Source organism: Xenia sp. Carnegie-2017, unplaced genomic scaffold (genome assembly GCF_021976095.1).
Source record: "Xenia sp. Carnegie-2017 unplaced genomic scaffold, XeniaSp_v1 HiC_scaffold_13, whole genome shotgun sequence".
Lineage (NCBI taxonomy): Eukaryota > Metazoa > Cnidaria > Anthozoa > Malacalcyonacea > Xeniidae > Xenia > Xenia sp. Carnegie-2017.
Genome location: NW_025813436.1, coordinates 368,819 through 424,845, shown reverse-complemented (window position 1 = coordinate 424,845; position 56,027 = coordinate 368,819). Strand labels below are relative to the sequence as shown.

General features: G+C 33.7%; 6 protein-coding genes and 1 long non-coding RNA gene across 16 annotated transcripts; 4 read left to right on the top strand and 3 right to left on the bottom strand.

Annotated features, from left to right (window-relative positions):
• The first annotated feature begins 5,624 nt into the window (after nt 1-5,624).
• Nucleotides 5,625-31,142, top strand: LOC124452729. Of its 7 annotated transcripts, XM_047003337.1 has the most exons (11): nt 6,558-6,895; nt 7,212-7,275; nt 8,401-8,441; nt 23,759-23,803; nt 24,781-24,846; nt 25,908-26,105; nt 26,237-26,305; nt 27,441-27,503; nt 27,588-27,632; nt 28,564-28,590; nt 29,398-31,142. In XM_047003337.1, exons 4-11 carry the CDS (start codon nt 23,765-23,767, stop codon nt 30,097-30,099), a joined length of 1,209 nt encoding a protein of 402 aa, XP_046859293.1. In that variant the 5' UTR covers nt 6,558-6,895; nt 7,212-7,275; nt 8,401-8,441; nt 23,759-23,764; the 3' UTR covers nt 30,100-31,142. The 7 variants fall into 7 exon arrangements, with proteins under 7 accessions (XP_046859285.1, XP_046859329.1, XP_046859321.1 ...); XM_047003361.1 differs by lacking the exon at nt 8,401-8,441; XM_047003329.1 differs by lacking the exons at nt 6,558-6,895; nt 7,212-7,275; nt 8,401-8,441 and adding an exon at nt 5,625-5,735.
• LOC124454389 (52 kDa repressor of the inhibitor of the protein kinase-like) lies at nt 17,063-19,062 on the bottom strand. The gene is made up of 3 exons (XM_047005202.1): nt 18,744-19,062; nt 17,450-18,487; nt 17,063-17,403 (listed from the first exon to the last, which is right to left on the bottom strand). The coding sequence occupies exons 1-3, from the start codon at nt 19,060-19,062 to the stop codon at nt 17,063-17,065; spliced, it is 1,698 nt and encodes a 565-aa protein (XP_046861158.1).
• Nucleotides 31,143-32,462: 1,320 nt separating the features above from the next.
• LOC124454334 (uncharacterized serine-rich protein C215.13-like) lies at nt 32,463-34,992 on the top strand. The gene is made up of 3 exons (XM_047005149.1): nt 32,463-32,691; nt 33,787-34,419; nt 34,733-34,992. Exons 1-3 carry the CDS (start codon nt 32,463-32,465, stop codon nt 34,990-34,992), a joined length of 1,122 nt encoding a protein of 373 aa, XP_046861105.1.
• Nucleotides 34,993-38,352: 3,360 nt separating this feature from the next.
• LOC124454321 lies at nt 38,353-39,638 on the bottom strand. The gene is made up of 3 exons (XM_047005143.1): nt 39,491-39,638; nt 38,854-39,219; nt 38,353-38,535 (listed from the first exon to the last, which is right to left on the bottom strand). Exons 1-3 carry the CDS (start codon nt 39,636-39,638, stop codon nt 38,444-38,446), a joined length of 606 nt encoding a protein of 201 aa, XP_046861099.1. The 3' UTR covers nt 38,353-38,443.
• Nucleotides 39,639-41,592: 1,954 nt separating this feature from the next.
• Nucleotides 41,593-42,559, bottom strand: LOC124456745. The gene is made up of 3 exons (XR_006952442.1): nt 42,307-42,559; nt 42,096-42,197; nt 41,593-41,624 (listed from the first exon to the last, which is right to left on the bottom strand). It is a non-coding gene; the product is annotated as an uncharacterized LOC124456745 (long non-coding RNA).
• An 891-nt stretch (nt 42,560-43,450) lies between these two features.
• Nucleotides 43,451-52,081, top strand: LOC124456711. 3 transcript variants are annotated; one of them, XR_006952399.1, is made up of 9 exons: nt 43,451-43,770; nt 45,738-46,031; nt 46,217-46,294; nt 46,967-47,037; nt 47,117-47,206; nt 49,856-49,918; nt 50,114-50,224; nt 51,200-51,289; nt 52,011-52,081. XR_006952399.1 is itself a non-coding variant. In XM_047007096.1 (5 exons), exons 1-5 carry the CDS (start codon nt 43,675-43,677, stop codon nt 47,175-47,177), a joined length of 600 nt encoding a protein of 199 aa, XP_046863052.1. In that variant the 5' UTR covers nt 43,469-43,674; the 3' UTR covers nt 47,178-47,516. The 3 variants fall into 3 exon arrangements, 1 of the variants encoding a protein (XP_046863052.1); XR_006952406.1 differs by lacking the exon at nt 52,011-52,081 and having other exon boundaries at nt 51,200-51,477; XM_047007096.1 differs by lacking the exons at nt 49,856-49,918; nt 50,114-50,224; nt 51,200-51,289; nt 52,011-52,081 and having other exon boundaries at nt 43,469-43,770; nt 47,117-47,516.
• Nucleotides 52,034-53,116, top strand: LOC124456725. 2 transcript variants are annotated; one of them, XM_047007099.1, is made up of 3 exons: nt 52,034-52,202; nt 52,599-52,651; nt 52,730-53,116. In XM_047007099.1, the coding sequence occupies exons 1-3, from the start codon at nt 52,034-52,036 to the stop codon at nt 52,847-52,849; spliced, it is 342 nt and encodes a 113-aa protein (XP_046863055.1). In that variant the 3' UTR covers nt 52,850-53,116. The 2 variants fall into 2 exon arrangements, 1 of the variants encoding a protein (XP_046863055.1); XR_006952430.1 differs by lacking the exon at nt 52,034-52,202 and adding an exon at nt 52,452-52,467.
• The last annotated feature ends 2,911 nt before the right edge of the window (nt 53,117-56,027 follow it).

Here is a 56,027-nt window from a genome sequence, read left to right as displayed (position 1 = left end):
TTTAAGCAAAACAAAGTATAGATTTTCCAGTACATAACTTCAAGTGAAATAAACTTTAAGTAAAATAGAAAACGCCTATGCTGGTTGAAGCATATGATGTAGTAATTTCTTTTCAAGCAAGATGTATATTGTTGGAAGGAAGAAATGTCGATATGAGTTAATGTTTTATGTAATGGAATGGGATGGAGTGAAATAAAAAAGGCTTTCTCGTTCAGCTAAAAGCCAATTCAATCTTCCTCTTACCCTTTGCAAACAAATCAAACTAATATTGTATTGATTTGGTGTAGTCACCGTCAGACATGCCAGACAATGTTAAAAGTCTCGTCATCTGTGGGAAACAGCTTCTTGGTATGTAAATTTTGGGGTATTTCTACCTAAATTTTAACAAAAAGACCTGACATATGCAGTTTATTTGATGTTCTCCCTAGAAAAAAACAGATCCAACCAAGCCAATAGGCAAAGAAACTGAGAAAACAGCCTCTCAAAAACAAATATCAATTCAATGTTCTGAAGAAACAGCAAGGGTATACAATGATTTTGTAAATTATGGAATTTGTTGATTGCTGTTATGAATGATGACCTTTTGACCTTTTGACAAAACTGATATCGCATTGATGTTTTGTAGACATCAGAGATGGCTGACAATGTTAGACCCTCCTTATATAGTATTTCTATTTAAATTTTGAAAAAAGACCTGAAATATGCAGTTAAATTAATGTTTTTGCCAGAAACAACCAGATCCTAACAAGCCAATATTGAAGAGGCGGGGGAAACAGCCTCTCATCTAGAGGTATGGTAACCTAGCTCTAAACTTTGCTTAGTATCCATCACAAATTCAAGTTGACAAAAAGTATGTTGCTATTTGGGTGACAAAAACTATGAAGTCATTCTTTCCGCCATATTGAAACTTTCTGTGTACAAATGGATGAATTAAAGTCAATGGTTTGTAGATAAAACGCAATCTGCCGATCACTATTACCAAGGTTACAATCAAATGAACAAAAAGTAGGCGCTGTCTTCTATCGTTTATATCTATCAATTGTCTTTCACAAAATTATAAAAATTATTACTGACACAACTTGTCGCAAGTATTTTTTAACGTTTTAATCTTTTAACTTTTCAACTTAAATTTTTCGTAACTTTTATGTATCTATATTTATTAAATGAGATATGATCTTCGCACTTAGCTGGACAATTTAAGCAATCGTCTCAGGACCTGAAAAAATTTAAGCAATCGTCTCAGGTCCTGAGACGATTGCTTAAATCGTCCAGCTAAGTGCGAAGATCATATCTCATTTAATTTCAAACACCGCACTGCATTAAAAACATTCATATCTATATTTATTGTTAGTTAGGTACAGGTCTTCGACTGATGTCAGAATATTTCTTTTCTGACCTAAAAAACCTGTACATACATAAGTTGTTATTGTTATTATTATTATTCTATCATATTGAGCTGCATGATTTTCAGGCTTTCATTGAGCATGTGTTCATGTTCTTTATTAGATTGATCCTGGCTTATTTATAGAAAGGTATTGCTTCTGTGACATCACTTTTTTATACTTCCTTCATCATGCCAGGGTGGAATTATGTCCTTACCAGGCAATGTTTATGCTTGGCCAAAGGCCGTGCGTCGAAATATGGCGTAGCCTAGCTGAGGAAAATATCATAGAGGTCCTTTGGGAAGTTCGAGGTATAAAACCCGGTGATAAGAAGGAAGCCTTCGAATGGCTGATGCTCAAATTTCAACTATGGGATATTTCTTTTGTAGTTTTGCTGTATTCTGACAGCAATGATAGATTCGAAAGTGTCAAAATCTTCAAAAAGGAAAAAACATGTCGTCTGTTTTGATCACAAAGAAAATTTGAAGGTTGATTACCTCTGTGATGCTCGTAGGATCCAATTGCTTTTCTTAAAAGTTCTTAAATGTTGCAGCCCATGGATAATCAAAACTGAGCAATGGAAAAACTGTTTTTCTCGTAAATAATTCAGAGCTTGGAACAAAATCTTAAAGAAATAGTACGTTGACTGGGTGAGATTGCATGCATGTGCACATACAACATTTAATGTATTATTCCTTTCAACTAAGTACAATTCATATGATCTTCAGAAGATCTTTAGTGCACTATATATTAACGTTACATTGTTAACATAAAATGTATCTCTCATTTGAATTTAGCAATTTGAAATGATCAATGTAGTAACTAACTTTTTTTTACTATCAACCAGGAGCTTGGGAAGCCGTTGGTGTCTGGGTGTCCGTCCATCAACATCTTATAGTATGAAATACACCCATAAGTTTAGCGTCATGCTTCAATGTTTATGACATAATGCATGCTGTGTTTTTACAGGTGTATCAAATTTTTAGATTGATGAACGAGCAGCAAGAACCAAAAATTTTAAATTGTTTAAACATTGAATATATATTTAAGTCTTGTTTATGTAATGAAAAACATTAAAGAGGTTTTGGAGAATTTTTTTAATGTTTCGTGGAAAAAGAAGAAAAACCGGTCGAAAATAACTATTGTGAAACAATTTCGTTACTATTCTTGTATCTTGCGTTGTCACATCACGAACTTAGAACACCTACAGCTTTTCAAAGTTTCCGAATCTCCTGTTATTAGCGGTTTATTCTTTCTTAAATATAAATATTTGCATAATCATCATTAATATCTACGTGATAAACAGTAGATTTATAAGTAGATTTTAATGTATTTTATACATTAACAGTAATGTATTTTATACATTAACATCTACCAATAATATATTATCAGGGTATCCAGCGTTAATCGGAAATAAGATACAACAGCTCTTTCTTCGATTTATTTGCATATCAAAACCATAGGGAATTCATGAACCAATGGCATATCGCCTTATACGCTATCTGACAGTTGGAGGAAAGTATTTGTCAACTGATGAACGGCATTAGCCATTAAACAGGGAGTTCTACAACTTTTGCATCGTATTACCTTGGGAACGAGTATGGATTTGCAGTTGTTGCCAAAGTTCTGAGTTAACTCGAGAATAGGATAGGGGCTCATATTGCCTAACAACTTTTTGGCTCTGGAGAACAAACTTTGTTTCATTTTTAATTTTTCTTCGGTGAGTGTCGTGCAGAGAGGTTTATGCGCAACCTTGGCCAGGCTTGAAGTCACTTCCAGCCATGCACTAAGGTTGGCATGTTCGAGGCTTGGAGTTTTTTTTCAAACAAAGAGTTTCTTTGTTTTTCGCTTTTACTGTCGATTTCTGCTTATGTACGAAGGTTTATAACCTCATAAGTAAACAAAAGATCTCGTGCATTGCCTCCAAACGTGCTTTATTGATTTTATTTCACCACGAAAGGATATTCTAAAACACAACATTGCAGTCATAGCAATGTTTCTTTTGATTCACTTCAATTGTCACTGCTGTTCGGTAGTTTGCATGTTTTGAATTAACGTTACATCGTAAGGAGGCGCTTTAGCATAAACTGAGCATAACACCCAAAGAAACATAATAAACAGCTAAAACCTGCAATCAGAAAGATTCTAAAGCTGAAAAATTAGGATACCATAAAAATACAGGATGCATGCGCTTTAACAAATTAGGATACGCACTCAAAGAAATAAACAGAATAAACAAGTAATAAGTATCTATCACTTTCAATTTTTGATGATATGTCATTCAGATTTTTGAAATTGACGAACATCGTGAACATAATTATACTGCTGTCTGTGCTGGCCTGTGCTGGAGTCAGGTGAATGGTAAGCGCGCGCAAACGCTCTACACAAGAATATAAATTTATTTCAACAAGAATAATAATAAAAAACAGTTATGACTCTTTTGTAGGTTGGGAATGTGTCGATGGAAACTGTTACACTTCAGTGTTGATTTGATGACCTGCCTTGAAGCAAGAAAGTTTTGTCTGGATAAAAGTTCTGACCTTGCAGCTCCCTTCTTATAGGCAAACAATTCCCATCTTTATTCAGTAATGAGTAAAAAAGGCATCAACAAAGCTTTTATCGGATTGTTCAAGACGGCGCTAGGCCTCGGCTCAAAATTCTTCACTACCAATAGTCGCCTCCCAGTTTTCATCTACTGGGGGCTTGAAACTCAGTATTAGAGGTGGGAATGGAGACTATGTCGAGATGATTGCATCTTCTAAATATTATACAGGAGGAAGGCACAACGATATTCATGTTCCGTTGATCGCCATTTATTTGTCGGATAGCGGGCAGTTGCAAAGCCGATAAATGAGGGCAAAAATTTTATGAACATTTTAATCTTTCCGATTCACAAAATTTATGCAAAACTGCACAAAAAACTCATTTATTTTTAGTAAAGTAAGTTAGTGAAATGTGTTGAAATAAAAATTGATTTCCTCAATTGTGATTATAAGTGTGTAAACATTCTTAAAACTTGTTTTACTTGAAATACATGCACTTAATGTATCTTAGTTTAAACCTGGATGAAACCACAATTACTGTGAACGTTTGCCTATAATCCCTGTGCTTGTATAAAATTGTTAAACTTTTTTGTGGTGTTATACATGGGAGGCTTCTAATCGAAGCTAATGCACGAATAATATCATAGTGCAGTAATCTGTACACGTTACACAATTCAATAATTAAATTTATATTTGTGTGGGATGATATGCAGGTGGTCACTTCTGTAGAATGTGCTGAGTGTCAACTGTTATCATCGTGGTGAGCTTATTCAAGGAAGGGGTTATGCACTTAATGCAATATTTAATGACTTAGGTTTTCTTGTAGTCAAGACCATTTTTTCAAGATCTTAACATGTAGCGAAACTTGGATTTGCCGGATTTCCTGAAAAAATGTTATAGGTTTGAAAGACTACTATTGCCTAAGAGCTATTTGAAGAGATTGATTCGTGAGAACAAACACCTTATGGTCAATTGAATATTTTTAGTAATTAAGCAACATTAAATTTCTTAAAATGAATACTAGATGCAAGAGAAGACTGAAAGGGGAAATAAAAATTAACTTCCGTCAAAAAGTTACAAGAAAAAGAATTGATTTTATGAGATAATTTGGTGTTACATATTTGTAGATGTAGATCGTCCAAGTTTGTAGAATACTGAGGACTGTTGAGGCTGACTGACATTTCGACAACCTGAGCTGTACTTTATCTTCAAAACGTCAGTCAAAATCAGCATCTACAGTCTTTCTCAGGATTCTACTAACTTTGACAATCTACATTTACAAACATGTAATGATTGTTCTGGGCTTAAGCCATATACTTTATTAGTATCGAAAATTCCACCATCAACAATTACAACGCACGTTTGATTAACTCTTTCATCTCATTCACCATAAACATTGTGTGTAATGCTTGTTTTCAAAACTTCAACATATTTTCTAAAAAGTTTCAATATTAAATTCGTCAAAGTGTACATATTTATAGAAAGAAACAAATAAACGTCATCTGAATGGTTTTGTGTTTTTTGGTTTCTTTATTACGTGAAGCATTACCCAACATTGACATGTTTACATTCTTCAAAACTTTATAATATTTCATCAATTGTTATTAATGTTAAATCCTGTTTTGTTTGACCCAATTACCATATGTGCTCTTAAAGGAATTTTTGCATACGTATGTCAAATTTTTCAATTCGCCGAACCAAGTGGTTACAAGACCGCGCTTGGATAAGATACTTTGATGAAAAGACGTTTTTGCTTTCTGTACTGTCAACCAAATCTTGTAAACGTTGTCCTGCTACTCAAAGATAAGTAGTGAGTACTTCATAACCATTTCATATATAATGACTTACGTAACTCAAAACACAAATGTTGTAATGGACAATGTCTCGAAAAAAAAGGTATAGGAAATGAGTTAAGATTTTCTCGAGGCCATCAGAAAAGATGTGTTAAGAAAATTAGATTACCTGTTTCTTTTGCTACATACGCTAGGTGTTATGGTAATTTGTGAGATGGTCTTCAAACTCAAAACAGAGGCTTAAATTCCTTTTAAGCCATTTCTGTAAATGTTTACATCCTTAAAACTAGTACTTTACTCAGTTTGGTGAGAGTATTTCAAACATTGAGTATCTATTTTTATCATGAAATATCAATCATAATCAACCATTATAACTTGTTGACCAAGCGCGAGGTTTTTTTGTCCTTTGGAGAATTATCGGATTGAAGTGTTTTTGTACAGAACGAGATTGTGATGTGGTGTACAAACTATTTTCACATTTGGGTTTAGCTCTGTTTTAGCTTGGCAAGCCGATCAATTCAAAACGCCAACCTTTAATTGGCCTCAATGCTATCTAGCATTGCTTTTGTTCAATGCATATGAACTATCATAATGTAATTCACACACTATTAGCGTCTCAAGTTTTCTTACATTATTCTTCTGCCACACTTATAGGGAATTTTTTAACACGGAAGTTGATTAAAAAGTAAGCGTGCGGGGGCTAATTTCAGAAAGTAAAACGTCGGCAAAATTTATAAGGAGCGGGGGAGGGGAATAACCCTCCTCTGAATGAATGGAGTTTTACGCAGTCTAAAACATTAAATCTAGCAAAAATCGATACAAAGGTGTTAGATGGGAAGAAAAAAGTCAATTGAATTTTTTTCGTAGATTTAGCCTTCTTTAGTAAGTAAAGAAGTACCTTACGATGACATATTTACATTCCACGAAACTTTTCAATTTTTCAGCAATTATTATTATAATTCATTCTTTTAATTTACTGCGAAGTCTTTTGTAAAGTTGGAGGCCATGTTGTGCTCCAACCAAATTTCTCGCATACATATTATAAGCTTGTGGCAACAGGTGCTGTCATCGAGATGGTTTGTAGAATCACTTTAATGAAAGTAACTTTTTGTTTTTCTTTCATCACTGTCAAAAAATTCTCATAAATATCGTCCCTAAAGAAACTTAAAGGAAAGAAGTGAGTATTTGATAATCCATTACTTTTTGTATCGTCGTTTAATCCCAGGTGAGCCGTGAATTAGTGCTGCGAAATTTCCAATTTGTGTTTCCAGTTCGTTGTAATGTCGCATGAATTTCTATTTCTGTCGATCGCGTGTTAAAGATTTATTCAATAATCATTAAACGACTTCACAAAGCTAGATCACCTGGAGTATATTTTTGTCTTTTGTATAAGCGGAAATCATTCTCTAGCGATGTGGTTTTGACAAAGTACGGAATAACAACCGGAAAATCAGAGCAAATTGTTTATTTCGTGTGCAAAATACAAATTTTAGGTTAAAGACCACGTCCGAAAAAAAGGTTTAAGAAATAAGACATTCTTTAGGCCATCAGAACAAGGTAAGTCTACAAGATAATTCCTCAGCTGTTTCTTTTGTAACCCAAGGTGTTATGCTAATTCTCGGCGGCAAATTGAGTTGATCGTCAAATTATTAATAAAAGCCCGTAATGCAAGATAATGTTAAATTGGGAAGGAAAGAGGCACATTGATTCATTAAACTGTCATGATGCACGGATTTCAATTAAAACTAATAGCGATTTTGCTACTTTCAAATTTTTGGAGATTTCCTGCATGATTTAAAATGAACAAAACTGATATAATTAAATTAGCAGGTTATAATCTTTTGTATAATCATAGATTTATTTGTCAGTCTATTGATTAGCAGCTGTGTACAAGTTATGAAAAGAAATTATTCCCTTGAACAAGTTTTGAAGATTCCTATCTTTACCCGCTATTTAACACCTTTTATAATTAGTTAAACCTCATTACTTTTGTGTGATAAACAAAACCACTTCAAATGGACATCTTACCTTTTGGGTCTTAAACACATTACATATGAAGCGAATTATTCTAAAAGTTCTTATTTCTACATGGCATCTACAATCCACATTCGCCTTGTTTACAACTTCGAAATTGTTCATTGACTGAAATAAAAATTAATTGAAGTAATTTACTGAAATTTAAGCATGAAATATTTCAGGCAGAACTTTTAATGCCAATGAATTGCGTATAACAGGAATAGTATTTAGACAAACCCCATGTAATGGAAAATCTCTGATCCTCTAAATTTTTCAAGGAGTGATTTAATCATGCAACTTTGCCTTCAACTTTATGACAACAGTGCCACAGAATGCCTTTGTCCATATAATCATTTGGAAAAATCAAATGTGCATCAATAAAGCTTCAAAACAATGACTACATCAAGTTATGTTTATCTTTAATATGAGGCAATGTTTGAAGTTATTTGTCTGGGTTACAGCATTTTCTTATCTTTCTGAGGCTGTTGGGCTTTATATTTTAAACATTAGGCTCAACTTCACCGATGTGAAGCCTCATTTGATTAATAATGTTCAAATAACTGTTGTCTATGAGTTTATGTTTTACACAAAGTGTAAAATTTTGTCATAAATGTCGATGAAGGAGGATATAAACATACAGTTGCTCTCTTTGTTCACTGAGTTTAGGTAGTGACTTGGTGTTTTGGGATCTGCCATTGGATACATAGGTATAAACTTTATATTCATAACACCTGGAGGGAGAAAAAAATGAAATTAAGAAATAAAAATAGCCTGTTCTAAAAATTTTGAATTAAAAAATGGATTTCAAAGGAGAAAAAATAAAATTGAAATTAAGAATGTTTTAACCACAAATACATTTTTGTATTTGGTAATATTGTGGCCCTAGTGATTTTACATTTTACACATAAATTCTTTGACTGCAAGAGAAATCTGAAGTAAATACACTTTGCAACGCAATTTTATGCAATGTTTGAATCGTCGTCATTAGATAAGAATCAATTTTCTTTTGTTATTTTAACATCTACAACAGCATGAAAACTCCTTTAAAGGCTTTTCCAGCAATTTAGTTCAGCTTATGTTTCTATCATCCCAGTTCATTTTAATTGTTTACCACCATCCCAGAACCCCCCCATTTTTTGAAATTATTCACAGTGTACATTGAATTGTATCACCTATAACATGAATAAAAATATGACTAAATCGAGGAATAAATGGACTATGTTCCTATTTGTCCGTGTAAAAGCTGTGCAGCTCAACTTAAAATGAATATCAATAATGTTGTGTTGCACTAAGGGCGGATTCAGGATTTTTTTCTTGTTAGTCAAAATGCCCGGAGGCATTTGCTGCACAGGAGAAATCCAGGGGCATGCACTCCCCTGAAAAGGAATTTTCCAAAAAATAGCTTAAGACTATAGAATTTAAGCCGTTTTGTTAAATATCATAGCTCATCAGCATGCCTTGGATGCATTTGATGAATGCACTATATATTTACTGTAGCATTCGACATGGACGATCAGGTCTTTGTAAACCCAACCTTAAAAAAGTTTTTATAATGAGTTACGATATTTAGCAGTTGTGAGCATGCTGATTGTTACTGAAGACACACCATCAAAACACAAAACATGCTTTAAGTCCATGACAAACGTGGAATGTAGTACACACATCTACATCTTTAAGCAGAACAAAGTATAGATTTTCTAGTACAATACTTCATATGAAATAAACTTCGTGTAAAATAGAAAACGCTTATGCTGGTTGAAGCATCTGATAAAGTAATTTCTTTTCCTGTATATTGTTAGAAGGGAAAACTGTCCATATAATTTAATGTTTTATGTAATGGAATGAAATGGAGTTAAATAAAAAAGGTTTTCTCTTTCAGCTAAAAGCCAATTAAATCTCCCTCTTATCCTTTGCAAACAAATCAATAACTTTTTGAATATCCAACTCTATGTTATTGTGAATGTAAATCAACTCCAAACCATTTAAACAAGTCTCAACCATCGTACTTCAACTATAGTCTTTAAGTCTCCTTAAAAAAGATCTCTTACACTCACAAGAAGTTACGGGAATGATTCCTAAAACTCTTAACAAAACTTTGATATTCTCAAACCCCGGAAAGTTAATGACTTTAAAAGTTGAATAATATTATCAGGAAGACTATCTTGCTCATTAGATTTCCAATAAGTTTCCCACAGTTCAAGCTCACCATCCAAAGCAATAGGATTTGGAAGACCATCAGTAAACATGGTAACAAATATAGTAAACTTATCCTGCCAGCGTGTGGATCTAGACTTGGAATGAGAGAGAAAAGAAATTAGTTTCGATGGAATTAGATATAAACCATAGTAAACATTAGTAGAAGATTTGAAGAATCTTCTGGCTAACTCCAAATTTAAATGATCGACTACAGCAATCGTAATAGATCTCTTATAGTAATTTGAAGTGCAGTCAGCAGGGATGTTGCTGCGATTTATCTGACGATGACAAGTACGAGGTTTACCTTTTTCAACATATATCTTCGCTGCTAAGTCTAAAGCAATTTTATACCATCTAGTATGATAGATATCGATGTCATTACGTATTGCACGACCTAAGTTTTTTAAAGAAATGATCAAATGCAAACTATCTGCAATACGTTACTAGAACAATGGACTAATTGGGTAACAGGAAGAGAAAGGTCGAAAAAGCATCTTGTTATCACGAGGCAAAGAATGATCTCAAAAGTAGCTAGAAAGGGAAAAAGAGGGCCTGCTTTGCTGGATGTCTCTACATTGCTCTTGCGTTCATGAATATAGTAAAAGATCTCCTCAAGTGTGCAAACGTGCGGCAAAAACTAACTCCTCAAACGTGTCAAGACTTTGAATGCGCTCCACCCACCTAGTTTTGCAAGCACTTTACAACTTTTTTTAAGGGTGTGGGCAATATTTAGTGATATTGCGTTCTGGTAAAAGCAGTCTTGTATCAGAAGAATTGAAAAGATTTGCGACTTTTTCATTCTTTCCAAGAGATTTCTGAGCAAAGCAAGATGTAGAAATGCTTAAATTAAGTCTATGGCTATAGCAATGAGTGTAGATGGCTTTTTTGTTTAAGCTTTTAATATGTGAACAAGACCGTTTTTGTGGACAGAGACAGCACCAGCACCATCGTAACCATGTCCACGACAATCATTTATGTCCAAGAAGAGATCTTTGTTTAAGCATTTTAAAATGGCATTCTTCCCAGCTAAGTCTTCACTGCAATAAATAAAACGAAAAAGTTCCTCTCTGTTATTGAGCTCAGAATCATTAAAACGAAGCACAAGCAATAATCATCATAATACTTGCTTTTCTTAATCTTAGAGACAAGTTGTTCAGTTATGTATTGTCCACAGCATCTGATTAACTCATTTTGAGTGGTTTTGGAGACATTTGAAGTATTCTTTGGATGGTCTTTTAAGTAACTCTCTAGAGTACCATCGCCACATCGAACACGGTAGTTAAGCAACCTCACAAAAGTTCCTACACCTGGACACGAGTAATTACCAATTTCAGGGTGATATTTGGAATCATTCCGATGACTCTCCCCCTTGAGATAGAGTGAGGAAAACGTATATGTGTTTTTTTCGCATATTTAGCAAGCAGTTTTAGGATGAAAATCGCTGTATAAACATAAATTTTATAAAAGCGAGTCTACTGTGTTTGCCAGTTGTCGGCTTCTACGACGATTGCCTTTTTTAACTATTGATGAACGAGCTATTTGTTAGCCACATATGAATGCAGATTTGCGCGTCGTAACTGTCGTTCAATGATTTGCTTGATGTCAAAGTGTGTAGTCTGCACGAAACCAAATATATCATATTTTATCTCAACGGATCACTGGTGAAATGTTAGCTCATTTATTCTCATAAGTTTTTTGCTTTCTTTTATGTGATGGCCTTTTTTGCAACAATTGTAGGATTTGTTTTTTTACATGAATCTCACGTTTCGTAATTTAATGATGAAAAAAAAATACTGTATACAAATTATGAGAACCTTTAAGATTTTTGTTGTCGTCTGAACAAGAACTGCATCAAATACTTGTCAAAATGTGGCATATTTGATTTCGCTGTAATGATTGTGAAATGGCAAAAATGCAAATAATAAAAACACTAAAATTACATTAGTGTTTATAATACTTGAATACATGAATACAAAATTGTGAATTTAATATTTCTCTTCTTTTTCTCTTTCTTATGTGTTTCCTATTTGACATTTGAGTTCAGAATTTTATTAACTAATACGGCTTTCACCTCAGTAATAAATTTTATACCCATATTTAATACCAGTTGCTATGGAACTTATCCCTCTAAGTATGCAACATCTGGTGTTGTTTATACAAGAATGATGAAGTGCATATACACATGTAAAAATAAGGCGATAAAACCAGATGAATTAAACATATTTTGCGTTCTTCAATGGTAGCAGCTTAATAGCTTTTAAGAAATTATAGAGTTATAAAGCTGTACTACATGTATTTCATTCATATTATGAAATGAATTAAGAAGCAAAAAACTGAAGAAAAACTTTTCCCTTGTTTAACAAAGGGAAAAAAAGGAAATGGCAAATGTCCATTTTTTACCCTATTAGGCAAATGAGCTCAAAGTATTTTTACAGCAAAAACTGAAATTAAGAAGAAATACATAGCACTGAAGTTTTCATCACGGAATCTTTAATGCTTCAATATGGCATGCATTACATATAAGCAACATTCAAGCAACATTCTACTAAAATAATTTAATAAAGAGATGTGACATGATTTTACAATTTAGTGTCAAAAAATTCACTGGATTGTACAGTTGCAGCAAGTCATCATCAATGTCAGTGTTAATTTTGACACAAGCACAAACTTTATGACCTTATTACCTGACATTTCATCCAGCATAAAGATACACAAAACCTTGTCATCTTTATTTGGTACTTTACCTTTACTTTCAAAGCATTCGAGGCATCTTTACTAAATCCATTATCTCCACCCTTAGAATTAGTCCAAGTTGAAGTAGCTGTTGGACAAGGAAGTCCGTAAATCATTTACCTTCGTTTGTATTCAGCCTTATAATTTTGCATTTAGCATCTTCCCATTGTCTTTATATAGTGATCTTAGAAACAGTATTGGTACTGGTACTGCAGCATATTCCAGAAACACTTTTCCAACCGATCATCTCTTCATGTTGTCAGCAAATTGATCAGAACAAACTCTACATTATGGGTACTTTTTGGGGGATCATTTCTTCAAAGTATCTGCCCACTGAGTAAAAAGATCAGAATCCTTTTCGCTTTAGGGAAACTATTTCGCAAACAGATTTACGTTTTCACACATTAACAAATAAGTGGAAAATTATGTTGATATTTAAAAACATAAATAAGAAAACATGAGTCGGATCTTATTGTTCAGGCTTCAAGTTCAATTGCTTTCTCATTTTTGATGAACAAACAAAACAAATATCTCACCTGTGAAAACGACATGTTCCATTTTGTGGACATTACGATGTTCAACAATTGAATGATTAAAGTGTTTGCATTTTAAAAGAAATGCCAAAAAAAGATATCGTTTTTGTTTTTGAAAAACGCTGTATAACAGGCATGTGCAACCCACTGCCCGCGGGCCACAACATTTGCCCTTAGTGATGACAGGACAATTATCTTTTTTACCATGAACTTTACGAAACTGCGCAAAAAATACGGTTCTTTATTTAGTGGCATAGCCAAATAAAACACACCAGTTCAAGGACGTTTAGTTATCTTTCGAGTAGCGTGGGTCATTTAAGATTCTTTGTCTTGAATTATTTAAAAATCTTCTTTTTCAAGTTATATATACTATTGAGAATTACAGGTGAGTTCTCAGTAACTTTTACTTACTAAATTGTCATATTTTAAATTGTTTTAAATATAAAATTAACGAATGCCTTGTGCATTAAAAAGTATAACATTACACAAGGCGATAACACCAGCAGCGCTCGTCAAACAATGGCTACCGCCGGTAGCGGCTGTATTCGTTCAGCCTTGCAGTGGCCTCAGATTAGCTAACTAGCATTAACTAACTAATGCACTTTTAAGCTGCCTAATGATAAAATTTCTAAATTTCGTTTTTAAAATTTTAAGCAGGTAAACATGTCTGCTAGTAAAAAACGGAAAATTGATGATGAGAAAAGAATATTCAACAAGGATTGCAGCAACAAATATTTCAATGTTCAGCACAACCAGGGGGCTGTATGTGTAATCTGCCAAACTACAATAGCTGTTATGAAGGAATTTAACATTAAATGACATTATACAAAAACACATGCAAAAATATATGATGCAGTACAAGGTCAAGATAGTGTAAACAAGTTAGAAGAGATGATCAAGTCACTTACAAAGCAACAAGCAGTATTTACTGGTTATAAGAAACACTCTGAACTTGTAACAAAGCTTAGCTTTAAAATCTGTGAATCACTGGCAGAAAATGGAAAATCTTTCAGTGATAGAGAATTTGTAAAAAGTTGCTTAGATATATTTGCTGATTTTGTATGTCCTGAAAAGAAGTGTTTATTACAGCAAACTAGTCTCTCTCGATATACTGTGTCTCGCAAGATAGATGAGCTTGCAGAGAATATTGAAGATATTTTAAAAGAGAGGATAAATAAATGTGTTTTAATGTGCAGCATACAGTTTGGCTCTTGATGAGAGCACAGACATTAGTGGCACTGCACAATTAGTTGTGTTTGTAAGAGGAGTCACAGACACTTTTGAAGATATGGAAGAATTTTTGGATATGGCCAGCATGACTTCAACAACGACTGGGCAAGACATTTGTGAGCAAGTGATAATGTTGATGGAAAAGTATCAACTTGACCCTACAAAACTGAGTGGCCTGACCACTGATGGGCCTCCTACAACGACTGGCAGAACCAATGGATTTATAAAGAAATTTTTGGATAGCATCGGCACAGAGGGTGTGGTGGTGAATCACTGTATTATTCACAAAGATAACTTGTGCATCAAAGTACTTGGGTTTGCTGATGTAATGAAGGATGTGGTTACAAGTGTTAATTAAATCTTTTCTCGAGGACTAAATCATCGGCAATTTAAGGCGTTTTTAGAAGAACTTGACTCTGATTATCCTGATGTTGTTTACTTCTCAGCAGTGCGTTGGCTCAGTAGAACTGCTACTTTAAGAAGATTCTGAAGTCTGAGAAAGGAGATTCTGTCATTTATGACAAGTAAGCAACAAGATGTGGCCTTTTTAGGTGATGATGAGTGGCTAAATGACCTTGCCTTTTTAACAGACATCACACAACATATGTCAGACTTAAATGTTAAACTCCAAGGCAAAAGTCAGTTGATTAACAAGATGTTTGAGCACATTTTTTCCTTCGAAAAAAAACTAAAACTTTTTCAAAGTCAGCTGAGTAAAGCAGCACTCAGCCATTTTCAAGTCTGCTGATAGAAAACAAGACATACCAGATTTAGATTGTTCTAAATATTCTGAGAGTATTACCAAGTTGTGTGCTGAATTTGGAAGCAGATTCATTGGTTTCAGGAATGATGAAATGGAGTTCAAGCTCTTTTCTCAACCATTTGATGTGACACCTGATGATATTCCAGACTGCTATCAAATGGAGGTGATTGATTTGCAGTGTGACATGGATTTGAAAAGAGTATATGACAGCAATGATGTTATAACTTTCTATAAAAAGTATCTATGTGGAAAGCATCCAATTTTGGAGAAACATGCCAAAAAATAATCACACGGCTGTTCTTGTTCTGAGTAATTTCTTGGTTATGTCTTTTTAAAATAGTCTTGTTGTGTATGGTTATAATAGTTTTCATGTTTTCGCCGCTGTAGTTTACGCGTATTGTGTGTCGGTTGAATATCTTGGAGAGTATAGTATTTGGTGGGAAATGTTTGTCGATAAGTTGTACGAAGTCGTGGGTGATGTGGGTTTTTACGTTTCTGCCGTATGGTGGGTTAAACCAAGTGACTTATTTTTTCTGTTGCAAGTGGTATTCTTATTAATGTTTAATGGTTGAAATGTGAGTTGGGTGGGGAAGCCAGGGGCGGATCCAGGATTTTTAATTCCTTAGTCGGAAGGGCGTGGTCGAACAAAATTTTAATAAATGGGCGTGGTCGCATTAGCTAAAAATTCTGCTAACGCAACATTATTAATATGATGAATTATAAGGACTATTTCACCCTATATCAGAGCTCATCAGCATGCCTAGGAAATGGCACCCTCACCACGTGAAAATGCAATTCCGACATGGACAGCCTCAACGTAATGAGAAGCCTTAAACAAAAAGAGAGCAGTCTGGTTTTAAGGCGCCAGATACTCGCCTTTCACACCTTTGCAACAAATCAACAGGAGTTTGATTAGAAAAAGCGACAACGTGGGACATTTCAAAGATGTAAAATTGCTCAGTTTTCTACATCATCCCTGTCATTCTAATCCTTTAACCTCGCCCCAAGAATATGCACACACATAATCAGAATCTAATGGTTATTTTGCCGAGCTAAACAGAAAAGTAACACAAACCACCGCTAAAGAAAACGTCGAAACGCTGACCTAAACATTCAATTTCCATAAATTTTTACGATACTCCAAGCTCAAACTGATTTCTTTTATAAAAACGTATTGTTTAGGAAAAGATATGCTATTGACTGGTGACACAGTTAACTTATTAATTCCTTTGAGAGCATGAATCCAAATGTCAGTAACCCTGTTAATGATGAAGTTAAATATTTGGTCTTTCATAAGGTCAATTGTTCCTTCACAAGTATCACAATTAGACAAAGTTTTTGTTATTCCCAGATCAAAACGCATATGCATTAATTAAGACCTTACAAAAGGTGAATATTTCTTGTATGTTAGGTAACTTAAGGACTGTTGGTGTTGATGTTGATGTTGACTGACGTTTCGACAACCTTAGTGGTGGTCATTTTAAAAGTCTAGTGACAGAAGATGTTGTATATTTGTACCATTTTCACAGAGATACGAAAGCAATTGTGCTGTGTATGACACACATAAATTGACGTTTTCAATGTTCTTTTAAAAAGTGCTACGAGAAAGAGATGAAATACTACATCCAATATTCCTAATTCAAACTTGAATAGACATATTAAAATGATGCGACACATCATACAAATAATTTCAAAATGGTTTCACGCAGGCTCAGAGGATTACCCATAGTGAAATTATTTAATATACAAAATTAAGGCTAAGTGACACGTTTGTCACTAAGATTTATGAGATATCGTGACTATACAAAAAATTAGAAGCTCTTTCTTTCCTTCTCGTCAAAACTATAATGACCAAGCCTAAAGAGTCAAATTTTTACAATTTCAGTTCTAATCGCCGGTTTCCATACGCAAATTTATTGATCACCTCATCAACAGTAGGCTCTATTTCCTGATGTATTCGCATTAGTGCAAGTCCATTTAAGCGTTCTTCAACCATCGTACTTCTGTTGTAAGTTTTAAGCATGCGAAGTGCTGAAATAGAGCGTTCGCACTCACAAGAAGTAACTGGAAGAGTGGCTAGTAACCGTAGACATGCCTTAATATTCTCAAAACCTTCAAACCCTAAAGCTTTAAGTGTGGAAGCTGCACTGTCCGGTAATGATCCCTCATATGTTGTCCAAAACTTTTCCCATAATTCCAATTCAGCATCTAATCCTAAGGGATTAGGAAGATCATCTTTGTAAAAAATCTGAAAACAAACGAAAATTCTCTTTCCAATTCTTTTTGTTTGGTGGAAGACTGTTAATTAGCGAAATCATTTTTGATGGAACAACGCTAAAGCCGTTATAAACGTTGATTTGACTAAAATCAAATCTTGCCTGAAGATCAGAGTTTAAGTGGTCTAGAAAAGGAATAGTGAGAGCCTTTTTGTAATAATCTGAAGCGCTAGAAGATGGGTGATTCTCATTGTGAACTTGTCTGCCAGCTGTTCTGGGCATTTTTTCATCGACATCTACGTTTTTAGCTAAAGAAACTGCTTCACTATACCATTTACCATGATATAAATCAACATCATTCCTCAATAAAATTCCCAAGTTTTTTAATGACTCAATTAAATGCATTCCATCCATAACATCACAGGTTTTAGCTTGTAATAACTGAGTAACAGGAAGTGTTAAATCTAAAATATTTCTACTAATGACAAGGCTAACAATAAATCTGAAGGTGGAAATCAATGCTAGGAAAGAAGAAGCTTTAGAAGATGTTTCTGGATTACACACATGACCAGCATTATGGCTCATTTCAGTTAAAGTATGAAAAATTGGAAGGAATAATTCTTGAAATATATCTAGACCATCTATTCGCTCAATCCATCGAGTTCGACAAACATCCTTTAACTTTGATTTACCTGAATGTGGGCAATAGTCTTCAACTGCTTTTGAAAGTAACATTTGCCGTCCATCAGAGAGATTGAAAAAGTAAGAAAGTTCTTTAATTTGACTAAAAACATTTCTGACAAAGGGGACAGAACATGAATTACATATTGCAAGATTTAACCTATGGCTGTAACAGTGGGTGTAGATTGCTTTAGAATTCAAACGAAGAATGCGTGCAGAAAGACCATTGATATGCCCTGCAACAGCCCCAGCTCCATCATATCCCTGACCTCTGCAATCCTCAATGCTTAATTTTAGTTCTGTTAATGCACTGTGAATTAATTTCTCAAGACTTTCCCCTGATAAACCCCATTTGCAGTGCAAAAACCTCACAAAATCTTCTCTAACATTCCTATTGCTATCTACAAAACGAATCACAAGAGAAAGCTGCTCTTTGTTTGCAGAATCTGCTGCTTCATCAGCAATTATACTAAAAAATTTATTTATTTTTATTTCACTAGTTATTTTTTTCAGTGATAACCTGTCCACAAGCAGCAATTAGATCATTTTGAGTAGTCTTTGAAATATAAGAAGCATTCTTTGGACAGTTTTTCAAATGATCAGCTAAAACTGTGTCACCAGCCCGAACACGAAAATTTAACAATTCAACATAGTTACCAACACCACCTTTTGAGTAAGAACCAACCTCCGGATGATATGAAGAATCATCACGGTGCCCTCTTAATGCTAACCCAAGTCTACCACAAAGTTTAATAGTATCAATTATTGATACAAGTTTTTCCCTATTTTGCCTGATGACTTGCTGTTTGTGCTCATCAATCAACACCTCAATCTGCAGTCCTTCTCCTGATGCCTGACCAACTAATGACAAATATTTATTACGTGTGCTTTCGTGCAAACCTGCTCTGGTGAGAGCCTTAGAACTCAAACCAATATGGCGTTTGAAGCAAGCTTTAGCATCAGGCCAATATGTCATTGGTTCACTAAAAAGTTTTTTAATTTTTGTATTTTTATTCGGAAACTGATCACCAAACAAAACACAAGGCAGACAAAAAGCACCATCCAAAGAAGGGAGTAACACAACCAAGAATAATCTTCCAGCCACGAATAAAGAAAAGATCGACCATCAGCTGATTTAGGAAATGGGTAGGATCTATTCGGTTTAAAACATTGTGAATGAGCTGGAGCTTTTGAGAATCATTCATATTTCTAGCTTTTCTCTAAAATATCTCACATCATTTGGATATTGCTGTGAAAAATCTAATGAAAATGATTGCAAAAGTTCTTGTTTTGGGTTATGTATTAAACCAAGACTAGTGATGGCAGGCACCTTTTGTGTTGATTGTGTTTGTGTAGTACTAAATAATTTGGGCAAAATAAATTGTTTAGCCTTATTACTTGCTGGGGTTGAAACTGGTTGAAAAAAATTAGAAATGTTAACAGTAGAAGACTCTCCTTTCAACTTTGCCTGAACATGAGGAATTTTCTTGTTAGCTTTTTCTAACAAAGCAGAAGCCTTTCTTTTAGTTTTACTGATAGGTTTGAAAATAAGAGGTGCAAAGTGATTTGGCTTAAAGACTTTACTAGAAGTCAATAGAGTTGTAGAACAAAACAAGAGGTATAAATAGTTATATTGAGTAGGTGGTGTTGGTAAAGGAAGACGAGGTGAAATAATTTGGTTGAATAACAACTTAAAAGAAACTTCTCCACAATCAGGATACATCAAAGAAATGATTCTATTAGTAACTGAGGAGAGAGCAAGTATACACAAAAACTACCCCAAATTTTATCTCTACAGTTGCAAAGAGCTTCCATTTTAACAAGATCAAGCCCTGATAAACGTGAATCCACACTTTCAAAACAACAGGACATAGCCAAAACATTTTTTGCACTAACAGAGACCTTGTCACCATGCTTCTCTAAGGTGGAAGTGAATATTGGATGATAACAATAATAATTTGCATATATAAAAAGCTCTATAGATACCATAGCTCTCAAAGTGTGAATGAGAGCATAGCTTCCAACCAAGGCCAGAGAAGCAGAGCTGTATAGACAATTTCCAGATGGTTCAGATCTAATAAAACAGCAGTCGAAAGATTTCTTGATTATTATAAGACTGCAACAATTTATGCAATGTCAACAAAGCGAGTTAAAAGCGATCATTTCAACAACAATGAAATGACAACAAATCGGCAGTTTTGGTCTTAACGTGTCATAACAACTACGCAATTAGATTTATATTCATTTCTACTTATCTTAATTTAATTAATTTTACCTTAGAGCAACCGATGGCTTCGTATTATCGGCCTTCACATGATGAGGCAAATAGACTGTCTCAGCATTTACATCTATACCAAAAATAGATATATCCTGCAAAAAACTAACAATGTTGACCAATCACAAGCTTTAAATTGGTATAGATCCTGCAAGAAATCTCCACCAATTACAGCTATATAGCTGGTTCGTCTGGGCAAATCAGAATCACAGAATGAACATAGATCCTGCAGATCCTGCACGATACGCTAACCAATGAATGCTCGCAAATTGATCAATTTAAACCAATCAAAATTGGTATATGGACCCAAATCCTGCAGAAATTTTAAAGCACTCAAGTGTTATAATTCAAGGAATACCCACGGAATTTTTTGAAAGTGACACGTTAATACATTAGTCGCCCGACTTAGTTGACTAAGTTTAAATCCGCCTCTGGGAAGCTGCTTTGTTTAAGAGCTTGGTTGTAAATTGGTGCGGCATTTTCGAAGGTGTCTTTGCTAGATGAGAGTGTGTTAATTCGGTTGTTGATGGATGTGGGTAGTTGGCGTGATACCGATGGTGGTTGGTTGGACGATTTGTGAATGTAAAGAGGCTAATAATATATATATAATACATACAAAGTGTATAAACAATGTGCACTCCCGGCTATCACCACAGTGTTATGGTGACTCCTGCACTTGGAACACAGAATGTACTTTCTTCAAGGCAAAGACGGCAGGTTTTTTGGTTCTCGTTCGTAGGTGGACTACTTATCCTAAAAGAACTTAAAAAGAACATTTTAAATAAATGTTCCGATATGTTTAGAGTATGCTGTCATGTAACTTAACACCTTTAAATCGATGTATGTAGTCAGCAAATAATATATAATCTGTCAGTTGCCTGAAGATCACCCTACGGCGTGAAACTCGGAGTAGCGATAGCTAACACTTGTCCATCTTATTTCATTTTATCTTACGCTCTTCTAATATATAGGGTATTGAGCACTCTTTTATCCATGAAGATTCTCCATTAATATATTTATATATATTTCTTTAAATTTTTTCATTGTTGTATCACATCCAAACTACATCTATTGTCTTTTTTTATTATATACGCTGTAAGGTGTGGAAAATTTTGTATTCCTTAAGCATTGATGAGCATACGATAAACACATTTGCAGTCTTGCACACATATTTGCAAACCAAGCACTGAAACAGAGATTTATGACTTTTCGTAAAAATTATCAACTTTCTGAACTTTGCTTGCTGGTAGATACAAGAATTTTCAAAATCTCCGCCAAAAGAAACTTTTTTTTATCATAATCATGACTGATGCCCAGCTGTTAATCAACAGACGCTTTAATCGGTTTCAATTCAATTCAAGCGTGCACTTGATTCTTTAATGTCGACTATGTCGTTCAGACGGTGGCTATCCTCGACACACTTAAACACTGTCGTACGTAGATATTTTAAATATCATGACGACGTCAAATAATTGACTGGATGTTTGAAAAAAATCAAAAAAGGCTATTTCTGTAATGCACATTTTACATTAAGAGTGTGTTACTGTGCCTGCCATTATTGTTTAGTTTTATACCCCCACGAAGATAAACAAAATAATTATCATTCATCACACCGTAAATAAATGAGTGTTCATGAGTTGGGAATTGGCAGGGGGGTTTGCGGTACAGGAATTAACTCGTCGTAGTGACAGCCACTCAAAAACCTAAGTTCTGAGACAAACCTTCGGCTAGTAAGTTTTTTGACGAATTATTTACCAATATAGGAGAAGAAGTGTCGTTTTTCTCCAATGTTGGTAAAGCTACATCGAAAGAGCTAGAGGACGATAGTATTAGGTTGTCATTGATCAAGATTTGAGAGTCGTATTTTCAGTGGAACACGAGATGTGTAGTTTAGTTTAAGGTCCTTACCAAATGAATACAGCAACGTAACACTTGAAGCAAAAGATTGGCTTTTTTTCACAGGCGCAGTTTTATAGGCAGCATTTCTTATTTTTGGAAGGGAGAGGATTGTTCCAAATTTTATGTGCATAGGAATTTGTCAGTTAATTTTTATTTACATATTTTGGACTATGCAAGCTTTTTTTCGAACGTCATTCGATCTGAACATATTAACGGTCATTTGCATGGTTAACTCAGTAGAAGAAAATATTGGGGGCTTATGAAAACATACCATGTGAAGATCATAATTGCAGTTTTTTGAGATTGAGAGTTCAAGTCAAGCTTGTCCTGTCTGCTTTGTCTCTTGCTTCCGCTGTCCCTGAGGCAGGTCGCTAGATCTTTTTTATACCGACATGTGCATGCTGTGTAAGATGTAGCTAACACTGACTTGGTGCTTTAAAGTATCATTTTCTGCAATACATCATAATATCAAACGGTTAAATATTAAATTGCATCACTTACTATCTACTACTATTAATCACTAGGAAATTACTAAGCCAAGCTCCCCAAATCACCAAAATCAACAAAATATTACCAAAAAATAAGCATGTAAAGCGCTTTTCTCGCACCCTCGTTTGTAAGATACCTGATACCAAGTATCGATACTTGTCGATATTTACGAAATGTCGATTCTTACACCAAGTATCGAAAAATTTGGATACTGTAACTGTAAGCCAGCGCTCCTACGATTTACGAATTCGCAAATCACTGTTTGAGCGTTTGTCCTTCTTAAATCAGTTTCCGGTATTTGCAGGCCTTCCATAGTTTACATTCCCAATCCAAACTTTCACAGCATAAGTTTCGTTAGATTAAATTAACATGTATTTCAATTCACTTTTTTATAGTATAAATTGCGCTGGTTTGGATTAAAAATTTTCATAAAATAGACTGCACTAGATTAATTGTACAAATGGACATGCTCGAAAAATTTACATCTCAACAAATTTGACAGGGGATGATGAGAATGCTCGCCCAAAAAAGTTGTTCCTTGTACCAAAAATCTCGAAAATTATTCTTTTAAAGAAAAAAATCATAAAATGCCTTTTCAAAACAAATAAAAGCCCGCATAATAAACCACGCATAATGACGTAATGGTACGTTCGTTAACTATGATGTTCAATGTACACCATTGCATGGAGCATAGGCGTGGTTAACGTTCGTTAACCACGCCTATGCTCCATGCAATGGTGTACATTCTTTTCGTGGTCTACATCATAGATCTTTATAATTTATTCGGATATTTGAACTTGAACTACGGATATTTAGAAACTTTTGAGACAAAATTTTGATTTTTTTAATTTTTTACTCTTTTCAGCAGCAGGTCTTAAGTTATTTTGGTAAAATCTTAATTTGTTTACATGTTGTCAAACATTTCCCTTGAAAGGCTGCTTCTCAATGAAATGAGCCCCATGTTTGCAATGTCCTTAAAGAGTAATGTGAAATTCATTTTCTATGTCAGATCATCATGGCCGAGACGCAAGATACAGACTTGGACAGTTTTGAGGTATACATGAAAAGTTGAGAATAAACAAAGCTTGATGAATTGTTGGGGAAGATAAAATAAATCAGCAGTATCATAATACAACTATAGGTTTTTAGTACTCTTCTTGACAGTAATATAGAGAAAAAAACTTTATTTTACTCCGCCATGGCATATTATGTTAAAAAACAATGTATTTTTTTTAAACATAATATGCCATGTCGGAGTAAAGATCAACCTGTATGAGCTTGATCTTTTTCTTTTTTACGCATAAATGCGTACGTTTTATACTATTTCAAAGGCAATGCTTTTATTGTAATCAAGAAAGTGGCCCATATTCATTACTCATTAAATTTCAGTCAGTGTATTTTTAAAGAGATTCCTTTCTCTCCCCAATGAATATCATTAAAATACACATACATATTTTATCATTACTTAGTTATTTTTTTATTGTATCGAAAGACCACGTACGGACTTAATATACCTAGAAGAAGCAAAAAAGTATGCTCATACATTTTTTTGTTATAGAACCCATTTGTATTATGTGAATTATAGTTATAACACAAATAAGTTTCAATAGATGACCTGTCAGTCGTGGGTTATATTTCTCACAAAACAAGATACCTATCAGGCATTTACACGGGCTGCTCGAGAACAGTATTTGGTTATATTTGTGTATTATAATGATTTCAAATGTGGCAACATAATATTAACATGCATGTAAATCATTATTTATTATAATTCGTGCCATAAGTGACACTCGCGCGTGAAACGAACCAAGAAGGAATTAGATTAGTTCAACGACTTCGGATCAGTCATACCTGATTTATGTATTCTCGCGACAATATAGGATAATCAAAAATTCAAACTCGGACTTTCATTCGTTAGCCCGAAGAAAAATATGTCCGGTATAACGATAATAACCTGTAAATTCTCTGGTGTGTTCTTAAAATTGTAACATTGAGGACCAACTGAAGAAAAGCTATTGTTTTCATTTACAGGCACAAACAGAGGAAGAGAGTATAGGAGGCCAGATTCAAGAGACTGACGGAAGCGGAATTATTTCAGTATGTTGGCTATACGTATAAAATGTATTGTTAAGTTTACCCTTGCAGTTGATCACCAGTGGTGTTTCTTGCTTTCCAAAACAGAAAATTAGGAATATAATATCATAATTGAACGTGGTATACAAAATGAAATTTTGGTCAATTGTTGAACGTCAATGGGCTATTGATATATTTATTTGTGATTGTCAAAATTAGTTCAATATTAAGACTCGCAGTCACTAAGGGCTTGTTCATATGAGTCGGGCTGGCTCACTTTGCAGGGCCAGTTTATTATTTGATTTACATGAGGCGGGCTGGGCCGGCAAGTATAGAAATAATTAATTACAAACGCAGGATAAAAGTCCAAATCCCAATACTTTATGTTACTTATATAAGCTGAAATAAACTCAATAGTGTTATGCATTATTTTATGGTCCACCGAAGTTGTACTTTTGCTAGCCCTGTATTTTGCATGCTGAATTTTATGAGCATGCGCACTCGTGCGATGTTTAGTCCGGCATGCCGGGATAGCTCGCGTAGTGCATTCACGTGAGCCGTTTATTACGAGATCCTGCCTCTCTTAAGCGATATCCCGGCATTACGGGCCAGTCTGCTTCTCATATGAATCAAATTTGAAATTACATGTAAATGCTAAAAGAGGCGAGATCTTGCAACTGCTTGGGCTAGCCCGGTAAAATGGGCACCCCGGCTCATATAAACAGGCCCTAAGTAGGGCTTCAAAATCATCTCACTACTGTTCGAATAGAGCATTTTCCCTTGCTTGATTTGAATACTTTTAGAGAAAACCCTGCCATACATGGACAAACTATTTGTTTTTATAGTGCCCTAAATAACACTTAATAAAAATTTAATACTAACATTTAAATTTTTTTAAAATCATTGAAGTCGCATCCGGACAGTTGTTCTATGTAGAAACATTACTTAAAATGGCAACTCTCAAACTCTTCCGTAAGTGGACAAAAAACAATGACACACTAAAAATAGAATAGACTTGTGTCTCAGTACTATTTATTGAGCAAAATAATTGACCAGTGAAAACATTAATAGTTGTCCTTTTTTAGGAAAATGTAAACCATTGGGATACAAGTAAGATATCCAGTCACAATGAAACATTAATTCAACACAAAACTACAAAAGTTCTACGCAGAAGTAGTTCCTGCATATCTTTCAACAAAAAACGAGCTCGAGAAGACGAAATACAGAAGTGCAATTTGCAAGTCAGCAAAGAAAACAATAAAAGACGGAGATTAGAGTCGCAAGTCAGCAAAAAATTTCATCCTTGTGTAGTTATTTTTTAATTTCATGAGTTTTAATTTGAACGACCAAACTTCCTTTAACATGAAAGGTGGGTAGGAAACTGTTTCATTCAATATATGTTTATTGTATATAGCGGCCAGATGTGCAAGAAACATTACAACAGCAAGCAGTAACAGAAACTGATAAACTACAAGATCCAACGGTATGTCTTTTTTTGCCTATAATAGTGTTCTAATTTCACATCACATTTATCAAATTCCCCAGGAAAGTAGACATCAGTACACGATGGCTGAGAAAAATAAGTCTATTGTAAAGGAAAATGTCTAGCATGTAGTTGATGAGGTTGTTGAATGGTGAAAGCTATAAAAATTGCACGAACTACGCTCCCCAGGGTAATTTCATTAAAATCCTAAGTCTCAAAAGATCTCAAAACTCCTTAAAATCCCAGTCTCCTTGAAGCAAAAGGAAATCACTACACTCACTACACACATTGTGGCTTTTTTCATTAAAATTTCGGTCTTATGTACAAGCCACAGCTTTCTACAAGTTGAGATGTACAGCTAACTGGTTAGACAGCGTAGTTTATCTTTATATTGTGTGGCACAATCGTTTATAAGTCGAAAAAATTTTCACAAAATGCTCTTCCTTAAACCTTAATTTTCCTATTCCTAATAAAAAATTCCCAAAAAAGAATGCAAACAGTTTCACTTAAAAATCCCGAGATCAACACCGTTAATGGCAGCAGTTTACAACATCTAGCGAATTATTTTATGTTATAAATTTAAATTGGATTCAGAAAATTCAAAGAAATAAATATTTAATTGCAAAGGCATAGTGGGGATTTTTCTTATTTTCCTAATAATAAAACTAGAAACAAACTTTGATTATTGTGCTAAATTATACATACGTCAGCTATAGGAATACAATTAATTTGGCAGGGGAAGAGCTGCATAGGGAAAAGTTTACCGATCAATTGTTGTCGGAAATTTATAAACAGGACGTTTTTTATAAAATAACTGTAGAATTCTTATTCATTTCTTCACAAAAGTGTTGCCTCATAGTGATTTGATTGAGCAAGAAAGAAAACATCTCATTGCTTTGCCTAACTACTCCATTTTCATATGTTATCTCAGTCTTAACTTCATTCAAAAATCCTCTTATTTGTTATGGAAAAAGCTTAGAATTTTACGCCATTCTTTCTTCTTAAGAAAAAGACTCGTATATATCACTCTTTAAATGACAAAGAGCTTCTGTTTCATTAAAAAATTGTACCTGGTTTCAAGTCTCATCCATTAATGTTCATATACAATGTGTAAATTATCATTGACTGATTTTAGACGCAAAACGCGAAGAAAAACATGAGAGATGGACTTGCAGACAAACCAAATACAAAGGATAAGGTGTGTGTGATTATATGTTACTAATATCAAACAAAAGTATTTGGTAAACTCTTGTTTGAAAACTATGAAGTTATTATTTTATAGACAGAAGTGTGCAAGGATGTCTCTGGCGAGACAATCATCTCTCCGGTATAGTAAACTGTAAATTTTCCATAATGTCCTTTTAGTTCAAAAATTGTAGACCAACTAACAGAATTGTTGAAAAGTTTTTGTTACAAAAGATGTTATATATACATATATTCATTATCTGGCGTATCGAGCTACTTTGAAATTGTTTGTTGCCTGTGTACACGGTGACATAAACGGTGTACATTCGAGTTATAATGTTGATAGCAACCATTTGAATCATTTAAATAGCAATCGTGATTTACAGTTTTTCGCACATTCCTTAAAATTCATCAAAAGGGTAAACATTTTTTAAACGATTTTGTCAGGACATTGCAAAATCTAATTTAGATTTTTACTAACTGAAAAACTCTTAAAGCCAAGCTATAGAGAACGATGATATGTTTTTCCTAAATGACGAAACAATATCTGACTTTTTCTAAATTATCTAAAATTTCAAATCTTCCGCAACGAACTATTGCTTCCATTTGATGGAATAGTTCGTGTACATCCCTGAACAAACAATGTATGAGTAAAAATTGTTGCAATTATTTTATAGACAACATTAATTCAAAAATACTTTTTTTAGTATAAGTCATGAATCACATGATAATATCTCAAACTACATAAGAAAAATCATAGGAGAGGAAATCCGTTTAAGAAACAACGTTTTAGGTTAAAAAATTGTGCATCTGTCATATGTCATTTGTCTTGTGTAGTATCTTAGACTTCGCCACTTTAAGTCTGCATGCTATAAATTCAGGAAATAATTAATTTACCATTTAAGTGAACAAGGAGGGAAAAAAACTCAATTGGATTAAAAAATACAGGGGCGTAGTTGGACCGTGTCTAGTAGCTATGACGTAGCTAGTAGGGACGTGCTTATTCGTGTTTATTATGTTTGTTTTCCTAAAAACCAATTGTGAAGCCCTTTCTGTATCTGTTTTTATTTCAGAAATTCTCTGATTCATCTGATCAGGAGGTAAATGTTTTAGTAGCGACTTATTATGAATTTATTTGTCATTTAACTGCATTAAACACACATTTCCATCTATATCGTTCATCAGTTAACATACATCATCATTATCTGCCCTTGTCAATGTCTACATCATATAGTTCTTATTTTTGTAAAATACATAAATCCTAATTTTTAACAACCGCACTTTTTTTGCTTACGGATTCTGAGAAACAAATGCAACTGATCTCATTTTTTTAGTAAATTCTTTTATAACTTGGCTTCAGAAGATGTATTTAATATTTCTCTATGTCACAGGCACTTTAGGAGTGAAAATCCATTGGTAAAATAATCAATTAAATCAATTATCTCGTTTATAGATTTTATCATGGCAGTTTTCTCCATATTTTTTGTAGCTTAGCTAATGCATGTAATAATAGTCTTTAAGTAAACGACATTGAAATGACTTTAGCTAAAGGAAAAGGATCCTAATATTTACAAGATTAGACTGCCACTAAAGAAATCTGATGTGTGTCTGTTTTTAAGAGTATCTTGTTTTTAGCTATTTCAGATTACATTCATTGTATCATTTACATTTTCGTGTGTAAAATCAAAACTATTGCACTTTGCTGTTAACCAGATATAAAGACATGTGTAAAAACTCAATGAGTAACTCATTTATAATGTAGCTGTATGAACCAGAAACGTATGCATGGCATCAACATTAGCAATTACATGATCGTCATAAGCAGCAGCTATCAATGAAATGTTTCGAAAAAACTTAGTGAAATTAATTCCTTGTTACTCTACCTAAATTATACAACGGGTTTATAGGTCATCAAACTTGATCCCCTAGGAATTCTTACGTGTCCCCATGCCTCGTGTAATCTAGATGCTATATCCGTGATGCTGCATGAAGAATGCCCAAATTTGTGTCAAGCACAACTGTTGCCAAAATTAAGAGAGTCTGTGTTGAAGAAAAATCTTTGTGGCGAAATTTACTCAGTTTTGAATATAAAGGAGACCTCAATTGAGGATTTAAAGAGCTTGATTTCGCAAAAGTTGGAGGATTTTCTAAAAAGGGATGATGTGGTGCAATGTCCGCACGCAGTTGACCTGTTTGAAGAAGAAGGCTTATTGAAGACTATACACAACGATGACCGCTTGGATGTCAACAATCATTTTAATTTGGAAAAGGCAAAATGTGAATTCAAAAAATCGGGATGTCAAGCTGGCATTTTGTTTTATATTACCGACAAAGTCAGCCATAGAGTAAACTTAAAACTGGAAGGAGATAAGGTTAACACTTTCGACTATACAAACGGAAGACAAACACTTATAGGTTTTGACGGGAATGTTCGCAGATTATATGTGCAAGTCTTAGAAAAAGGAGAAAATGGAAAGTTTAAGATCGCCGAGGTTTTCCCTAAAAGCTCTTCAAGCATTTGTAAGAAACAGCTTGAAGAAGGTCATGTGAATAATTTACAAAAAAGGGAGTTTGACACAGAATTTACAGCTTCCATGGTGCTAAAGTGAATTTAGTATATACTCTTACACGAACAATTTATACAGCATAAATATTATACATAAGCTAATGATGTGAAATTTACATAGCACAATTAAATATAAAATTGTATCATTAACAGTAACATTGCTGGTTTTAAGATAATACATAACCATTATGTAATTTTCGTCATGAAAACTCAAACACAGTTGCTCAAAATTTGCAAACAGTTTTACCTTCAAGCTCCCAATTAAATGAACTTGATTTTAAGGTTGATTGTCTACATGTAATGTTATTTCGTTTGTGATTTTAGGCATGTAATGTTTCATAGTAAGAGCAGAAGCTTTGAAGTTGTAGAGTTTGATTGTTTTGGACTGTTGTAATAATATGTATTATGTGCACCATGGATTTGCTAGTTTCATTCCCCCAAACTACAAATTTCGGTTGTCTGAATTAATGTAATTATAAAATGTAATCATATGTTTTAAATATTCTTGTGTGACTATTTTTTATTTTATTAAAAGCTACATGGAATTCTCATAGCTTTCTTGGTTTTAAAATAATGTTGAAAACATTGCTTTGTTGCACCAGCTGCCAGCTTCCATTAAATGTCCAATTGAAAGAAGAAGTAGAGAAAGAACATTTTTAATCAGACTCATTCAACAATACTTGATTATTACTGAGATAGTGAAATCTACAGTGTGGTTCCTTGGGACTTGTACATTGAATTCATTACATTTGTATATTTAATTAATAATTTCTTGATTATTTGTTAATTGCTGCCAAAAAACGTTCAGGAGATCACGAGAGAAGGGCCTGAGTACAAACCATGTAAAAGAATAATTTATGTTTACGAATTATTATGATGAGCGGAAACCATTACCTTTTGTGTATTATGGTTATAGTAAATTACAAACGTGCAAATTTTAGTAGTGATGTCATGATGACTTCTTTTGTGAACAGTGTTTAAAGGGGAGCGAGGATGTATCTAACAAAACATTGCTTTCGGTAAAATACCTGTAAATTCTTAAGTGTTTCATTAACTCCTTTAAATTAAAAAAAAACGATTTGTTGAGATTATTTATATGTATTCGTAGGATGCAACATAAAAATATAAAATTAACACATCAACACTAATTTAGCTAGAAAATTCACATTACCGTAACCGCAATGTATTTGGAACCTATTTTTATTAGTTTACAGACCCAGGTTTAAAAAGTCAATGAGACGATAGTGATACATCAGCGAAAAGCAAATCAACAATATGTGTGACACCGAAGTTATTGTATTTGTTTTTCATGTAGTTTTCTTTTACAATGTACATTTTTGTAGAAAATTGTAAGCAGTTCAATTATTTTGCACAAAACTCACGTGGCAGTTAGTAGGTGAAATAGGTAACGTAAGCAATAAGGAACCTCCAATGGATGATCTGAGCTGGAATTCAAATATGAGTAACCACCTTTGAAGACGAAGAATCTCAAAAATGGTAAGCACTGATTCTTTAAAATATTGCTCCACAAAAAAATACATAAAAAACCTGTTCTGTTACCATAGTTTTGGGTTAGATTTTAAATTAATTTTACTATTCTGATCCAATCTTTGACTATCACTCAAGAAATCTTACGTGCGCGAGTTTTTTAGACTACCTGCTTTTTAGCATTTTCAGAATACATTCATTGTATCATTCTTGGTAAAAAAATTTTCGTGGATAAAATCAAAATCATCACAGGTTGCTGTTAGACCGGTATAAAAATATCTGTAAAAACTTAACGAGAAACTCATTTATAGTTTAGATGTATTAAGCAGATATGTATGCTCTACCATCAACTATAACAATTACATGATCTTCATGTTTATCAGCTATCATCGAAATGTTTGGAAAAAACCAAGTAAAATTAATTACTTGTTACTCTTCCTAAAATAAACAACGGGTATTTGGGTCGTGAAACTTAATGATCTTGGAAAACTTATGCACCGTGAAATACAGTATGCCCCGTGCGGTCTAATTGCTATACTTGTGATGTTGCATGAAAAATGTCCAAATTTATATCGACCTAAACTGTTGCAAAAATTAAAAGATTAAGCTTTTGAAGGACTAATTAGCACAGAGAACCAGAGCTTGAGAATGTAAAAAAGCATTCAGGTAACTGATGGAGGAGAACCTAAAATAGTCTATTAACTAGCTATGTAAGCCATCGGCTAGTTTACTAGTGTAATTACACCTGTGTTCCTAAGAAACCTTGCCGATTGTCAAGGAATTACTAAGTCTAACTGGTTTATATTTCACAGCACAATCTTCACTCCTTCATGTTTGTGAACAAAAAGATCATTTTGGAAAAACTGGACTAATACCAACAATGTCGTTCAAATATTCCGTCGTTCAAAGCAAAGATTAATGGAAGACTTACGAAAAATGCTTGTAAAATTTGACAAAACTGGTGATCTTTTGCATGCTGCTCACATAGTGCCTAAATATGATGAAGAAGGTTTTGTGGAAAGAATTTTTTCTGAATGGTGCGTGGATGGCAACAAAAATGATGTTTTAGAAAAAGCAATGAATAAGTTTAAAAAATCAACAAATAAAGGAGCAATTTCGACGTGTATCACGGAGAAGACCAGTCACAGTATGAATTTTATCAAGGACGAAAAAACTAGAGAAGTTCAAATTTACGACGGGATCCGACCTATGGAACCAACGAAATCCACAATTTTGAGAATGTTCTAGTTTATATGTGAATGTGTGGTCTAAAAAACGGAAAGACTGTAATTGTTGAAGGATGGTCCAACAGTAAAATAAACATTTGTGAAATAGAATAAAAATGTTGTCATGGATTTGTTGTAATTATAATGGGACTGAACTTTGTTTTTAATCTTCCAAACACATTTAATGGTACGTATTTTCAATGTATTACTGTTAGTTTCGGAATAGATTTCTGTTAAATTTTATCTCCTTTCAACCAGTGTGATAAGATTAAAGTCCTCTAGAGCTCTGTTTTGACAGCCATAGTATAAAGACGTACATCTTACAAGTTACAAGCTGTTGTTTGGAGTCAGTGTAAGCTTTAAATTTGCTTGATAGTATTGACTACTGTTATTGATGTATCTAATGAATTGCGCATTCATCTCAATAAGAAAGGATTGGCAGTACTTTAATGAAAGTAGTTGAGAAAAGAAAGAAGAAATATTCGATCAAATACTTCTAGGATTCGGTAAACCATTTACTTTATTACGATGATTAGTTTCCGTGGTAAAAGAATCACACGACTTGTTACTGCTTGTCTTGTATCTTCACGTCTGTAGTATTACTTTTTGTATTATTCGTGTATAAATGCAATTATTGCTTCCTATGAAATACATCCAATTGCCTGAAAGGTTTGTACAGTAATTTTCTGGAAAAAATATATTTTACCTAATTGGTGGTGCACTTCTATGTTTTAGAGGACTAAAATTTTTTTAGACACTTTCTCGAAAGAAAATATGTAGTAATTGCTCTACTGCGGTGGGCAATGCATGTAAGCAATGTTCCAACTGTGGACAGCGCATTCAATAGAGGCCCTCTTCCGTCTCAATACCACAATATTCGACCACGACAAGACAGAAAATGCTGCTGATGAAAAGGGTTAGATTTGTATTCTTTAATGTATCTTAGGGTATTGGAGCAGATTTTAAAATATCAATGTATAATTTGATTGGTTTCGGAATTGGACTTTTTTTTTTAGGCTCAGACTCTTCAACAGAGCCACGGTTATCATGTGTTTATCACCCATCAACCACTGGAGGTCCAACCGTCTGGGATTATGCTGCAACTCCTGGCTTGGCGACAGATTTTATTAGCAGCAGTGGTGTAATTGGAAAATCAGCCAGAAACGTGTTTCAAACCGGGATGAAGAAGTTATGGCAAGATAGAAATGAAGATAGTCAATCTACCGATCTTTCATCTACAAATACTGTCCCTGCCTCTACCTCCCCTTCCGTGTCGTTTTCTGTTTCGCCTTCTATTTCAGCATCTTCATCTGTAACTCTTTGTAGCTCTGTTACAACCTCTCTTCCAGTTAGTAGCGCTGTTTCAACATTCATTCCTATGCGCAAAGATCTTCATTTTAATACGATTTCCGCGACTTTCGAATCCTCCTTCCTCTCTGCTGCTACAAATACCAATACAAATGTCGTCACTGATTCTTTTAGCACTAACACCACTCTGGCCTTTTCCAGTGGATGTACCTCGATCGGCAATTCTTCATATGTTTCAACCTCTTCTTCCTCTTCTTCAAGCTCCTTCGTCGCTACAACATCTATGTCTACCATATCTAAAATGACTGCTCCATCTGTCCCCACAGCAACTTTTAGCACAGGTCAGGAATAGTGTACATAGTCGTTAGCATTAGAATGGTTGATTTTTTAGGTTCTTAGAAGTTTTTAGGTTGTCGCAAAACAAGTTCGATCTTTTGTTGATTAATTTTGTCATCAACATGGAACACATTTCACAACAATAAGCATGTCCAAACACATATGACTACTTTCAGCTTTAAAATTTTAAAACTTTATTTGGTTCTTTGGCAGCTACGTACATGCCGATGATGCGTAGCAATATTTCTTCTGTCATAAATAGTGATCAGCGAAGCAAATGGCTATGTCTTGAATTTAAATAGTTTCATGTACACTTAGGAGCTGTTGTAGCATTATCCAACGAGAATGGTGTAGTGCGTGGTTTTGGATGTGTCTCAGGAATGTCGAAGGTGCATAATCGGCCCGTGACTCCCGGCTACCAATCTGTCTTTGTTACTAGTGTGGTACCGGGCAAAACAGTTGCTCCACCATTTCCTGGTCCATTCGACGAAGATGTCGTAAGACCAGGCGAGTCTTACATTTGGCCAGTTGACAGAATGTTTGTTGCTGGACCAGATGATTTTACTCACAATATATAGCTACGTAAATCTTCCGCATTTTTTTCTTTGTGGATTTTATTGTTTTCGTAAAGAAACTTCTTTGTATATGTATATTATAGTAAATTTTTTATTTTCTATTTTTGTGTAGTATATTTTCGAGTGGAAATATTTTTGTTTGATATCATTGTATTATAAGAAGGACAGATTATATATTATGCGAGTCATATCACGTAAGAAGTCCAAATAAAAAATTTCCGAGTCGTGAATTTCACTTTGAACTTCACACTTTATGTACTGCAGACGAATTTCTTGTAAGTTATTTCTTAAAGTTTTCACACGGTATATCAATGAATGGAAAATGGTGATTTTGATGGAATAAAAGTGTAGGGTAAGTGAAAAGACTTTAGTTTCTCTTACTAAAATGTTTATAAAAACAACGACATCGTGGAATTTTTATTCAATTCTTCATTTGTTCTTCTTTGAGTTAAATATTTTTCAAGTTTACGTTTATGCGGATGCTTATGTCATGTCCTTTAGAAATCAGCCAATAGTGAAATATTTAATGCCTGATGATATTGTTGTGCAGATTTCACTGTTACAATTTGCGTTAAATTTCCAAAAGCAATAACTTGAATGCTAGTTGTCACATAAATATATAGTTTATAACCAAATAAAATGAGATGCACTTTCTCACATAAAAATTGACGTATGAAAAATATCTGTAGTCGCAGCCTAATGACAGAGCATTGGAAAATACAACAATAGATTAAATGCTAAATATATGTTCTACTTCATAGATCATACACTCATTCTTTCATAATTGCATTAAAAACATTCCAAAATAAATAGATTAGAAAATAAAATTTGCGATATGTCTTAGAACAACTAGAGCTCATTTATTATCTAAAATATTTATGTAATACACGTACACGATTTTATTCAAGTGTTGTTCACCTATTAATCCCAAAATAAAGATGATTTAAAAGTTTTTCTATGGAGATGCATAATAAATTCAGAAAAAGCATCAAAAGCAAACCCAATCCATAAACAGTCCTAGTCGTACCGACTGACTGCCCGAGAGAGAGAAAAATCAAAAAAGTAGACTCTTGGAAAAAATTTTCTAAAATAAGACGCGCATGTGTATTTTAACGTTCTCTGGTACAGCTGATAGTGATTTATTTGCAAATTGAATAAAGTACAATATGAAATTAAGAAGCCAATTCCAAAGGTAAGTAAAGTGCGAAAAAGCAAAAAAACGTCAAGTGTTTTAAAGATCTTGCGTTGGCCAGCGCTTGCCCTCAAATCGCTTGCAATTACGATAGCTTGCACAACCTCCTCCATATTTTGACTCAGGATAATTAAATATTCTTTTCAATTGAAGGACTTTTACCAGGAGATATTTCACTGCTATAACATTTTGCATTTTTTGAAACTTTCTTTTCCAGCTGTACCCCTGTACCGCGTGCGTCTTGTTACGAAGAACTTTTTACCATAATATACTTTTTTGATACATTCTTACGATACACACGATATATAAGCAATACACGTTATATAGGCTATGCACACTATACACACTATATACGCTGTATACACTATATAGGCTATACACACTAAATACCTATATAGGCTATACACACTATATACACTATATAGGCTATGCACACTATATATACACTATATAGGCTATATACACTATATACGCTATATAGGCCCTATACACTATATAAGCTATATATACTATATACACAATGCATAGGCTGTAAGCAGTAAGTGTTTTCACCAGCGTCACAATGACGTCACAATTTTTTACTGTCCGCTATTATATAGACGGAGTGTAACACAAAAGAAGAAACAATGGAAACATAAAAGTTAGATTATAACTTATAGTAAGAATATTGTGTTTATTATACAGTTTATAACATACATCAAACGACTTTTTCTGCATACGGCATTCCCACATCATACCTTGACGTTCTATAAAACAATTAGTGACATATTACTTGCCATTCATCGTAGAAACACCGGTTAAGGCTGCTTTCATGGAGTTAAGTACCAATTGTACAATTTATTAACCAAATTTAAAACAGAAATGTCTACAATCTTGATGAAACATGTTTTCAATCACTTTTGTTAACAAACAACTTATAACAGCTGCAAAAGGTGAATGGCTTCCTTACATCCAGGGTGTCTGAGATATAGATATGTACGTAGTAACCACTTTCTTGAGAGCTATGTACTGGAATTGAACCAGTATACCAGCTAGTGGCTGGTAGCCATTCATAGCTTTTTTGGTTACGTGAGTGAGAATGAGCGACTGTTGAATCATTAAATCTATCACAGAGGAATCAGAAATCAAAATATCAAGGAAAAAGACAATTTGTGTTGCGAAAAAGGGCAATTTGTAGATTATAGATTGTTGCAAAATAGGCCGTTTGCACTGAACAACTACAAATGCGTGTATCTTCTTAGATGTACATACTTGCAAGTGCATGTGCATACATTTTATTTACAAAAAGAGCAACGTGCAAAAATTTTCTATTTATAAAAAGTGCACACAAAAATAATGATAGCACAGCTTTCAGCAACAAAATACTACGAATTATATGCATCTTCTTCTTCAACATCTTCATGAACGTCATCTCATGAACGTCATCTTCATGAACGTCATCTTCATGAACGTCATCTTCATCGCTATAGTCTGATTCACTGTCACTATCGTATACGTTGACTATGGACTGTTCTAAGTCGTGAAAGTAATAAACACCTTTTTTCAACTGCACTCTGGCAAATGCAATTTCGCAGTTTGTAATGGCGAGACGACCATGCAGAGTCTTCATTGTGTCTTTTCGCACACAATAGCGATGTTTATATTCATCTAGAAGAAAGCTCTATAAAACAAACGTAATCATGTCAATAAGTATGTTCGTATTTAAAAGATTGGTGTCATTTTCATTACTTATCTGACCTCAGTTTCAAGGAAAGAATAGTCATTAGATTCATCAACATTATTTGTAAATACTAAAAAAATAATTGCAAAATATGTTAAACGCATGTACATTATATTCCACTGTAAATAAATACGTAATCTTTAAGCTTGTTTTAACATAATACGAACATTTATCTGTATACCTATCCTATGTTTAATCTTCTCTTTTCTGTCACAAAGGAGAGGCAAAACGTTTTCCAAATAATAAATCATATAATTTTTCATCTCCATGTTCAGAAGTGCTTTTTCGTCTTCCAATCTTTTAACTAACATGTACTTATCGACAACTTGTGCCTTGAAACGCACAGGTATATCTAAATATTGTTAAGTAAAATAGTTCAAACTAAAAGCGAGCATGGACGTCACAATATACATAGAACAATATTTGCTATTCTTTTACACACCATGTGAAGTCGTACTATCTATGTCACACTGGTTAAACGACCAAACAAAATATCCAGACATGACTTCTTCCGCACTTGTCGTAGGAAGACCACACAGACTTCAGAGGCAATTTAACTCTTCTACGGTGGATGCTATTTCGGACTTTTCTTTAGCGCATTTCCTTCTCATGGAAGATCTTCGTTTGCTAGAATCTACAGTACGTACATGTATAATATACGTAACAACGACAAATCGCAATTTTACAGTAATTTGGCAAGATGCTTTGAAATAATTCGGCAAAAAATAAGTGTAGGGTGGCCCATAAATATAAGTCTACATATTTCTACGAGGATGGTGTAGATGGTATTTACCCGTTTACTTTTAGATAAAGCACAATTTATCTCGAATAAAACTGTTCCATATTTTGCATTTTGTGTCGCCTACATCTAAAATCTAACTCACTTAGATTTTGCAACGAACTTTAAAATAATGCTTACAGTTACTCATTAAAAAACCCCAACAAAACTCACCAGCAAGAGAAGTTATTTCTTTTGTGCGTCTAGTGACTGAAAAATACAACATTTCTAATCTCTTCTGCAGCTTTGCTACTGTGATTTTTGCCAGCTGCGACTTTCCTTGCTCAAGAAGCTGCTCCTCTCTCACATGTCCATCTAAAAGCTGTCTTTTCAATTCCAGCAATCTTGTTGCATTTTGTTCAAGTTGTTTCACTTTGTTTTGAGCGTCATGAACGAAACGCATATCACCCAATAATGTCCGCGTTTTATCATCGTTGGCTTTTACAAAATTCTCCAAATGTTGAGCATTTTCAACAGTTTGATGCAAAAGGAAGAACTCTTCGGCGGCACCTTTTAACGAAGAAACTCCAATTTGTTGTTCTAGACAAACAACAAAAAATATTAATTTATCTACGTAATTACTAAGCACTCCATACAATACTGTATATCTATATATTTTCCGGGGGTAAAATGAATTGTTAAAAATAACAATTGCCAAACATAAAAATTTGAGCCAGGTCAAGAATTATTTCATATAGTTTCGTTTAAAATGATGTTTGAACACAAATCAACCATAAGTACAGAACTGTTCAATACTAAACCATGTTTCTAAAAATATTTGAAAGTAAACAATGTTATAACAGAGGCATACCTCTCGCAAATTGTTGAACATCTTCTTTCCACTGCATTATCGAGTCGTCCAAGTCTGAATCCTGGACATTAAGTTCGCTTCTTAACTTTACAAAATCGTCCCTAGCAGATGAAAGTTTCCTTTCGGTCTTCGAAACACAAGTACACATAATGAAAAACAGTGAAAAATAATCATATTAGCGCAGTAAACGTATTGGGTTCAAACAACACCTATACACAACTATGAACTGTAAATTCATTTCATATTATACACGTACGTAGCACACATTAGAATCATGGACTCACACTAGTATAATTTTGACAATTAACTAAAGACATTTACAACGTGTAACCTTTTTCATTCGAATAACAAGTGATTTTGCCAAGTTTAAAATTTTCCGCTTGTTCCAACTCAGAAGGTGTTCAGTAATGCATTCTTCTCGTCCTTAATACGTACAACCATTAATGTGCACATTGGTTCATGGACTTAATCGACCAAAAAACCTGAGTGGATATACAGATAAGAAAATAATACTCACCGGAGGCCGTCATATTTTTAGTATTCGAGCCAAGTAATGACAAATACGAATTTATTTGCTCAACTTCTTCGCCAGCAGTTGCTGCCGCACCACTTTGCCATCTTCCGCTCCAAATAAACTAAAAAGTGTGAAAAGAATCATCTATTCAAGACAACCCATTTCAGATTTATGTAACCACGGTTTGGTTAAGTGAAATACAGTATTATTACAGTTTGAAAAAGCACACTTCGTCTCATAACATCTTTAATAGAGCATCATCGTCGGCGTATGTGGTATTTAGCTTACGAGTTATTGGGTAAACAATCATAACCTACGTATGTAACGTACCTGACATGACCAACTGTGTGATTTCCCATGCATTATAGACAGTGCTGGTGCAATATTTCTTAGCGCATTTTGATTTTCTTCCGATGTAACACGTAGAGCCCAAGGCCAATATTTGCATATAATATCTTCCCACATATATTTAACTTTATGTGGTTGTAAAAAATTCATATGCAAGTAGTGAGCATAGCCATAAATTTCTCCTCTGAACATGTTCAAAGTAGCTTGAGCAATCGAGTGCCTGCATCCAGCAACTTCAAGTCGAGTCTCGTCTTGGTTTTTTCTTTGACTTGGAGACCATTTTTGCAGCTTTCCCAATGGGTGTCACCACAAGACTTATCTTCATTCTATAAAAAATGCTTTAACCTAATAATAGACTACTACCTTTCAATCCTACATCATAACACATTACCTGAATTGACTTTGAATCAAGACTTTTTAAATGAGAGTCCACAAAACTATTGTTTGCAATCAATACATCATGATAATAACACTGGACTGGACCCCTGAGGTAAAAGTAAGTTATCAATTTAGAACACAAGCACTCATAAACCCAACAATGCAGGTAAAGAATCAAACATGAGCAGTAGGTCTTTTTCTTGGATTTGTTAAAATTGGTTCAATTTATTAAAACATAAAAGTATCTGAATCGTTTACAAAGGGTAATTCCATTTTTGCAAGTTTGAGAATTCGCCATCCAATATCACAAACCTTGGTACTTTGCTGAATCTGTACACTTTTTGATTTCCATCAACATGACATGAATGTTGATCAATATTACAAGGAGGGCAATTTTTCCATGTCTGCTCATGAAGAAGGTCAATTTCATGTTGGCAATAGCTCTATTCAGCAAATAATTTTCTGAATGTGACTGGATTGATAACATTTTCCTAGTGAAACCAGTTCCACATCAAAACATAGCCCAATTATATACTATTTGTTGATTATGCAAAACCCCACTGTACTATAATATAGTTCTCATACTTCAAACATGCACATTATATGAAGCCCACAAAAATTGACATGTGCTTGTTACAAATTTTAAACAAATTTTCCTTGACTTCCCAGAATTTACCAAAATTCACAGAAAGAAATGATCATAAAGGATTATTTTGAAACCTAGATTTACGTCTTGTAGCTTTTGGTTTGCGAGACAAAAAATATACACAAAGTAAAAAGCACACTAACAAAGATATGTTGATAGCATAAAAAATAATCACCCTTCCTCTAGAGCTGGAAATATCTTCCAAACTTCTTACGAAAGCAGATTGTGATGACCCAGGCATCCTCTTTCTAAATGCATCCCACAAATTAAAGACATCTTGACTAAATATGTAATGAAAATTTTCAGGGCTACCAGGCCACCAGCCACTCTCAATTATATTGTCAACAGAAATTGGTGACCACTTCCACTGACAAGATGAGCAATGTACAGTGAATCAATTAAGATCAAATCGTCCTGTTGAAGACAAAATATAATCAAAAATAACCAGTACAGTGCTGAAAATATGCGCTTCAAAGAAATCAAATCCTGGGGTTTCATAAGAAGCCAGCAACTTCATTGATGATTTGAAGTTTTTAGTTTCAATCTAAAGTCTATGAATTAGTGTAAAATCCAACCTGCTGCCTGTGTACTTTTCTAAATGTGACTAAGATAATGAGCCCCTAACAAATCCGATTTTAATAAGATGCATCATATGTACATCCATATAACAAAAATTGTTATTTGAACTCTGTAAAAAAATTGCATAAGGACACTTTCACCTTCACAAGTGATCATAATCACAAGAGAGCTGTTGGTAGTTTTGATGATAGGTTCATTACACAACTGACATGATGATGGGTAAAGGATGGGACATGATCGATCTACAAAGATAACAGCATCATCACAGAAAAACATTTCTCTCACATCGGGCACAACAAAAAAAACAACAAATATTTATATAAAATTCAATAGTATGTACATTATACTTACCAATGCTGCAAATCTTTCCATCAGATGAAATGGATTGTGTTGGCTTGATATATTAAAAATAACCATCCAACCACACTTCTCGATCATGGAGAGGATTATTCTCATGGACATCATCATCACATAATCGACAAATATATCTCAACACACCACGTTGTCTGCATCTCAGTACAGCTTCATTTTCATTGCATCTACAACACTTCATAGCAGATAAAGGAGGAGCAAATGATGACACAGTGACATTGAATATTTTTTCCCTCATAATTTCCCATTTTTCTTCTCGATTTTCCATTTTTTTTGCCAAGCAGATGGCCAGTATCCACTTCTCCAATAACCAACTGACAGCTTTCAAGAATAGCTTCAAGATCTAAAATGAAAATGAAATGATTTTATGACATAAAGCTGTTTCCTTTTCTATTTTTTTTTTCTAAAATATGGCACAATTATAAAAAGAGTACATTGAAGTGTTAAAAGCACAGTCACATGTGTATAAAAATATAAAAACTATGTATAGATGCAGTGGCCTGGACAGCACAAAAGTTTTGCTTCTGTTATGTAAAGTTGAGATGTAAGAAGTATTATCAACAACCTCTTTTTGTCACACTGTCATCACATAACATTTCCTGTGCAACATAATGTAAATCTGACGATGTTGTAGGCATTTCCTCATCTATGATAGTAATAACAACAAGTAACATAAAAATGTAACATACAAGTTAAACAAAAATCTAAAATGCTTCTATTTCTTTGATAATAGTATTATTTCCCCAGCACACACCTCTTTGTGTATTTCTATTGCTCGGAGTGCTTTTCCTCGGCTTATGAATAATCCGTTCGCCATCTTCGTTTCTTTGAAGAACTATATCTCTACTGTCCTTTTTCTTCTTAATAGTTTTACTTCTACTTCGAACACCTTGATTTGTAATAGCATTAACATTGCTTATTGCAGACAGCAGCTGCTCATCAATCGTTGGTTTACTCAGCTTACTGCGTTTATGAGACATGTGATTGCATAAATAAGAGGTGAAACCCCGATGTGTTTAATATTTCATAAAAATACTGATACAGGGTACTGTAAAATATCTTCGCTCCTATAACAAAACAAAATGGCACGCGCTAAGTTTTTTGGTTTTTTCATTTCGGCAACTGGCAAAGGTGCCACTCATGTCACCAGGACTGTTGTTTGAATGGACGTTTCAAATTGACTTCTAGAGTCAATTTAAAGGTATTTTCACTATTAGCGTATAGGGTTAATTTAAGGAAGAGACTGGGTTGACACAACAGTTTACATTCGTCCGAAGTCGTTACGTATTTTTACGAGAGAAAGTACAACGCACGTGAAACGCGCGAAACCAGTCAGTTGTAACGTTCATGGCGGCAGCACGCGGTGGAGAAGCAAGTTCATTTAATTGCTCGCAGTTTTCTTGTTTGATAGGACAAGATTCTCGCTTTTCTTCAGCTTGTAAGGTATTATTTTCTTACTTTGTTAGAAAAAAATAAAAAATACATAAATCTGGCTCACAAGATTTTTGATTTTGTAATACTTTGTAGTAGCTTTAGCAAATGCCTTAATTTTATTTGATTGTCATTTGATATACTGAGATTTGTTAGTATGGTTTGTAAATGTTTCAATCATCTTACAGAGGAAGAGATTTTTAAATAATAGAGTTGTACTGATGTACTTCAGTACATGATAATGTCGCTGTGATCTTTGAACCAGGCGGGAATCGTAATCGAAATTACGAAATACAAAAAGTATTAAAGCCTTCGCCGTTCATCATAAAGACGAGACGTTAGCTATTAACACTTTGTCGTAAAGAAATATTATTTTTTTCTTTATGGCTGTTTTACGCATTATGGTGGGCTTTGATATTTATATTTAATACTACTGTGAAGGTAACACAGGATTTATACTGACATCACAGAATAGATACGTATACAGAAGCGCCACTCGATGTCGGAACCTTTGATGTTCTTGTCCCCTGTTTTGAGTTCTACAATCCGGGTATTTTAAACGGCGGCCATATTTCCAGCCAGATGAGTGCAGGCAGATCGTAATATAATATATAGTTCTATGGATGGGTTTTGGCAAATAAACCCAAATATTTCTATAGATTGGCCATTTTTTTAATATTTTTTGTGTGGATACAGTTAACACATCAAGCTTTCAACAATTTATCCATTAATTTGACGTTCGTTTTGATAAATGAGGGTTTATTGAGAATATTTTCAAAATAACATATGTATCTGACAAGATGTGTACTCAGTATATGGTTTGTCTTCAGTTTTAATTTTATCATTTAATAATTCTGCAGAGAATCTTGAAGATATTTGTTCTAACATTTGAAATCTTGGAAATCATTTTTCACGTACAGTTTTTGGTCACAACTCACAAGTGAAGTTTAACCAAAGAGCTAAGCTGTAGGAGCTTGACAATATGTTTGACATGATGACAAAGTTGTTAATTTATTAGAAACAATTTATGAATAACTTCATTCTTTAAATACTTGTAATTTCATATATTGTTAATTAAAAATAAGACAACAAAAAACATCTTTATTTGTAAGTTAATACAAATTTGACAGACATGATAGCCACAGGAACTCAATATAAAATTACAAATAAAAACTTTCAATTACAATTATGCAGACAAGCTACATTGCAAATAGAAAGCCCCGATTCAAGAATCAATTAGTTTAGTCCAAATTCTATACTAATAACGTCTTCCTTTAAAGAATGTACATTACGCACAGTAGGTCGTTTTATCGCTTGTAACAAATCCATTGACCATTCTAATAGGAAACTCTTTACTTGAAAATACAGAAATGGAATCACACTAAATATATTTATCACCTTTGTCCTAAATTATAAATTCTCAGGGCAACTGCCGTTCATTATAAGAGACGTTCTAAACATGGATCTCACATACAATTCAAGGCAAGAAACTATAAAACCCGTAAAATTATATTTGAAGAACGTATTTTACAACAAAACTGTTTCTCACCTCATATGCTTTGTATCCTGTCTGATGACATTAAAAATTTTGTCCGTAAGTGAATTTACATTCGTCAAATTTTCGAAAAACAACTCTTCATAATATTAATCTATATTCATTTTGATTAGTTTATCTGGCTGGAGTAATGGCGGATGCAAAAGATGCACACTTAAGAACTGGGTACAAGTAGGGGACAGATTTTTCGCTGAGTGGCGCTTCTGTATATGTATCTACTCTGTGCTGACATTATACCTTACATTCACCACATTCATCTGGACAGTTGTTCCATGTAGAAACATTACTTAAAATGGCAACGCTCAAATTCAACCCTGAGTGGACAAAAACAATGTCACTACGAATACAATAGACTTGTATCTCAGTAATATTTATTGAACAAAATAAGTGACCAGTGAAAATATTAATAGTTGTCCTTTTTTAGGAAAATTTAATCCATTGTGAAGTAAGTAATTTATCCATCGCTTCTCACGAAAAAAAAGATGATGAAATATGGACATTGAGGTTGGAAAGCAGCGAAAAAGACCATGAAATATGGACATTGAGGTTGGAGCTCAGCACAATGAAGTTGCAACTCAGCAAACAAAACGATGAAAATCGGAGATTGAAGTTGCAAAACAGCGAAAAAGACAATGAAATAAGGAGCTTGAAAGAAGAACTAAAGGAATATAGGGAAAAAGATCGAAATGTGCCCGACAAACGTGTTCAAGTCAAAAAGGTGATTTTTCTCGGTCCCATATCATCTCATAGTTCATAAAATTCCTGTTCAATGCCAAATTTCATCCTTGTGTAGTTATTTTTTATTTTCATGAGTTTAACTTGGATGACCAAACTTAAAAATTTCCTTTTGCTTAAAAGGTGGGTAGGAAACTGTTTTATTCAATCTTTGTTTATTGTATATAGGCTTCAGGTGGGCAAGAAACATTGAAAGAGGCTCCTCTTTCAAAAGAAGAAACTGGTGAACTACATAGAGATCCAACAGTATGTCGATTTATTTTTGCACATAATTGTGGATGGCGTTCTAATTTCACATCATGTGGAATTCTTCAAAATTCCTAGAAAAGTAGAAATCCGTCCACGATAGCTGAGAAAAATGAGTCTATTGTAAAGGACAATGTGCAGCATGTAGTTGATGAGGTTATTGATTGGTGAAAGCTATAAACATTGCATGACCTACGCTCCTCAGCGTAATTTAATGAAAATCTTAAGTCTCAAAAGATCTCAAAACTTCTTATTTTCCCAGTCTCCTTGAAGGAACAGTAAGTCGCTACACTCAATACACACATTTTGACTTCTTACATTAAAATTTTGGTCCTATATACAAGTCACAGCTTTCTACCAGTTGAAATGTATACAGCTAACTGGTTTAGCACCGTGGTTTATCTTCATAACGTGTGGCACAATCGTTTATAAGTTGAAAAATTTTCACAAAAAGCTATTCTTAAACCTAAATTCTCCTACTGAAATGTACAAAAATCAAAAAAATTACTATTCAAAATAAAAATTCCAAAAAAGAATCCAAACTGTTTCACTTAAAATTCCCGAGATCAACGCTGTTGAGGACAGCAGTTTACTACAGCTAGAGAAATATTTTTTGCTCCAGATGTTAGTTGACTCAGAACAATAATGGTACAAAATTTTGGTTCATTGTAGCTGTCAAGGGATGAACAGAAATCGCCAAAAAAGGCAATTCAAGTCTGTAATGAAAAAATGAAGATTCTACGGTAGCTATGTCTTCTTTATTTTGTTGGCACAGACGTATGGATGGTGTTTTTATTTCACATGACTTCATAAATTTTTCAGCCAGAGGCAATTTGTCAACAGTTCCCAACAGCAAGGGAACATACTGACAAGTCAGTTGTAAATGATATTTCGCCAGACAAAGACAATGAGGTCAGTTGATTTTTGAAAGCAGATCGTTAACAATACAATAGTCGGTGATAGTTTAGGGAAATTTTTAAAGATCCAAATCTTAATTGGAATGGGTTAAGAGTGTGGATGATTGAAAGAAAATAGAAGTGCATGAGGTGTACCGTGAAAAATTTGCGTCTAGATTTACGAAATTATATAAAACAAAACTATTTTTATGATATGGTGATATATTATACTATAATTCAATATAAAGAAAGTAATGCGTAATCACGACAAGAAGAAAATTTTTGTAATTTTTTACCTTTTTTTATCATGATTTTTTCTAATTCTGCGTATGAGATCGTAAGATCTTAGCGTTTCGTGTTTACCTAATAGTATACCAATGACAATTTCATCAAGCCGCCAAAGAAATATCCCCTTGATTTGCCTTTCTACATTTTTTAATTGGCATGAAGCCTCTATGTCCACTGTGTACAGTGTATGAAAACAATTTTCACTGAAAGCTTTTAATGCAATATTACAATATCTCAGTCTTTGATTGTTGACTTGCCAGTCAACAATCAACACAACAGTTCTTCTCAGGACCGCACTAACCTGGATGATCTATATCCACAAACATGTACTTGAAAATCGTTTTAAATATGGCAAATACCATGGCGAGTGGCAAAAGTAGTAAGTTAATAGTTCTGAAAGAACTGTTATGAAACTAAACGACACGTTACACTTCGGCAGACTACATACTGATCAGTTGTCAACGTCTGCTAAATGAAAATTTAAAATCTACCGATATTTATAATGTCAAGAAAGAATGTACGTCATCTCTAAAAGAGAAGATTGAGCTCAAAACAGGGATAACTTGAAAACATAATCCATAATGCAATGGTCAATTCTTTACTAGTATTCATTGGAAGGCAACTCTTATGGGTTTGTACACAAGCTGTGACTCTTTTTCTTTACAAAGAGAAAAGATTTCTTTAGTAAAATGTTTGCTTTATCAAACGCTTAGACTGTCAACAGAGGAGTTCATTGAAAGTGATCTCAACTCATTGAAAAAGATATTTCTTTGAAATGGATATCCGGAAAAAATGATAGATAAACTTTTCTCCCCTCCCAAAAAAATGAGCGGGATAGGCATCTTGGACCAGCTAAATAAGATTTAGACGATTAAAGGACGTCTCAGAGGTGCATTAAGAGAGAATGATTATTTCGGCAGGAAAAGGTTCACAGGTTAAAACTTATATGTATCAGAAAGATTGCAAAAATATTGTTTACGAAAAGGGTAGGCAAATCACTGTTTGATCCAACTACCATGGAAAACCTCCCTCGTTTACACATGTACATGTTTTAGCTTGACCTGAAACTTCCTTAATTATCAGTCAGCACTTTGTGAAAGGATTTGTTTTCCACGAAAAACCTTAGTGTCGTAACTCTTGCACATCCAATTACTGTTGATATCGGTGGATAATAAAGTAAATGGGTATATTTTATCATGGCTTGGTTATGTATGTTAATATCAACCTCTAAGCATTTCCCAAGCAATATACCTCAGTGTTCTGCTAACGCGATAAAGGCTTTGGTAAAAACTTTATGAAAAACTTTACATTTGTTTGTTTGCATTAGGTTTATCTTAATCCAAGATAAAACTCAATTAAATCCTTGTTGCTCTACCTAAATTATACAACGTGTTTTTACTTCGTTTTATTTTTGAACAAAGTCAAGAGCTTTGTATCTTCGAGCATAAAATCAATTCTTGTGAAAAAGCCAAAACGACAACAGCGTGCTGATAAGGGAAATTTTATGGTGAAATTATGCTTTAACTGCAAAAATCAGATACGCATTTACATCAGTATCGTCTATCACATGACATTAATCAATGATCACAATATGCTTTGTTCTCGTTTCCTATATAGCTAACTAAATTCCAATTTTACACAACTGCGCGTGTTTGTTTTTACTTCTGGATTTTGAAAAATAAAGAGAACCAATTGCAGTTTTCAACAGTAATATTATCATTAAAATAAGCATGAAAAGCTGGCTTCAGCATATTTATTTAATTGTATTTATAATTTTGCCTTTAGACCCCCACATAAAACTTTATGAGATAGAAATCCAGTGGAGAAATCGCATTTCATGTTAACAACCATCACATGTTTTCATTAATAATCATACCAGTTTTATCCGCTTTTATTATAGTTTATCTAAAGCAATTAATTGCAAAACTTAATCATGCCATCTTGTCTAATATAACATATACGGATCTAGAAGGCGTTGCAGAGGGTGCACTCTTTACTAAGATCGTATGACTTATTGACTTGTTGATGAAAACGTTATTGTAATGCGAATTTTCCGAATAATGCATTCATCACTGAATGAAATACTGGAACCACCCTTGCATAAGCTACTACAAATTCGTTTACTAGTTTACTCAATAAGTGAATGAGGTGGCAAAAAATTGGACATTTATTAGAAACCTATCAATCATTGAGAGTCTAAACCTGGACGTTCTCTAATATTTGATAGTGCAACTCTTATTTACAACACAGTAATGTCTACAAGACTTCGCCTCTACAAAAGTACGAGTTTAATGCACAGTATCAAAGTTTAAACTTTTTTTCTCAGTTTACAATACACTCTATATGCTATCATTGCTTGATTATTTGTCAATTGTAGCCGGGAAACGTGAATAACAATTCGATAGAAGAGCTTGCGCACGAAACAAATACAAGTGATGAGGTAAATATGTATATGTATTACAATGATGGAACAAAAGTATTTTATAGATTAATGTTAGTAAGTTATGAATTATGTAAATTATGAAGTTACTATTTTAAAGACAGAAGTGTGGGAAGATGTCTCTAAGGAAACAACCTCTCTAATATAGTGGTCTGTAAATTTGTCAATCATAATGTTTTGTGTATTTACTCCCAGGAAAATGGCTTTAGTTCTCAACGCATATTAATTGGTGAAACCATTGATCAAGTGCCATGCACCCGTGATAAATTATCAGACAGCAAATTAACGCCATTGGAGACAGACGTGGTACTGTGCTGTTTTTTAGTCTTCTTTACAATGTATATATATTTAAGGAGAGCTATCAGTAAGTTATATATTGAGTTTATATTTTCTACATGATTGATTGTTTACTTGTAGCCTAATGGGTTAAAGCTGACACATGCTATGTGCATGCTCATTCATCTGTTTTAATTCATGATACTGCTAAATGCTCAACTGAGAAACCTGTAATCAATGGTTTGGTCTCAGGTCATAATGTCAGTAGCAACCATTCGAATTAGTTGACAAATTATCAAGACTCGCATTCTTTCTTCGATTCTGTAAATAACTTCAGGGAAAACATTTTCAAATCATATTTCGTCGTAGCATTCTCCAAATTTGTCATGCTATTTTAAGTTCTACATTTAAATTTATATTTCACAAAACAGTGAAATTTTTGAATTTTATTATTCTGAATTATTTTTTGAATATCATTGAAGAACTGCGCATATTGTGCGTAAAATTTGACTATATACTTTGTTTTTATTTCTGATCAAATTTTTAAGCTTTTGGTCATTTTTTGATTTAAATTCAAAATTTTTGAAATTATCTTGGATTTTTTCTGACCAGGTAAAGGCTTTAGTAAAAACTTTATAATCAACTTATATACGATTTCACTTTCATTTCACTAGATTGATTGTGATTGCAAACATTGTGTCAATGTTTGTACGAAAAAAATCATCGCTTAACTTACGCATTTGCTTCAACATTATTACATGTCATTCATCATCACTGGATGACACTGGTCATTACTGGATGTTATCATAAATGACTACTTACGTGATTTTTTACTTTGTATGAAACAATTGCTTGAGTATTTACATCAATGCTACCTTGAATTGGTTCACTACTGATTCTCCAGACTAATTCAGTCTTTCCTTTTATTGGCTATATCTTCTTTATTTTGTTGGCACAAACGTATGGTTGGCGTTCTTATTTTACTTGACTTCATAAATTTTTCAGCCAGAGGCAATTTTTCAACAGTTCACAACAGCAAAGGAACATACTGACAAGTCAGTTGTAAATGACATTTTGTCAGACAAGGATAATGAGGTCAGTTGGTTTGTGAAAGCAGACCATTAACAATACAATAGTTGGTGATAGTCTATGGAAATTTTTGAAGATCCAAATTTAATTGGAATGGGTTTAGAGTGTGGATTATTGGAGGAAAATAGAAGTGCATGAGGTGTACCGTGAAAAATTTGCCGTTTAGATTTAAGAAATTATATAAAACAAAACTATTTTTATGACATGGTGATATATTATACTATAATTCAATATAAAGAAAGTAATGCATAATCACGACGAGAAGAAAATTTTTGTGAATGTTTTATGCAGTGCGGTGTTTTGAAATTAAATGAGATATGATCTTCGCACTTAGCTGGACAATTTAAGCAATCGTCTCAGGACCTGAAAAAATCAGGTGACTCAACGGGATTCGAACCCATGACCTCTGCGGTGCCGGTGCAGTGCTCTGACCACTGAGCTATGAAGTCACACAGTGGTGAGCAGGTCAATATTGTTGGGCTCATGTTTTCTCGTGAAATGAATGTAAACAATTTGCGAGAGTTAACATTGTTTACTTTCAAATATTTTTAGAAACATGGTTTAATTTCATTTAATTAAATGAATGTAAAAAATTTGCGAGAGTTAACATTGTTTACTTTCAAATATTCGTAGAAATATGTAGACTTATATTTCAAAGCATTTTGCCAAATTACTGTAAAATTGCGATTTGTCGTTGTTACGTATATTATACATGCACGTACTGTAGATTCTAGTAAACAAAGATCTTCTATGAGAAGGAAATGCGCTGAAGAGAAGCCCAAAATAACATCCACCGTAGAAGAGCTAAATTGCCTCTCAAATCTATGTGGTCTTCCTACGACAAGTGCTGAAGAAGTCATGTCTGGAGATTTTGTTTGGTCGTTTAACCAGTGTGACATAGATAGTACAACTTCACATGGTGTGTAAAAGAATAGCAATTACAGTTCTATGTATATTGTGACGTCCATGCTCGCTTTTAGTTTCAACGATTTTACTTTACAAGATTTAGATATACCTGCATGTGCGTTTCAAGGCACAAATTGTCGATAAGTACATGGTAGTTAAAAGATTGGAAGAGGAAAAAGCACTTCAGAACATGGAGATGAAAAATTATATGATTTATTATTTAGAAAGCGTTTTGCCTCTCCTTTGTGAAAGAAAAAATAAGATTAAAGATAGGATAGGTATACAGATAAATGTTCGTATTAAGTTAAAACAAGCTTAAAGGTTACGTATTTATATACAGTGGAATGTAATGTACATGCGTGGAATGTAATGTACATGCGTTTAACATATTTTGCAATTATTTTTTTAGTATTTACAAATAATGTTGATGAATCTAATGACTATTCTTTCCTTGAAACAGAGGTCAGATAAGTAGAGAAAATGACACCAATCTTTTAAAATACGAACATACTTATTGACATGATTATGTTTCTTTTATAGAGCTTTCTTCTAGATGAATATAAACATCGCTATTGTGTGCGAAAAGACACAATGAAGACTCTGCATGGTCGTCTCGCCATCACAAACAGCAGAATTGCATTGGCTAGAGTGCAGTTATAAAAAGATTTTCAATACTTTCACGACTTAGAACAGTCCATAATCAACGTATATGGTAGTGACAGTAAATCAGACTGTATCGATGAACATGACGTTCATGAAGATGTTGAAGAAGAAGATGCATATAATTCGTAGTATTTTGTTGCTGAAAGCTGTGCAATCATACTTTTTGTATGCACTTTTTATAAATAGAAACTTATTTGCATGCTCCTCTTTTTGCAAATAAAATGTATGCACATACGCTTGCAAGTATATACATCTAAGAAGATACACGCATTTGTAGTTGTCCAGTGCAAACGGCCTATTTTGCAAAAATGTATGATCTTCTACAAATTATGGATATTTAGATTTCTGATTCCTCAGAGATAGATTTATTGATTTAACAATCGCTCATTCTCACTCACGTAACCAAAAAAGCTATGAATGGCTACTAGCCACTAGCTGGTATACTGGTTCAATTCCAGTACATACTTCTCAAGAAAATGGTTACTACGTACATATCTATATCTCAGACACCCTGGATGTAAGGAAGCCATTCACCATTTGCAGCTGTTATAAGTTGTTTGTTAACAAAAGTGATTGAAAACATGTTTCATCAAGATTGTAGACATTTCTGTTTTAAATTTGGTTAATAAACTGTGCAATTGGTACTTAACTCCATGAAAGCAGCCTTAACCGGTTTTTCTACGATGAATGACAAGTAATACGTCACCAATTGCTTTATAGAACGTAAGGTATGATATGGGAATGCCGTATGCAGAAAAAGTCGTTTGATGTATGTTATAAACTGTATATTAAACACAATATTTTCACTATACATTATAATAATACTTTTATCTTTCCATTGTTTCTTCTTTTGTGTTACACTCCGTCTATATAATAGTGGACAGTAAAAAATTGTGACGTCGTTGTGACGTTGGCGAAAACACTCACTGTTTACAGCCTATGCATTGTATATAGTGTATATAGTGTATGCAGGGTATCTAGTGGGGTGTTTTAAATACAGTGTGTATAATGTGCCTAGCCTACATAGTGTAAATAGTGTGTATAGCCTAAACAGTGTATATAGTGTATATAGCCTATATAGTGTATATAGTGTATATAGCCTATATAGTGCATATAGTGTATATAGCCTATATAGAGTAAATAGTATTGTATAGCCTATATAGTATATATAGCGTGTATAGCCTATACAGTGTATATAATGTAAACAGCCTATATAGTGTATAAAATGTGTGTAGCCTATATAGTGTGTATAGTTTATACAACGTATATAGTGTGTATAGTGTGCATAGCCTATATAACGTGTATTGCCTATATATTGTTTGTACATTAAGAGTGTATCAAAAAAAGTATATTATGGTAAAAAGTTCTTCGTAACAAGACGCGTGCGGTACAGGGGTACAGCTGGAAATGAAAGCTTCAAAAATGCAAAATGTTATAGCCGTGAAATATTTGCGCACGAAAAATTTTCATTGAAAAGAAAAATTAATTATCTTGAGTCGAAAAATGGAGGAGGTTGTGCAAGCTATCTTAATTGCAAGAAATTTGAGGGCAAGCGCTGGACAACGCAAGATCTTTAAAACACTTGAATTTTTTTTGCTTTTTCACATTTCACTTACCTTAGGAATTGGCTTCTTAATCTCATATTGTACTTTATTCAAATTTGCAAATAAATCATTACCAGCTGTACCAGAGAACGTTAAAATACACATGCGCGTCTTATTTTAGAGAAATTTTTTCCAAGAGTCTACTTTTTTGACACACCTGGAATATAATTCGTTGGTTGTTAGCGTCTTAGTGTTTTTTTCAAGCAACAGTTGACGCTTTTTTTAGAATTTATTATTCATCTCCATAGAAAGAATTTTAAATCATCTTATTTTTTGGATTAATAGGTGAAAAACACTTGAATAAAACCGCGTACGTGTATTACATAAATATTTTAGATAATAAATGAGCTCTAGTTGTTCTAAGCATATCGCAAATTTTATTTTCTTATCTATTTATTTTGGAATATTTTTTAATGCATTTATGAAAGAATGAGTGTATGATCTATGAAATAGAACATATATTGAGCATATAATCTATTCGTATATTTTCCAATGCTCTGTCACTAGGCTGCGACTACAGACAATTTTCATACGTCAATTTTTACGTGAGAAAGTGCATCTCATTTCATTTGGTTGTAAACTATCTATCTATGTGACAACTATTATTGAAGTTATTGTTTTTGGAAATTTAACGTAAATTGTAACAGTGAAATCTGCACAATAATATCATCAGGCATTAAATATTTCACCATTTGCTGATTTCTAAAGGACATGACATAAGCATCCGCATAGACGTAAAATTAAAAAGTATTTAGCTCAAAGAACAACATATGAAAAATTGAATAAAAATTCCACGATGTCTTTGTTCTTCTAAACATCTTAGTAAAAGAAACTAAAGTCTTTCCGCTCATGTTCATTCCACTGTTATAAAACAGTGGATAAACGTTTTAGCACGCTGCCTTGCCCTACACTTTTCTTCCATCAAAATCGCCATTTTCCATTCATTGATGTACCGTATGAAAACTTTAAGAAATAACTTACAAGAAATTTCTCTGCAGTACAAAAAGTGTGAAGTTCAAAGTAGTTATAAATGTCTTATTTCACGACTCGGAAATTTTTTATTTGGACTTCTTACGTGATATGACGCGCATAATATAAAATCTGTTCTTCTTATAATACAATGATATCAATCAAAAATATTTCCACTCGAATCTCAGGCAAAAAAATAGAAAATTTACTATAATATACATATACAAGGAAGTTTCTTTACAAAAACAATAAAAGCCATAAAGAAAAAAAAATGCGGAAGATTTACGTAGTTATATATTGTGAGTAAAACCATCTGGTCCAGCAACAAACATTCTGTCAACTGGCCAAATGTAATTGCATTTATACACGAATAATACAAAAAGTAATACTACAGACGTGAAAATACAAGACAAGCAGTAACAAGTCCTGTGATTCCTTTACCACGGAAACTAATCATCGTAATAATGTAAATGGTTTGAACGCGGGAGTATCGTTACATGTTTGTAGATGTAGATTGTCTAGGTCAGTAGAGTCCTTAGAAGGACTGTTTTTGTTGTTGTTGTCGGACGTTTCGACAACCTAAGCGGTCGCCATCTTCAGAG

What these genes read in the sequence shown, in the direction of transcription:
- LOC124454389 (XM_047005202.1), bottom strand. Translation starts at nt 19,062, where the DNA reads ATGACATATTGGCCTGATGCTAAAGCTTGCTTCAAACGCCATATTGGT. An exon ending in TTACTCAAAAGGTGGTGTTG is followed by an intron (nt 18,488 to 18,743) that starts GTAACTATGTTG and finishes TTCGTTTTGTAG; the next exon opens with ATAGCAATAGGAATGTTAGA. An exon ending in GAATTGGAAAGAGAATTTTC is followed by an intron (nt 17,404 to 17,449) that starts GTTTGTTTTCAG and finishes CTAATCCCTTAG; the next exon opens with GATTAGATGCTGAATTGGAA.
- LOC124452729 (XM_047003329.1), top strand. Translation starts at nt 23,765, where the DNA reads ATGGCCGAGACGCAAGATACAGACTTGGACAGTTTTGAG. An exon ending in GACGGAGATTAGAGTCGCAA is followed by an intron (nt 26,106 to 26,236) that starts GTCAGCAAAAAA and finishes TATTGTATATAG; the next exon opens with CGGCCAGATGTGCAAGAAAC. An exon ending in ATAAACTACAAGATCCAACG is followed by an intron (nt 26,306 to 27,440) that starts GTATGTCTTTTT and finishes GACTGATTTTAG; the next exon opens with ACGCAAAACGCGAAGAAAAA.
- LOC124454334 (XM_047005149.1), top strand. Translation starts at nt 32,463, where the DNA reads ATGGAAGACTTACGAAAAATGCTTGTAAAATTTGACAAAACTGGTGAT. An exon ending in CACGGAGAAGACCAGTCACA is followed by an intron (nt 32,692 to 33,786) that starts GTATGAATTTTA and finishes TTTTTTTTTTAG; the next exon opens with GCTCAGACTCTTCAACAGAG. An exon ending in CACAGCAACTTTTAGCACAG is followed by an intron (nt 34,420 to 34,732) that starts GTCAGGAATAGT and finishes ATGTACACTTAG; the next exon opens with GAGCTGTTGTAGCATTATCC.
- LOC124454321 (XM_047005143.1), bottom strand. Translation starts at nt 39,638, where the DNA reads ATGTGTACTTGTGTTTCGAAGACCGAAAGGAAACTTTCATCTGCTAGG. An exon ending in TGTTCAACAATTTGCGAGAG is followed by an intron (nt 39,220 to 39,490) that starts GTATGCCTCTGT and finishes TTGTTTGTCTAG; the next exon opens with AACAACAAATTGGAGTTTCT. An exon ending in AGAAATAACTTCTCTTGCTG is followed by an intron (nt 38,536 to 38,853) that starts GTGAGTTTTGTT and finishes TACGTACTGTAG; the next exon opens with ATTCTAGCAAACGAAGATCT.
- LOC124456711 (XM_047007096.1), top strand. Translation starts at nt 43,675, where the DNA reads ATGGCGGCAGCACGCGGTGGAGAAGCAAGTTCATTTAATTGCTCGCAG. An exon ending in GCTTTTCTTCAGCTTGTAAG is followed by an intron (nt 43,771 to 45,737) that starts GTATTATTTTCT and finishes GTCCTTTTTTAG; the next exon opens with GAAAATTTAATCCATTGTGA. An exon ending in AACTACATAGAGATCCAACA is followed by an intron (nt 46,295 to 46,966) that starts GTATGTCGATTT and finishes GGTTCATTGTAG; the next exon opens with CTGTCAAGGGATGAACAGAA.
- LOC124456725 (XM_047007099.1), top strand. Translation starts at nt 52,034, where the DNA reads ATGAGAAGGAAATGCGCTGAAGAGAAGCCCAAAATAACATCCACCGTA. An exon ending in AGATAGTACAACTTCACATG is followed by an intron (nt 52,203 to 52,598) that starts GTGTGTAAAAGA and finishes TTATTTTTTTAG; the next exon opens with TATTTACAAATAATGTTGAT. An exon ending in ATTCTTTCCTTGAAACAGAG is followed by an intron (nt 52,652 to 52,729) that starts GTCAGATAAGTA and finishes TTTCTTTTATAG; the next exon opens with AGCTTTCTTCTAGATGAATA.